A 72,089-nucleotide genomic window follows, 5' to 3' on the forward strand; every position below is an offset into this window, starting at 1 on the left:
AACAAAGCAAAATGTTGGTAGGCTGAAGGAGCTATTACACTACCGCAAACAAACAAACAAACTCGCACTTTTTCGTGTTTGACAGTTTGCCAATCTTGTTTGCGGCAAGCTAGCAAACAAGGCAAAATGTATGCAGACTGACGTTTGTACAAACAAACAAAGCTGGCAAACTGTCAAAAAGTGCTAGTTCATTTGTTATTTGTTTGTTTACCATAATCTTATATCTTCTTTAGCATAAAAAAACAAAAAAAAACAATCACGATTATCATTAATTAAAATTTTATTTCTTTTCAAAAAGATCAAATGTACAATAATATCCATTATCTTCTGCTACAATGTTTTCATACATCTTTTTCCGGTTTTCTTCTTTCACTACTTGTAGAGTTTGTCGCTATATCAATATATAAATATTGGTTTTTAAAAATCATGTTTAATGCTTTTCCTTTCATTGTTTTTGTGTTGTGTTTCCTTTTCCTCACCGGGTTTCTTGAAATCAATATTGTGGTTTTATTTTTGTTGTAAATAATTATTATTTGCACGCCACGCTTTCTCTTTTTTGTTCTATTCTCGTGTTAATGTTTGTGTGTTTTTCCATTAAGTGAGGGGGGTTGACTGACTAAATAACGAATTTATTTTTCAGTTTTTTTTATTTCAGTGCGGTACAAAAGTAGTTCGATCAGGTCTGCGCGTCAGTGCGAAATTAAAACCTTCCTTACAGATTAATACATCTTACCAGCTAGAGTAGTAGAAAAAAAACTATGCTCAATTTTCGTTAAACTGATGTTTTTTCTCCTTGTTAATTTTACCATTGCCTAAATTGTACGTCCAACTGTTGCCTGTACACGCCACTTTCGACAGCATTTAGTTTTACCTTACTCTTCATGTATAATAGGGTCATATTTATATATGTTTGCAGTAATTATAATGTACTGGGATCTCTCGTTCTACTAACAATCACAATCAATCAAAATATGCGCGCTCAGCTTTAAATGTGGGCTGTGAGTGAGTGAATGATGTGCGAAATAATCCTAGCGCTCAAAGTTGCTTGTATGTGCACACAATTTCTATTGTTTTTTTTTTCGAACTTTTCTACATTGCTACTGCTATAGAATATACGCGACGACGACGACGACGACGACGACGACATCTAAGTTGTGTGTTTAGCTTAACTACGACTTCTTATACCATCATGTGTGTGTGTTTCTATTCATTTTTTTTACTTCGCAATCTCCTCTTAATTCGCTACTATTTACAAAAAAGGGTGTGTTTATGTTATTTACAAACGAACAGCGTGATTGGGGGCCTTTTTCCTCGTGGCTTCATTTGTGGAAGCACCACGCCAACTTTTTTCACACATTTTCGTTCATAAAACTATTCAACGCTTAAACGCACGCTTAGAAATAATTAAACGTTCCATTTGCTCTCTTTTTCTTTCATGATTTTAAACTATAAGAAGTAAAGTCTGATAACACTGAAACGAAAATAACAAATCAATAGAGATATAGAAATATATATATATTTATATTTTATGCTGCGTTTGTTTTTGTTTTGTATATAGACTTGCGTTATTATTATTAAATCATATTAATAATAGCATTCGGTTATATTATCTGTCGTTTTTAAAAAACTTAACAATTTGCCACCAGAATTCCTGTGTAAAATTTTCACCTTTCCTTAAACGAGTATGTAAACTTACGCGCTAGAGCAAGAGGCAATGCACTCTTTTTCTTCTCCTCGAAAGAAAATAATATTTTTTAAATGAAAAAAAACCTACCAGCGAAAAACTTAGAGCAATAATAGTAGTAGGAGGACACACGCTATTTTCGTAAACCATTTTCAGAGAAAAAGAGCAACCTAAACCAAGTGTTTTTGTGTGTGTTGTGTGTGAGTGAAACTGCGCTCAAAACTTGTAACAAGAGTGTCGCAAACGCCCCAAGACCAGTATTTGTTCAGTAAACTCACTCTACTTAATTTCACCGCAAAAAGAAAAGATCCACGATCCCATTTTGAATAAATAACCCTTCCGCACTTGCATCTCTTCAAAAACTTCAAGTTTTTGCTGTATGGCTGTTCGTAATGGTGTGTGTAAACTGGTGTGACAATTGTCTAGCTTAATCCTAACCTCAAAAAAAAAAACATCCCCACCCACCCCGCTTAAGACGCCATTTTCGTCTTACCTTTCACCAACCCCGCTGCCCCACTACTACTCCCGGAAGATCCCCCCTTGACGTCCGCCTCCTCCGTCGTGATGTGGCCCTCGGCGAGCGCCTCCTCGTACGACATGGTCCGCGTGTGCTTGTTCCCCTCCGAGTCGATCTCCACCATCTCGAAGGTGATGTTTCGCGTTCCGTTTGCACCGGAAGTCGATTCCCCTGCGGCGCCGCCGTTGGCATCCACCACCAGCTCGCCGACGCCGACGTCCGCCTCCTCGATGTACTGCACAAAGTTCATGCTCGACGGGTTGATCGTGCCGCCGCCATTGCGATCGTCTTCTTCGACGATCATGGCGGTGGCGGCTGTGGGAGTTCCACCGGAGGTGTCCTCCAGGTCGGCGATCAGCGCGCGGGATGTGTCTGGAAATGGGGGGGAAGAGAGGTGGACCATTGAGATGGAGTCCTTTGACTGGTATAAATGTATCAAACACTACACAACTAGATGAGGCTGTTATTCCTGAAAGCAACCAGACAGGATGGGTTGCGTCTGTTTGAACGACGTTGTTGACACTCCTATTCATAATTTGTTCTGAGCTGCACGTACTCCACCGCAGATCGTTCATAGCACCTGCGTCTATGTCTCGTGGAGTCTCAGTCCAAGATTTATGCTAGTGTCTTCAATCTGGCGAATAACTTTTTTACAGTCTCCAAATCTCCAATTCCAATCCAATTCTGTCAGAGTCGTCGGCATCAGCAAGTAGTCGATCTGACTTGCTGCAAATCGTGCCTCTCGTACTGATGTCCGCACTTCGTACAACTCCATCAAGGCCAACGATGAACAGTGCATTTGAAAAGTATAATCCTTGGCGTAACTCTCGAGCTTCGTTCATCCTCTGATATTGGCATATGACAGTTTACACAATCCAAGGAAGCCTTGATCAGCCGAGTTAGTTTGTCCGGAAATCCATTCTCATGCTTAATTTGTCATTGCTATTCGAGGTCGACGAACACGACTTTTCTCGAGACCCTTAATCCACCTTTTACCACGAAGTTATCCGGATGATTTTAATCTTGCCAGGCCATAGAAATCACCAACTGCTTTCCTCCAACCAACGTCTCAAGATCGGTGCCATTTTAATGCGCTATATCACAGCCATTGAGGTGTTCTTTAAATAACTGCTGCTACTCTCCAACTTTCCAGGTTACAGATCTTCCAGATATCAACAATCACTCGATATCCCCACTGTTCGCGCGGTTTTTCTTCTCTTCTGCCTTTTCCACCAGCTCAACAATTGAAAAAGCAGTCAGACAGGCTGGCTCTCGTTCATTCGGGTGGCATGGTCGGCCCACCTGAGCCTCTCGATCTTCACCAGAGTGAAACGCGTGCAGTTCATGGTTCATGCGTCTTCGCCACACTCCGCCAGACGTCTGTACTCCACTTCGATGACTTCAAGGGCACGTTCGTCCTCTTGCCACATCGTCCTGGCCATAGAGGAGTACCGGTCTAATCAGTGTTCTGTACATCGTCAGCTCCGTGCGGCGTTGCACTCGATCCGAAAAGTGAGGGTCTTTCGTAATCCGAAGTAAGCACGATTTCCAGCAAAAATACGAATCCGGAGCTCTTTGCTGGTGTTAATTTAGAAATCAAGATTTTTTTTTGAACCAACGCTAAACGTCAAAGCATCAAGACTTTTGTGGAGTTGAAAAAATCAAGGTTTGTTTCAACGCACTTTTTTGTATTCAACAAAAAAAATGCGTTGAAACAAACCTTGATTTTTTCAATTCCACAAAAGTATTTTGTTGTTTTGAAAAAGCTGCTTTGACGTTTAGCGTTGATTCATCAAAAATCTTGATTTTCAAATCAACAAAACGTTTGGTTGATCCAAATATGCCTTATTTTTCTGCGTGTAGCTAGAAGGGTGAGACTTGGGGGCCGACATCCTTCGAGCCGCTTCCTTTCATGTAGTTTGTCTTCGTCGCCCAGTCCTACACGTCTTGCTTGTAACTTCAGTCGGGTGTAGACATTTTTCGCCGCCTCCAATTTTCTTGTCACTAGGTCGATGTCATCGACGAATAATGCCCTCACGGACGATGTTAAAAAGCTCACGTGATCAGCTGAATCAGTTTATCCAGGAACCCGTTCTCGTGCATAATCTACCATAGTTGCTCGCTCTCGACTGTATCATAGGCCGCCTTGAAATCGATAAAGCTGTAATGTTTTACTGACGAAATTTCTCGAGGATTTGTCGGAGTCAAAATATTTAGTTCGTCGTAGCGCGCGCCAGTGAAGCCCACTTGGTAGGGCCCCACGAACCTCCTTGCATAGGGTGACAGCTGACGGCAGAGGATCTGGTAAAGGATTTTGTAGGCCACGTTGATAAGCGTGATGCCGCGGCTTATCGCCATTTTTGTAGACGGAACACACGACACCATCCATCCATTCCTCCGGTAGCTTCTCCTCCTCCCAGATCTTGGATATCACACAGTGAAGCGCCCTCGCCAGTTTCTCTCCTCCATATTTGAAGAGCTCACCGGGTAACCGATCCTTGCCGACAGCCCTGTTGTTCTTCAGTTTCCTGATCTACCTCTTCGTCGTCTCCAGATCAGCCGTTTATCAGCTGCTGGCGCTCCAAGGCTGACTCCTAAGCCGTCTCAGTCCGCTTCTTCGCCTTTGAGGTGCTCGTTGAAGTACTGCTTCCACCTTTCCAACACCTCGCTCTTGTTCACGATCAGGTTTCCCTTGTTGTCCCTGCACAAGTTGGCTCACAGTACGAAGCCTTTGCGGGACCGGTTCATCTTCTCGTAAAATTTCCGCTTTTCTTTAGCTCGGAATAGCTGCTCCATTTCCGCGCAATCTCGGTCTTCTTGCTGGCACTTCTTAAGCTTGAAGACCGTGACCTGCCGTTTCCGAGCCTGCCGGTACCGTTCCACGTTTCCTTCTTCTCGGCGGTAATCCGTTGGCACTCGTTGGCAATCGTTTCGACTGACTCGGGCCGCACTACCCAGTATGGATTCCGCTGCACTGCCGATAGCTGAGCAAATACGGCTCTAACCATCCTCGAGCGAGGATGCTCCAAGCTCCTCCTCACCTGGCAGATTCGCTTCCAGCTGCTGCGTGTAACTTTGGGCCACATCTCCGTTCTGCAGACACGCGGTGTTGAACGGAGGGGCTCTTCGGCAACGGCGTTGGTTGAACACTGCCAACAGCTTTGAACGCATGTCAACTCCAACTAGGTAGTGGTCCGAGTCAATATTCACACCGCGAAAGATGCGCACGTTTGAGACGTCCGAGAAGAATCGGCCGTCGATCTGGACGTAGTCGAATTGCGTTTTCGTCCGTTGGTTAGGTGATGTCCTGGTGGCTTTGGGGATATCCTTGCGAGGAAAATAGGTGCTCCTGACCTCCATTCCACGGGAGGCTGTAAAATCGATGCAGAGTTCGCCGTTGACATTCGTGGCAAAGTGCAGACTTTCCGGGCCTTCTTTATCATCATCGTTTTTTTTCTTCGTGGGGCCATTGCACGTTGTTAATGCTGTAGTTGAAGAAACGCCATCTTATCCTCAATTTGCATATCCGCTCGCTGATCGCTATTGCTATTGCTACAACATCGAAAAAGCGGGGTTTCAGCTTCGTTCAACAGAGCGTACTCGTACACAACAAAACGTAGTGATCTGCAGTTCCATGTTCCGAGTTTCCAAGCGGAGTCCTTTTCGTGCCTAGGTCTAAGCCGTTTGTTCAGGACCTTGATTGTTCGTAATACTTTTGTTTTCGGTATGCTGTCGGATTGGAGACCCATCTCCGCGAGCCTCATCTATAATGACAAAAAAAAACGTTGAAATCAAAGTCAAATCTCACCGTATCCAACGTTGACAATCTCAACCCGCTCGCCGTGGATGTCCTCGGCATCTTCCGGGTCCGGATCCTCCTCGATGACCGCGTTAAAGTGCTGCAAAGAAAGAATCCATTACAATCCATGGCAAAACAACCTTTCTCCCTCTCTCAAACACCCACCTCGTAATCATCGTCCGACTCGCTGGTGGCCTCCCGGAACGCCGGGTACTCCGGGTCGGGATCTTCCTCGGCGTTGGCGGAATCGGTCGCCGACGTGTCGTCGCTGCTGCGCTCGTTCGGTGGACTACTCGTCGTCGTCGTGGTGAGCGCCGCCGGCAGTACGATCTTCTGGGCGACGGGCGTGACCGGTGGCGGCGGTGGTGCCGTGACCCTGGGCTGCTGGACTGCGGCTGCTATCCGCTGGACGTCCTGCTGCTCGACGACCACTGGGGACGACGCGTTCGACGAGGTTGAACTGATCGAGCTTGATGAGAGCGGTTGGGCGGCCTTTTTGGATGTTGCGCCGGTTGAGGGTGTTGCGGTGGTGGATTTTGGGATTGGGGGGTTGGTTACTGGCAGGGAGGGGATTGTGGATCTTGAGCTGGATTTCTGGGTGGCTTTTGGGGGTGGGTTGGGTTGGGTTGGGTGCTTGGTGTTGGTGGCTTGGTTCGCTTGGTCGAGTTCGAGTTCCCAGTCGGTGGAACTGCTCATGGCGGGGTTACGGGCGGTGGTGGGGTCACTTCCGGCGGTGGTTGTCGAACTGGCGGCGGCCGTGGTTGCTTTCGTCTTCTTGCTTAGGGCGGCTACGCTTGTCGATCCCCGGGGTTGATGGTTTGCTTTTGTCTTTTTCGGAATTGGGACGGCGGAAGGACCTGGTGCTGTGCTGTCGGCTTCGAATTTGGTCGCTTTCGAGGCGCTGCTGTTGGGCTGCTGGGGTTTGACCATCTTCTCCGTGAGGGGTGATGCCGTCGTGCTCGTTCCGGAAGACGATGCTGGCGAGAGGAAGCCCTTGAGTTCCTGAAGTTTGACCGCTCCGGTTACGACGTCGAGCGGGGTCGAGACAATGTCCACCGGAGTGTCCTCCGTGATGACGGACTTGGGTTGGGTGGTTGTTTTGAGCTTGTTCTGTTCCGAGGCCAGATCCAGCAGTACGATGTTGTTCAAATCGGGTTGCTGCTGGACGATCACCTTCGGTGGACTGATGATCGTGGCAGGGTCGACCACGCTCGTGACACTACTTCGCGGGATGGTGATCTTCTGGCCCGGGTTCAGCGTGCCTCCCTTGGCCGGCAGGACGATGACGTTGTTCTTGTTTCCACCCGGTTGACCTCCGATCGGCATCAGCTGGAGCTTGTGCACGGACAGTTTGCTGCCGCTTTTTACGGGGGTGAATCCGGCCAGATTGGGCCCCTTTATCGTGACCAGTTTGTTTGCGGGGATCGTGCCAATGGGCGGCGTGATCATCTTGCCACCCGTTGCCAACGGGGACGTTCCGGGCGATGATGGCACTGCTGCGGGAGTTATGTGGGTGACCGGACCGATGGTTTGCGACGGTGTGATGGTAAGACCGGTGCCAACGGAAGTTGACGGTACGATCGTGTGCGGTGGATGCAGCGTAATCTGGTCCAGTATCGTGATCTGGCTGCCGGAGGATTTCGGCGCGATCGCTTGCGGTTCCTGGTGATGACTCGTCGAGAAGATGATCTTAGGGTTGGGAATGTCCGCCGGGTTGACGGACGGGTCCGGCTCGCGGAACTTCGGGACATCCTTCCGGGGTTGAATGTTCTTGGGGATGCCGAAACTGGCCAGAGCCGCGGCCGCCGACGAGGTCGGAATCAGCACATTCTTCGAGGGAGATTTCTTCTGATAGTTGAACAGCGGATGACCCTTGCCCTGCATGAGCGACGACGACGACGATCCGCCGGACTGCTTCAGCGGGATGTTGACGTTGTTCTTGGAGCTGTTGGTCGGGTTCAGCTTGGTGAGATTATACTGGATGTCCTTCTTGGACGAGGGCAGAATCTGGTGCTGCTGTCCGTAGACCGGATTCGGGGCCGGCATGCTGGCCATCGGTTGCTGGTACGGTCCCGTGTACGGCGCCGACTTGATCGGGGTCATTCCGTACTGCTGATTCGGCTGGTAGACGGCGTTCGAGGTCAGATGCTTCTGCAGCTGCAGCGGTTCGTGGGGAACTTCGGCGGTAGCGCCCACGAGTTGGGGCTGGTGCTGTTGCGGGATTTCGTACGGAATCAGTGGACTCGCGTACGAGTGGATCAGATGGGGACTGTTGGCACTGTTGTTGTTGTTGCCCTTCTGGCTCTTTCCCGGGGCCACGATCGGTCCTCCCGGCATCATCTGCTGCTGCTGCATTTGTGCTTGTGCTATCGAATTCTTGTTCGCCTTTCCGCCGGCCTGTTTGTTGGTTTGATATGGTGTCTTCGTTTTGTTCTGGTTCTTTTTCGAAACGGAAGACTTCCGGGGTCGTTCCGTATTTTTATTGCTGTTTCTGCCCTGCGCCGGTTTCGGATTGTTGAAGTTGTTGTTACTCATGTTCTGAGGCATCGGCACCATCGGAGCCATTCCAAAGTTGTTGGGCGACGTGAGGTTCTTGTGGGGTGACATTGGACCTGCTACAGCTGCTACTGCTGGGATCTGCTGCTGCTGCTGCTGCTGCGTTAGGAACTGCTGATGGAAGGTCACAATCGGTGACTGCGGCGGCATCAGCGGTTCCTGCTTTTGCAGCTCCTGGTACAGCTGTGGCTTCTTCCTAAGCGGCGAATCGTCGTCGATCGGAACCGGCGAGCTGAGCGCTGGCAATGGATCGATCGGGTACGATCGCTTCAGATCATTGTTGATGTAACTCTTGTTGGCGGCCTCGACAAACTGAAATCAAATCACAATCACCATAAAGAACCCACTCGAAATCACAAATAGCTTACCGGATCAGCCGTTACGACCGGGGGGTGCACCACATTCGGAGCAGGTTCCGCAACCGGCGCTGCAGCTGGTAATGCCGCGACCATCGGTTCGTCCGCCTCCTCCTTAATTTCAATCGGAACCGCAGCTTGGGCCAGCTTTGCCTGTTCCAGCAGCAGCTTTTGCTTGCGTTCCTCTTCCTGTTGTTGCTCCTTCTGGAGACGGTTCTGTGAGGTCTCGAACGGGTGCGGAAGTTTGCTGTTTTCGCGCGTTATCTGCTCGCAGACCGTGTTGGCGATGTAGGACAGGGCTGTGTACGGGGCCGTCCGCGGGAGGATGGGGAACGTGCGGCGACCTTCGCGGCTCCAATCTTGGGTGCTGTTTGGGCCGGAAATGCTGGGAAAGAAAATAAACAGTTTAGGACAGTGCATCCTCACGAAGAATTGACACTTCGTCGTGGTCGTGCTATCTTGTCGCCCGTCGATTTTGGGCCAAATTTAGTTAAAAGGACGCCTTTTGTGTACCTTTCAAAAAGCAATTCTTTACGAAATCGGTCTTTTTTAGAATTTTAATTTTTGTATTTTTTAAATCCGACTGAAACTTTTTTGGTGCCTACGGTATGCCCAAAGAAGCCATTTTGCATGATTAGTTTGTCCATATAATTTTCCATACAAATTTGGCAGCTGTCCATACAAAAATGATGTATGAAAATTCAAAAATCTGTATCTTTTGAAGGAATTTTTTATCGATTTGATGTTTTCGTCAAAGTTGTAGGTAACCCAAAAACCCAAAAAATCCATCATTTTCTTAGGAGTTGGCAGCCCTGCCATCGAGAGCAGAGGCTGGCGGTGTGCGGTCCGCGGAATTTGAATTGTTTAGTCGGTAGTTTTTATAGTAAATCGTGTGAAAAGTAGTGAAAAGACTATACAATGTGTAGATTTCATGTGGACAGTGAAGATTTCCTGCAATTTTTGGAATTTGGACAGTTTTTTGCGATTTTTGTTTTCTTCGCCGCTTGGTCAAGTGTTTGACAGTTCATCGCGGCGGCTTCGCTCTTGCAGTAGTATTAGTGTGATGTGGGCTAGCTCGTTCTAAGGGTGGTATTCAACTCGTTAAAAAAAATCAAATAGTGCGAAAGAAATAAAAGCAGTTTGCCAAGGAATATTTTTGGAAGTGTCATCAAGCAGCGCTCAAGCCATTTCAACTGATACTGGAAAAGGTGATGCAGATCGAGAAAAAGTACTTGGAAGATCAGCAAAGCTTGGTGGGCGGTCTGCGATCGGTTGAGGTTGAGGACTACCAGAAACCAGAAACTTGGTGAGATCTGTCCAAACTGAAATTTTCACATTTTGCCTACTCTTCAACAATTATTAAAAACGCGCTGATCCCTGTTTTGCCTGATGGGATTGGAAGTTTAAAGATAGTTCGAGGACTCGTCTGGTTCTTGTTCTATGTTTAGGCGGGGCCAGACAATGCCCAATGACCTCGGAATTGGGCCGCTAGGATCTCTGCCATTCTGAAATGGGTCATTGGAAGCAGCGCAAGGGCTGTCACCACCTAATACCCGGGACTGAGATATGTTGTATCAGCATAAACCAAGTCTGATACAAACTATTCTTTCCCATAATTTCGCTGCCGGCCAGCGGGTATTGGATTGGACCACACACACACACACACACACACACACACACACACACACACACACACACACACACACACACACACACACACACAAATCCATCATTTTCTAATGTCGATATCTCAGCAACTAATGGTCCGATTTTCAAAGTTATAACATGAAATATTTGTGAAATTTTCCGATCTTTTCGAAAACAATATTTTAAAAACTGAGATATCGACATTAAAAAATGGTGGCTTGTTTGTGTGAGACTTAGAAAACATCAATTTCCCTGTTTTTAAACCTGCATAACAATATCTTAGCAACTAAGGGTCGTATCAACAAAGTTCAAAAAAGCAAAATATAGAGAATTTTCTCAGCTTTTCAAAAATATTTTTTTCAAAAGTGGGCAAAAATGTGCATTAATTTAAAAAAAATGATTAACTGCGACTATTTTCAAAAAAGTCACTCAAATATGGATTTAACTTGAAAACGATGCACTTTATCAAAATTTCAATAAAGTACTTTTTGATTGCAATTTTTTTTTGTTTTATTATAGAGACTTTACACCATTGTGCATTCGTCTCTTCAAGGTGGATAGTGAAAGAGGAAAGATTACAGAGTTTAAAATCACTTGTCTGGCTATATTTCAATAATTGTTGCCATGCCTTTTTCTAACGATTTCTGTCTATGTTTCAAATATTTAGCGGAATATTTAGAGAGTGAATTATCAAGTTCTTCAAGTATATCTTCGTCCTCTTCTTCCAGGGATTTAGAAGTTATCTCACAACATTTTTTCTTATAATATTTTGCTTTAATGACATCTTCATCTTCTTCATCTGTTTCATCTGCAGCCATCTCTCTTCGTTTTGTTGTTAATTCGTCATCCGCGTCCAAATATGCCTGTAAGTGCTTCCGGGTTTTGCGAGTGTGCTTAGAAAGCACGGTCTCGAATCCATCGTTGTCTTCTTCGTCAATTTCACTTGTTTGCATTGCATATAGGTCAGGATCACTGTTTTTGCCTTTACTGCTGCTGCTGCTACTTGGCTCAAGTTCAATCGGTGGTGTACTGCTTTTTTGGTTCACCTTTTTACTCGAATCCGCACATTTTTTGTTCTTTGCTTTGAGTTTGCAAAGCGATTATTTGCCTATAATCGTCACTGTTGCAGCAGCATTGTTTACAGTGATTGATTTCGGCGTTGGCTGTTTCAGCAAGATCCGCAGGGTCCGAACTCCATTTGGGATTCCTGGGAAGAAGTTAATCCAGCGGTCGTTGGTGATGGTCAAAATTTCGCCGTATTTACTCGTCACTTTGACTACGTCATCATTGCTTATGTCTAGAGGTAGGTCAAGCACACGAACTTCCGTAGCGTTGTTGTCCAGGTACCTAGATCGGGATTTTGCAACCCTGATATACCAGAGGTTTGTCGATGATGGACGAGGCCACTGCTGAGTCGGCGAACTGCAACACGGCTATTCTTCTTCTATTGCATAATTGCAATGCTCGCAAGTTTTCTTGGTTTACTTGAAGGTCTGCGAGAACTTTTTTTACAAGTTTTGGGCTTGGTTGGTTTTGGAGTTGACAAAAATCCAGAACCACACTGTTTTTGTCTACGGTGCACATTTTTTAAAAAAGCGGCGACGCGCACACAAACTGCGGACTGGCGTTGAAAATGCGACTTGTAAGGTCGGCGGTTACTTTGCAACTGGATTGCAAATTTGATTTTACTTTTTCTCTGTGGAGACGTCGTTTGTACTGCAGTTATTGTTTACTCGCGACTTTCAACTCGTTTTATTTTGGTGTTATACTTACTGTTCCGTATCAATTCTGGTGTCAACAGTTTCCTGGGACAACTCCTCTACCGTGTGCTGTGTTGGCGGTTGAAAATATTGCGAAAAAGCCGATAATTAGAGCAGTGTTTTTCGTGTCTGCGGCAAAATTGTTTACCTTTCTGCGATCACTTAGCCGAACCCTCGCAGTGAGACCAACTCATCCTCGCTCCCATATCACTGCTCACCGTTGCGCACTGCCATCTATACGACGCTAGCGGAAGCCCCGCGTCAGTAAGAGCATCGTTACCGGGAGGAGCAAAATGTCGATGTGCAAAAAGTGCCAGAAGAATGTGGCAGATTCTGACAGGATTTTCTGCCGTGGTTTTTGTGGTGCAGTGTTCCACATGATCTGTGCGAAGGTGGACTACCCACTGCTCGACCAATTGGCTTTGTACGAGGGAAACATGTTTTGGATGTGTGACACCTGCGCGGCAAACTTTGCGAATCGCACTTTCCTGCGGATACTTTTCGCCCGGCTCCGGCCACTAGCGGTGCACCGGACGCACTGAGCTCGCTTCAAGCGGATGTTTCGGAGCTGAAAACAGCGATCCTATCCCTTACGGCCAAGATCGACAAACAACCGACCCAGCGGCCGACCACTCCGTTAAAACCGCGCGGTTTTAAAAATGGCTCCGTAGCATCGCAGTTCTCGAGGACCCCAAAACATCGCAGAAATGGAACCGCTGTGGGCGGGAACCAAAAACGCTCAACGTCACGATGCAAACGGTGGATATTTCTGACGAGGGAGACGATGAGCTGGTTCACCTGTACCTATCGGCTTTTGCACCAACCACCTCCGAAGACGATGTCGCCCAGCTGGTCCGTGAGTTTTTGGACATGGAAGATTTGCCGAAGGTCCAGAAGCTGGTCCCGAAGGGGAAAGATCTGTCCACGCTTTCCTTCGTATCCTTCAAAGTCAGCGTCAGACCGGAATTCAAGCAAGTTGCCTTTGAGCACGGTACGTGGCCGGAAAACCTCACAGTCCGTGAATTCGAGGGCAGGACAAAAAACGTGGTCATGCTGACGGGGAAATCGGCAGTGCTAAAGCCGCTGGTGGTAGCGGGCAACCCGATAGCACCACAGGGGGAGCGCGGAACGGAGGACATGGACACGTCTACAACTCCCAGAGGACCTCCAGTCGCAGCGAACTCGACGTCGGGCTAAGACCGGGATATACGAAGCAAGGCAACATGGCGACTCCTACTCCATCCGTCACAGTTGCACCCCCGTTTGCCGCTGCCGACACAACCTGTCCCGGTCCTGTGGACGGAGTGCGAGATAGGAGTCGCCAACCTTGCCTCACAGGCAAGTACCCGTATATTAGCAACGCTTCCGCACCCAAACGCTTTCCAACTTTCAGCACCACTTCCTATCCTGAATCAACGCAACGTCTGTCGCCGTCGTCGGCGGAAACTGCCACGGTTTCGCATCAGACGGATACCTCATCTACGGACCATGCCTATGCTGCGCTGCCAACACCGGGACGCCTGTCAGAAAGCACCATGGAAGCCCCCAATCGCTCCGGCGCAGTCGCGCTACCAGCCAGCGGCCAGCCAAGTCGTCCCGGCCCTGCGCTCGGAAGTCGTGAGGGTCTTCCAACAATCAACTCCAGGCGAGTATTCCGAATCCACAGTTTTTATCGTCCTGACAATTTTCCGGCTTGCAGCCCGCCACACCACCTGACCATCTACTACCAGAACATCCGAGGCATGCGGACTAAAACGGATAAACTGCGGCTTGCCCTATTGTCCAGCGACTACGACGTAGTAGTCCTCACCGAAACCTGGCTGCACGGCAAAATTTTGGACTCAGAATTTTCCGCGAACTACAAGATCTTCCGACTCGACAGAAATGCCGCAACGTCCAGCGCAGCCCGTGGAGGAGGTACACTTGTTGCTGTCAAAAGCGGCCTTGGAGCTAGAGAGGTTGAACTGTCAAACTGCGAACAGTTGGAGCAGTCTACAGTTCGTATCAACTTCCACTCCTACGCGCTATACGTTTGCGGAATTTACATCCGGCCACGCTCTACCACCGACGTGTACACCATTCACGCTGAATCCGTTCAACGAATACTCGAGCAAGCAACAGATCGAGACGTGGTGGCTGTTCTCGGGGACTACAACTTGCCAGATCTCGTCTGGGTTTTGATGAAGATGTCGGCGGCTTTCTTCCCGCAAACGCGTCGTCGGATTCAGAGGTGGCTCTCACCGAAACCCTACTGTCCAACGGTCTGGTGCAAATGAACTTCCTGCTAAACAACGCCGATCGTATATTAGATCTCGCTTTTGTTAATGATGCGGCAGCTTTTGAGCTTTTACAGCCCCCAAATTCGCTCCTGCCGGTAGACGCTCCACATCCCCCATTCGTTCTGAAACTGGAGACCAGCACTCGCCCGTCCGGTTCCGAACCGATCGATCAGGATATTCAAGAGTTTGACTTCAATCGTTGTGACTTCGAAACATTGAATTCAAGGTTGGAAGCTGCTGATTGGAGTACGATGGATACAGCGAGCTCAATCGATGGCGCCGTCGCGGAGTTCTATGACAAGCTGCTCAACGTTCTACGCGACACAGTACCAGTTCGGGCCAGGCGATTCCACTGTCCTTCCAGAACGCCACCTTGGTGGAATGCGCACCTTCGAAACTTACGCAACCAATTGCGGAAGGCACGTAAACGGTTCCTGCTTCGAAGTTCGTGGGGGAACAAGGTCACACTTTCCTACCTCGAAACCGAATTTGCGGAGCAACAGGATACTAGCTACCGGAACTACATCGCGGGAGTCCAGGACAGTCTCCAGTCCAATCCAAAGAACTTCTGGTCGTATGTCAAGGAGAGGAAGCAGATGGGTGAAATACCAACAGAGATGTCGTATCGCGAGGAAAAGTCAACTTCTCCGGAGGCAGCCGCCAACCTTTTGCACGGTTTTCGAATCCGTTCACAGCCCGACTGAACCCACGGTCACCGCAGAGCAGCTTAACGAACATGTGACATTCAACATCAACCTCCCGTTGCTAACTGTTTCGGTCGCGGAAGTCAAGACAGCTTTAAGCTCTGTGGATGCAGCAAAAGGCCCGGGACCCGACCGGATCCCACCATCCGTCGTCAAGAACTGTTGCAACTCGCTTGCCCGTCCCGTCACAAGCATTTTTAACCGCTCGCTTTCCGAAGGTGTCTTCCCGTCGGAGTGGAAGGTCGCCTCAATAACCCCGATTCACAAATCGGGTAGTCGAAGCAAAATTGAGAATTACCGGTCGATCTCAATACTGAACTGTTTGGCTAAGGTCCTGGAAAAGTTGCTTGTTGACCACATTTACCCGTCCGTGAAAAACATCGTCTCGGAATTCCAGCACGGCTTCATGAAGCAGCGATCTACCACGTCAATCTGATGGCTTATACAAACTGGATAATCCGGAGGATGGAGAAACGACAACAAGTTGATGCGATCTACGTCGACTTCGCCAAGGCCTTCGATCGAGTCCCGCACAAGCTTACGATCGCCAAACTGACGGCGCTCGGCCTACCTGACTGGGTCACACGTTGGCTAAACTCGTACCTGTCCAACCGCTCCGCTTACGTAAAGGTTGCCGGTTCCCTCTCGTCCGGTTACGATATCCACTCTGGTGTTCCCCAAGGAAGTCATCTCGGGCCGCTGATCTTCGTGCTGTTCATCAACGATTTGTGCTCCCGTCTTCAGTCGAGTAAGCTACTCTACGCCGACGACCTCAAAATCTTCCGACAAATTAGCGATGACGGTGACGTTCGTGCGCTTCAGAACGACATCAACACGCTGCTTCGATGGTGCGCTCAAAATGGAATGGAAGTAAACGAGAAAAAGTGCAAACTGATCTCGTTCTACAGGATCCGGAGGCCAATCCTAGCTGAGTACAACATGGATCAATCAGCACTTGAACGAGTTCAATCCATCGTGGACTTAGGCGTCACGATTGACTGCAAGATGGAATTCAACAAGCACGTCTCCATCTCCGTGGCCAAATCCTACGCTATGCTTGGTTTTCTCCGACGAAATGCAGCTGGCTTCACTGACCTTAGAGTCTTGAAAACCCTGTACCTTTCGCTGGTCCGCAGTGTATTGGAGTACGCCGTACCGGTGTGGGCACCGTATTACGCCGTCCACCAGCAGAAGATCGAGAGCATCCAGCGTCGGTTCGTGAGATTTGCTGCTCGAGTGTTGCCCTGGAACGACCCTGGCACTTTGGCACCCTACTCGGATCTGTGCGCGCTGGCCGGCTTGCCAACACTTCAACACAGGAGGAATCTACTTCAACGACTGTTTGTATTTGACGTTTTGCGGAACAATATCGACTGTAGTGAGCTGCTGGAAGAGGTACACATCCGGGTGCCGTCGAGAGAGCTTCGTAACTACCAGCTACTTTCTATACCGAGACACACGACCAACTATGGACATCACAACCCTCTTGACGCCTGTTGTAGGAAGTTTAATCATCCGAGTATTTTAGAACATTTTGACTTTAATTTGTGCAGTAAGTCTGTGTTTAGAAGTAAAATATTGTTACTTAGTTAGTAAGATAAAATCAAGTCTGAAAAGACGGCAAATAAACAAAAAAAAGTGAAGTTGAAATTTTTTTGCGACTAATATTTAAATTTTCTGAAAAAAAAACAGTATTGATTAAAAAATTCATAACTCGCTCAAAAAGTTGGCATTTTATGTCCTCTAAAACATATCAAAAAATAAAAAAATTAAAAATAGTGTTTTTTGCAAATCAAGTTATAGTGATAAAAAGTTAAATAAAAAGTCACCAAAATTTTTTTTACCGTGTATCATTTTTTTCTAGTGTAGTCCGTATCTATACCTACAACTTTGCCGAAAACATCAAATCGATAAAAAAAATCCTTCAAAAGATACAGATTTTTGAATTTTCATACATCATTTTTAATGATGCAAAATGGCTTCTTTGGGCATACCGAAGGCACCAAAAAAGTTTCAGTCGAATTAAAAAATACAAAAAAAATTGAATGACTGAAATCTGAGAGAACTGCTCAATAGTAATATTTGTGTTAATTCTTTAATCATTCCATAAATTGAGTAAGGGCTCGAACCTAGGGACCTACATAGGGAAATGAAATGTTCTGGGATAAATTTCAAACACCCAAAGTCATTAAAATGTAAGGTTGAAAAACTTGTAGTTTTTCTTTGGTGCTGGCACTTTTCTTGTACCAAACAAGCAAAAACGTAACAAAAACTATCAGATTATTATCCACGACAGTTTTACATTACTTGTGATTGATATAAGTCTCGTTTTTTTGCCAAAATTATTTTAAATTGATTCCAACCCTGTTCTTGCATGATCTTGTTGCTCGATTGGAACCCCGATTTGACAGTTCGATTGGAACCCTGAGAGTGACATTTCGCCTCTCCATATAGGCTCTCTATCGAACCGCACTTGCTTAAGGGGTTACATACATGTAGAAAATCACAAAATTTCATTTTACAGAAAATTCACTAAATTTACTAAAAAGATGATTTTCAATAACTCCTGAAAGTTTCACGAAGATATTTTATGACTGGACTGAGTAAGAGACGATTCAAGTTCACAATTTCGCCATGCGCAAAGCGAACTGTCAAACTTTTTGAACGTTTTTCTCTAAACAAGGAGTTGATTTACGGGTGCCACGATATCTCAAGATGGGATGGACCAAATTGGCTGAAATTTTAAGTGAAGACTCCCAAGACATATTCCGTGTGCATGACGAAGTCCGATTTTTAAATTTTTCTTTTTTAAAAAATACAAAAATCAAAAACTGACGTTTTTTGATATGAAAAAAATAAAAATTATTTTATCTTTTATTAAAATTAAGATTTTGAAAATCGGCCTTCATCATGCACACGGGACCAGTTTAACGAGTTTTCACCAAAAATTTGAGCTGATTTGGTCAAAGCAGTGTTGAGATATCGTGGCACCCGTTTTTTGAAAATGCTAACTTAAAATAGCTATATCTCGGCAATGGTACATTCAAATGTCTTCATATTTATTTTGATAATATATGAAAATGTACATTTAAATGCCCTGCAGACAGATTATAAAAAAAAATAAAATGTGTGCCCACACCAACCTCGGACATTTTTGACGATTTACATGTATGTAACCCCTTAAGTAAAAGGTGAAGTTTCAAAACAATGGAAGTGAAGGAAATATAGAATAGAAGGAAATAGATTTTTTCAGCACAAGTCGTACATTTCTGGAGTTTTTTTTGAAAAGGTCCAATAAACCAAATTTCCAGTTTTTGCTTTTTGAGTGTTTTTGAAACCGCCTTGAGTCAGGGGAATCAAAAAACACCCAAAAAGCAAAAACTGAAAATTTGTTTTATTGGACCTTTTCAAAAAAAAAACTCCAGATTTATTCATTGAGGTTTACCGAGTTAGATAAATATGATGAGAGCTGAAAAATTTTTTGCTTATAACATTTTTTGCAGTTCCGAAAAACGCTTTTTGAATGGAATTTTATGCCCAACATCCATGTGTTAGGTCAATTCACCGTTCAAAACAAAAAAAAAAATGAAAAATGTTACTTTTCGATACAGGTGTTGAAAAGTTAAACTTTTCAGCACTCATTTTAGTCTACTTTTCAGCACTGGTATTGAAAGGTATTTTTTTTCGTAAAGGTTCCTACTAATATTTGGGTAATTCTCCGCCATTTTCGTAAAATCGCGATAACTCGTGATGTTTATAAGCAAACCCCTTATGTCTATATATCAAAATATTTGTAATTGTCTGCTCTACAACTTTGTAGAACATTGTTACACTCTAAAAAATAACCCTGCAAAGTTAGAAAAAACACGAAATTTTAAAATGAAAATATTTGTTCTAAATGAAAAAATGACCCTTCTGGGTCAATGTAGATTCGAAAAGTACATTAAATTTCCCATAAAATAACATGTTCCAAAATTTTTTACAGTCGAGTAACGGAAAATGGGAGAATTTTTAAAACTTTTTTAGTGTTTTTTTCAATGAAAAATACGTTTTTTCGGAATTCTGAGTACGCCATCAAACCGGGCGTCTAATTTTACATAAAAGTCCCTTTGACACCAAATTTCTATCTCATCACCGTTTCAGGCTGCAAATTATTGAAAAACACCTCTTTTATCGCATGTTCAAAAATGGAAGGGGTCGTACCGCCCCTCCGTCACGAGATATCAAAAAACGGATCTCGGATTCGTGATCAGGGACAAAAGTTACCCCTTAGGACAAAGTTTCACGCAAATCGAAGAGGGGTCGGGGCAACTTTTCCCGATTTCGAGTGAGTTGGTAGAGAATTACCGTAAACCGGGGTGACTTTGATAGGATTTCAATTTATTTTTGGAATATTTTCCAACTGGTAAGGCTTGTCTTGAGATTATTATTTTTAAAACATGTACTGGGGTAGCCCACATATGGTCCATATACCATTTTTTTAAAAAAAGTTTTTTCAATATTGTTTTTAAAAATAGTTACGCTAAAAAATTTTATTTTGAATTCCGGGGTGACTTTGATAGTCTTAGTTTTTCTTGTTAAAATCAGATTTAAGGTGTTCAAACTTTATTTTTACGTCATATGTAACATTACTAAGGTTGCTTATTTAGTTTTCTAGGAAAAAGAGTTCTGGTAAGAATTTGAAACATGCTAGTCGTGAAGAAAGCTGAGCAACATGCAGCATCGCCAAGCCTTTCATTGTGGTCGTAGTAGTTGTGACGTAGTGTAAGTGAGCTGCAGCAGGGCAGAGCGGCTTAGACGTCGCTGCCAGAGAAGAGCCACAACATAAATGAGCGTGAGAGAATTCACGTGCACGTGCTTGCTTCGATATCCTCGCCTCGCTAAGTGTGGAAGTTGACGAGCGGCGTAATAGTATTCGTGTGCGAATACTGACAGCTGCTTTCGCGGAGCTCACCAGCTTGACTTTGACAGCAAGGCTGTAGGTAGAAAGCCATGCTTTGACAGTCGATCTTTGAAATGAACCTTGCAAGATGCAGAGAGGGTCAAAGGGCATCACACTTGAGGTAAGCTCTTTCTGTTTTCAGGTAAGTGTGAGCGCACACTCAACTGTAAATATTAAAAGGTATGTTGGCATTGTATTTATTTATTTTATTTTTTTAATCTGATTTGATCTGATTCTAAGCATTACTTTCTCGCTCTCTACTGTCTTAGAAATTTTCCTAGAATGTTTAATTGTATTTATAATTTATACTCATCTATGTTTACCTACCCACAGTGAGCGAGTTGTGGCGCTATAACCACGGCAAAAAGGGCCAGGGCATCTGTGGAAATACAGTGTCCCATCCTCGAGGGTCCCGGGGCACCAGAACTTCTTAGCGTGGTGCTCCCAACGATTCATTGCTTTAATAACCAGGAACGTGAGCGGGGGATCCCCACGTTTCTTCCTCCCCTGTAGATTCATTAAATGTTTTGTTGTTTGAACATTCGTGCTCAAACGCAATACATTTTAACGAATCATCTTTGCGGTTAACTTTACGCAGTTGGCCTGGCCGCTTCGACGTTTGTGATGTTTCAATGCATTCTAATGCAATGGCGCACTGCAAATGTTGATAATGACAAGAAGATGCTAGGCGTCAATCAACCTAAGGCATTCTCCAGGATGCCCTCGAAAGACTGGCTGCGATAGGGTTAGATTAGATTAGATTAGATTAGATTATTTAGTTTTCTAGGAAAAAATCAATGTTTATATTTAGTTAACTGAGTTTATAAGCTTTTTAACAAAATACATATAAATTTCAGGTAAAATTGTTCAAAAGTCAGAATTTTGCCTGAAATTTGTTAAAACTTGATATGTCTATAAAATTATCGATTAATATTGCATTTAAAACTGAATTAGAAGCAAAAGTTTTCACATTTTATATGAAATTTGTTCAACTGAAAATGCCTATTAAAAAAAAGATTGTTATTTATTTATGTTTCAAAAACACATAACATTTATTATTTAGAAACTTATTCAACTTTCTCCTAGTGGAAAATTGTCCAAAAAATCCGAAAATGCATTTCGTTTTCCGATTCAAAATTATGTTCGTTGAGAAAAACATGACACTTTGAGAAGATTTAAATAATGTTTTTCATCAACATTTTCTTAATTATAGTTAACTAACTTTTTAAACTTTTCAAAATTTTATGAAAAGTTTTTCTTAAGGTACTTTGAACACTTCTCTACCACGGTCAGTATGATTCAATACCATTCCGTACGTATTTGAGTTGTACTTTTCATTTTTCGGAAAAATCTCAAACCTATCAAAGTCACCCCGGCTATCAAAGACACCCCGTTTTACGGTACCCATTTAATATGATGTGGTAATGAAAAAAGGAAAAACACTGCTCAAATGATTTGTAAATTGTTGCAAGTGTAGAAAACAAATTATGCAAGTCGAAATTGGAGCCTACCATTTCAAAAGGGCACATAACTTTTGTAAACAATAGTGTATCCCTTTCACTCAAATGACAGTTTACATAAGGTATGAAAGGGACACACTCTTGTTTATAAAGGTTATGTGCACTAATGAAATGGCAAGCACGAATTATGCATTATTACCAATTAGTAGCGCTAGTGATTTTTCACGGCAAAAAAATAATCGAAATTACGCGTGATGTTAGTTTTTGAAACCACGGATTTCACGACACTCTAAAATCTGCTCAAAATAAACATAAAAATACTTATTTTAAGCATATTTATGTACAGCTAAGTGTCTAAAAAAGTAAGCAGTAGTTCAAGATACAAATAAAACCACCTCACACATATTATTCGATTTCCAAAAAAAAATATTGGTTAAATTTTTTTAAATTATGCAGTACAGTAGTTGTTCGGTAACTGGGCTGAGAACGTAGCCCAGTCACCGAATGTTGCTCGTTAACTGGGCTGAACAAAAAATAACGAGGGGACCACCGATGCATAATATTTTCCAGATGAAATATAAAAATAAGAGTTACTCAAATTTATTTGCAATGCTTACATTACATATTTCTTAAATTGTAACTTGAAATTAAACAAAAGTTTGAAAAAAGATTATTTATTTATTGAATATTATTTTTGCATCCATTAACCCCTCGGTCATTTTGGTTTGTTTTGGTTTTTTGACGTTTGTCTGCTTTTTAACTGGGCTACGGCCCAGTTATCGAGCGCCCAGTTAAAAAGCAGCCCAGTTAAACAACGCCCAGTTACCGAACAACTACTGTATTTGCTTCAGCTAAATTATGATTTAGCTATTTTAATCTTAATGAGAAGTTCGAAATTGATTTTGCTAAAACATTTCTAAATCGAAGCAAAACCTAAAAGTAGAATCAGCAGAATAAATGTAAAATAAATAAATAAAGATATTTTTTGCAATCAAACAAAGATCAGGCAAATTTCATTTGAAGCATTTATTTATATTTATTTGTATGTTATCATACAAAATTCAAAGTAAACTTTTTTTCAACCTGTGTTGTATTTTAAATCAATTGAATAAAAAAACTTCATTTATAACCAAATATTAAAATTCTCTTCTCTTCAAAATATAAAATAGCTATTTTCTTTACTTCTTCTTTTACTGTAGTTTTCAATAACGTTATTTTACATTTTTGCGAAGTCAAGAAATTTTGTTAGAAATTTTCAATTAATTCTCTGTACATCGAAAAATATTGCAATGAACGATATTAAAAAAAAATCTAAATTTGGGAACTTGTAAAGCTTACAAATAAAAAAAAATCAATGCTTTATTGCTCTGAAAAGCATTTTTCTTAGAACTATTTCAAATTTCGCGGCATTTCACGGTATTTACTAAATTTCACGGATTACGCGGCTTCCGCGAAATCGCGAAAAATCACTAGCCTTACCAATTAGTTAACAAAGGGGGAAAAGGGGTGTTTGGGGATGGCGAATTTTAAATTGATTTTGTCAAACCAACGGAATACAAACTCAAGGGTGTCAAACTATCGGATTTTAAGTGCAGCTTTAAAATGAAGTCCGAATAGTTTCCAATATGTAGCGGTTTACAGTTTTGGATTTGTCATCATACTGCATTTTGATAACTTTTTAATTTTTATTATTGCAGGTAGAGCAAAAATAAGAGTCACACTGAGAATAGATTTCTGATTTTGAACAGCGATTTTAAACTGCAATCAAGTAACAAATAATTTGGTGGGAATTTGAAAACCGGCAATCTGCATGCAATCAGCACACAAATCTTAACGGGATTACGAATACGGTACGAGAATTTCCTCTCATTAAAGCGAACATTTTCCACTACTTACCTTTGATGTTGTGTAAAATTGCTCCAGTTATTGAATTATACTGATTGTGTTATGGTTTTCACCTTTTAACACAGTAAAACCTCATCTGGGGTGAATAGGGACAGCAAATTTCAGCTAATTAATGCTCAACGATTAACATTACTGTGTTGAACTCGACTAAAAATCAGCAAATTTCTTCTTCGCGAATGTCCCTATTCACCCCAGATTCTGTTACGCAGAATAAAACACTTAAAATTACGCTTATGTTTAAAGAAAGGCCTCGTCCACTCCCCCTTCGTACTCACATTTCGGCCACCGTCGTGAGCCGCTCGTCGTTGGCCACCCGCCGCGCTTCGGCCTTGTGGCGGTCCTGCGAAATGTGCAGCAGCTTCCGCAGTTCCTCGAGGATGCGTGCCTTCTCCTTGCAGAGCGCGCCCTGCGCCCGGAACGTACTCATCACGCTGGAGTACGTGTCCAGTTCTGTTGCGGCCACCATCGGGACGGGCCATCCCCGAGAAGCACCGAGTTCCAATCGAATCCAACACAGGGTGCAGGCGAAGATGAAAGAGCAGAAAATATTGTTAGGCAAAGGCAAGCGCTCCCAAGCAGGGAAGGCGAAAATGGCAAAAATTGCGCGGCCACAAAACTTACCCAACCGACGCAACATCCCGCGGCTCTCGTCCCGGGTCATGTCCAGCTTGAGCGGCCACATCCTGCCCAACTCCGCGCTCTCACACACTCTAGGGGTCACAAAAATTGTCCTTCTGTTGGCGTTTTTTTCAGTTTTGCCTCGCAAACGCCACTTTCGTTTCGTTTCGTTCGGGCACCACTTTTTGGCGTGTGTGCGCGGCGCGATTTTCCTAGGGGGCTTGTTCCGCGGGGGCACCCTGGGACAAATGGCACTGCTGCTCACACCACACGGTTCAAAATGTCTTTACATAGCTGACCCGCGGTCGGGTCCACGGCACGGGAAAACACTTCTCCTGGGCGACGATTCCAAAACAAGCGAAGAAATCCGTCGTACAAAAATTCAACACTCGCATAATATGCCCTCCTCTTCCATTTCTGTTTATGAAACGTCAAAACTCATCGCTGGCAACACCAACTTTTTTCCTCATGATGCGTGCGGCAGCACTGACAAAAGTTGCGGCGCCGCTTCAAAACAAACGCCAAACGAGGGGCGTTTGTTTGGGTGGGGAAAAAAAACGAACCCCAGAAACAAAGATACACGCAAAATCCACAAAACACAGATCCGTGTAAAAATGTTACACAGATCCACATGCAGGCTGACGTTTGTATACAAACAAATTCAGTCATTAAAAGGCAATTCATTTTTTTTAAATTATTGTATCGTTTGTAATTTGCAGTCGCATTCAAATAAGCAAATCCAAGTTATTTAATTTTGCATTTTGCAAACAAGCACCGCTCGAAGAAACGTCACTTTCCGTTTCTGTTTCTTTTCAGCTGCGTAGGCTGCGTACCGCTGCGGTGTATCGAGAAATTAAAAGTGAGAGTGTGTGCAACATGGAGTTAAACTTTCTGTGAAGTTGCTGTGAAGGTTACCATGGCACTTTGAAAAGTTTAACTCCATGTTGCACGCACACACTCTCACTTTTAATTTCTCGATAGAGCATTCTACGTGCGTATGTATTGCGTTTACGTACACGAAAATAAAGTGAGGTTAAATTTTGTCAGCCAGCAAAACCAAATGGTGCGCTAGTGTTGATAGTAATTAACAATTCTGGGGTTAAATATATGAGACGAGCACATGGAGTCCCTTAGGGGGATTGCTCCATAGGGCGGCACACGTATCTACCCGGAGATTTCTCACACAAAGACAAACATTTCATACTCACGTGAACCACACTAATTTTCAACCAAAGACTAATATTTAGGATTTTAAATAAATAGGACAAACACAGCTTGATTGAGACCACATTTTAACTTTTTATTTAGATTTTAAGACTTTCAATAATTTTAAGAACTTTTAGGGGTAATAAATTAAGGGAAAGACGGGGGAATCCAATTTTAACGTGTATTTGTGTACGGTACTTGCATGCATGCGTTTTATCGTTGGGATCCTGATGCTCGGTGGCCGGCTTGTTGCGTCGCTGTCATGGCTGCTGCTGCTGGTCGGGTTCCGGAACAGGAGGGAACGAACGGCGGGTCCAGTTGGACCGCCGAGCGGGCGTCTTCTTCTTGGCTTCGCCCCAGAGGGCCACAGATTGGTGTCGGCGCGGTCTCAGAAGGAGACCGCCAAAACACGTGATCGCGGACCCTATTTGTAGCGGAGGGTCGAGTTCGCGGGTCCGGAGGGTGGTGCACGCGCGAAAGGGGGGGAAGTGGTCGATCCGAGCGAGGTACCACTGGGGAGTCTTTGACTCGGGGCTGGCCAACAGGTTTGACGGTGTGCCACTTGGCACTCAGCACCGCGGTGCTTCGTGCGGCCAGTCCCGACCACTTCACTACACTTCACTGCAGGTTCTTGTTCTTGCACCACGCTCGCTCGGATCCGTACGATGGTGACCGGAGGGACCTAACTCGGTTAGGAATTTTTAACGTGTTGTGGTGTACGTCTAACCGTCCGTGGTGCTGTCTCACTCCGATCCGTACTCTTTAGGCTTATTGGTTTTAATTTGTTTGTGGCACTTCACTGTTTCGTAACTAATGTTTTTCGTGTAATTTTAATTAGGATTTTTAAATTACACTCGCGAACTTTCTTCCCGTGTCGTGTGGTGACGGACGATCAAGCGGGGCGATCACTGGTCTTCACCACTCCGGACCAAAATGCAAAAGAGGCCGACACCATCGTCTGCGCCCGTATTTATGCGCCGCCTAGCTGTTCCCTCCAGAACTGTTTCCTGTTTTGCCACAGGGATCGGTGACAGCTCGATGACACTGACGTACGGTGATGATGATGGTGTTTGCAGGGGTGGGGTGAACAATATTCATATGGGTGTCTCAGATACAAAAGGCCTTTTTCCCTAATTTTAATTGCATGCTAATTTTGAATAATAAATAAGTAATAAATAACAAATAACAAATAGATAAATAAATAATTTAATAAATAACAAAACTCCTAAATCTGACAGACACCAACCTGGACGCTCGATAAACATGAAATATCATATGTTCAAAGTGTAAACACAGAACAACAAATACTGCACATTTAAACATTTACTGACAATATATTACAATCTTCCTTTAATCAAGCTGGTTTGGTGTGGTTCGAGTATGTATATTGAAACCGATTTTCAAAAGGTTACAATCTTCCCGGAGTCGGGGTAAAAAAAATGACAAAGTTATTTTTTTTGTTATCCTAGGCACATACACATCTAGACAGACACATCTAGAGTAAAGTAAAGTCAGGGGCAATATTTTTATGATTTGATTTTTTTTTTTTAATTTGTTATTCTATGTTTTCCAGGTGATTTATGCTGCGCACCTGGGCAGAAAGCTGCGACTGATGATTTGCTGGGCCATGCTGAATCGGGCGGTGTGCGGATTGGCGAAATCGTTCAACGAGGAGTCGCCGAAGCGGACTTCTACTCGTGGCCACCTTTTTGGACGATGACGAGTTGGAAATAAAATGATTTTTCCGATGATTGCGTGTTTTTGCTGTTTGCTGGTGACGACCTGATGGAGGGAACTAGTGAAACAGTGCCGTTTATCCTGGTTTCAGGTGTGCGGCTGGCCAAATCCCAAGATTCTTTCCGTTGAAGTCTTCTAGCTCGTATGACGAAGAACCGTGTTTGGCCTTTATTCGGCAGGGAAGGAACTGGGGGCCGTACTTCGCGTTGTACCTTTCCGCGGCATTTGACTGTTTCATGTTTCGACGGTAAACAAGCTGGCCGTCAACAAACGATTTTGCGAACTGACGGTGGCGAAGATTGTACGTGTTGCGGGATGTTTCGTGTGCTTTTTCGAGGTTCTTCACGACGATCCGGTAGATCTCCTGAAACCTTTCCTTCCTACGTTCCTCCAGCTGCTCGGCAGTGAGATTTTCGCCGTGTCGTGACAACTTATGGTCGGTTCCGACTTCAGACATCTCGTGCCCGCGCGTTATGAAAAACGGGGTGAATCCGGTCGATCCGTGGACGCTAGTGTTGAGAATCATCTCGATTTCAACCGCGCGAGTGTCCCACATTCGCTGGTCATCCTTGCAGTAGGTTCTGATGGCGGCGTTGACCGTGCGGTTTACCCTCTCGACAGGATTAGCCTGTGAGTGGTAACGCGAGTTGAGCCAGTGCGTAACTTTGAAGTGGTCGATGAAATCCTTGAACTCCTTGGACAAGAAGCAAGACGCGTTGTCCGTGATCACGATCTCGGGCACAGAGTTCCGGAAGAACCACTGCTCCTTGAGGATCGAGACGAGGGACGAACTGCTGATGCTTCGCACGGGTTGGATCATGACCCACTTCGAGAAGTAGTCAGACACGACCAGCATGTGCTGGTTTCCGCGGCGACTGCGGGGGAGGGGCCCGACGTAGTCGATCGATACGATCTGCCAGGGTCTTGTGGCTACCCTCATTTTGCCCATTTCTGGTGCCACCGGAACTGATGCTGCTTTTACTTCCTTGCAGGTACCGCACTGCTGCACGTAATGACGGATTTCGACGGTCATCTTCGGCCAGTAGTACCGCTGCCGGATGCGCGCCAGCGTCTTGTCGTAACCTGGATGGAAACAAGAGTCGTGACACTGCTGTAGAATCGCTGGGATCTCGGACTGTCGAGGAATAACCTTCCACTCGAACTGGGAATCGTACGGGCCGTCCTGCACAGTGACGAATTTCAACAGCTGATCGTTCTCGACGCGGAAATCAACGTAGTCGTCGGGGTTGGCCAACACCTTAGCCTTCATGGTCGCGTACCAGGACGAGGCTGGCTCATCCACCTGCGCAACGGCTCGAGACAAGGCGTCCGGGACAACATTCTCCTTACCCTTCCGGTGAAGAATGGTCATGTGGTAGCCCTGGAGGTCCAACGCCCATCGACTACACCGAGAACCAACCTTCCACTTCGTCGTCATGATGTGGGTGAGCGCCGAGGAGTCGGTGATCAACGTGAAATGGTAACCTTCAACGTAGCCGCGGAAGGCCTCGATCGCCAGGAGAGCTGCAAGCGCTTCCTTTTCGGCAGCATGGTAGTTCCGTTCGGCCGTGGTCAGCTTGTAAGAGAAGTACGAGATGACTCGCTCGCCTTCGTCGTGTTGCTGAGTAAGAACTCCGGCAACGGCCACGTCGCTAGCGTCGGTTTGGATCACGAACTCCTTGGTGAAGTCGGGACTTCCAAGGATCGGCGACGAGATCAGCAGCTCCTTGATGTGGCAGAAGGCTTCCTCGGCGGCTTCGTTCCATTGGATTGTTTTCGACTTCGTCTGCAGCAGGTCTGTCAGGGCAGCCGTCACTCCGCTGAAGTCTGAGATGAACCTTCTGTAGTAGTTGGCCATCCCAAGGAACCGGCGCAGCTTTGTGATAGTCGTAGGTCTCTCGTACTCGACAATCGGACGTGTCTTTTCCGGGTTGGCCCTGAGACCGGACGTGCTCAGCAGATATCCTAGGAACGGAATCTCCGCTACGCCGAATTTGGACTTCGCCAGGTTGATGCTGAGGTTGGCTGCTGTCAGACGCCGCGCGATTTCTTCTAGAAGCTGCACGTGATGTTCGAAGGTTTCTGTGACGACGACAATGTCGTCCAGGTAAACAAAAACATTGGGTTCCAGCTCACCGTGGCCAAGAACGTTGTCCATCAATCTGGCGAGACTTGCCGGACTGTTGACAAGCCCGAACGGCATACGACGGTACTGGAACAGCCCTTTTCCTTGAACGCTGAACGCGGTGTACTTCCGGGATTCTTCTGCGAGAGGAACCTGCAGGAAGGCTTCGGACAGATCGATTGTGGACAAGTAGTTGGCCTTGGGAAGCTGGCCCAGGATGCGACCAGGGTGCGGCAACGGGTACACATCACGCACAGTTCTCTCATTGATCTTGCGAGCGTCCAAACAGAGCCGAACCTTGTTGGGTTTGATAACCGGAACGCAGTTCAGGGACCAATCCGAGTTGCTTCTCTCCAAGATGCCGGTGTCCAGCAGCCGCTGTAACTCGATTGCAACCAGCTCTTGCGTCTTCGGGGACATGGTGTAGGGGAATTGCCGGACAGGTGGTTTGTTTTTCCACTCATCGGCCAACACGATTCGGTGTTCGGCGAGCGGCGTAATCGTCAGCTGGCCTTCGCACGCGGGAATGAACTTCTTCTTGATGTTTTCGATCACCTGCTCCTCCTCCTCCGTCAGAATTGAACCCGTGGGTGGGGGTTCGATCGTCGTGACCATCTGGGGATCGTTCTCAAAGTTGGTCTCGTTCACCGTAGGGTGGATCCGGTATTTACGCCAGAAATCCATACCGCAGATGCAATCAACTGAGAGGTTGGCCACAACCAGCGTGGTCACGACTTTCGTGGACCCGCGGAAGTCGAACGGAATTGGAATTTGACCTAGAACCTCGAGCTCATCGCCGCTGGCAGAACGAAGCGTGATAGGTTTCGACAATTTTTGAAGTTTGTTATTTTTGAATAATTTGAAAAGTTTTTCGCTAATAAGGGTGTGATTACTGCCACTGTCCAAAAGGGCGTGAATTTGAATTTCATATAATTTAATATTTACATAAGGACGATTATCGTTACGAAAAGGATAGGTGATTTGACAAATTTCAGCAGAGGATTCGTAATCTTGCTGGTTCGCGGGCTCCCAGAATTCTGGAGGGTCACGCAAAAACGGTTCTACGAACGGCGGTTTTGGTTCGCAGCGTTCGCGTTTTTTAAACAATATGGGCAATGTTCCGCCGGAAATCCGCGCAGGCCACAGTTGCCACAGAAAAGTGCACGTTGCTGGCGACACATGACAAAGTGATGACCAGCTCGACCACAATTAAAACAGGAATTTTCAGGAGGAGGAGCGTGAGCATTCACCAAGTCGTCCAGGGTCATCGTCGGTCTGGGCGGTTGGCCGGATTGACCATTATGGTTTCCCTGGGGTCTCTGGGTGTTACTTCCGGATGGACCAGCTTGTTGTTGTTGTTGTTGTTGTTGTGGAGTAGATGTAGAAGGGCGCTGCTGGTTCCTGTTGTTCTGGTTCTGAGGTGGACGTGCAGGTTGACCTACGGCATTGACGGTTTCCCAGCTGATTCCTTCTGCTTCTTCTTGTTGGACTGGTTCGGGGTGCTTACAGCGTGCATTTCGCTCCAAACCAAACACCTTGTTGTAGGCTGGGAAGCTGTGTGCGTCCAGCATGCGTGCGGCGTTCACCAGTATGCTCAGGGTTTGTTTGCGGACAAAGGTAAGCTGCTTCTTGTAGTCGGTTCGCATGTTCTGCTTCAGAATTTGAACCTTTTCGAACTCCGGGAGTTGGTATTGCATCGAACGGAACATGCTCTCGACTTCGTTGTGGTAGTCGTGGAAGGACTCGTTCTTTTGTTGTTTGCGCCCGTAGATCTTAATCCGCATCAGGGCGTCCAAGTCAGGGTGCATGTACGTTCTACGCAGCTCAAAGACAAGATGATCCCAGTTCATGAGACGACCAAACGAGCATTCGGTCATGTACCATTTCAGGGCTGATCCGGTGAACAAGTGAATGGCCGAATCGAACAGCTCCTGGCTCGACACATGTTCAGCTCGAGCATGACCATAAACGGTTTCTAAAAACTCGTTCAACCTCAAACCTTGGTCATCTCCACTGTACTTGGGGATGTCCCATCTTGAGACCGGTAGAGAACGACGATTGTTGTATTGATTGGGATATTCGGGAAGTGGATTACGTTGTTGTGGATTTCGTGGGGGTGGGTTGTTATGTTGGTTGTTATGCTGGTTGTTATGCTGGTTGTTATGCTGGTTGGGATAATTGTTGTTGTTTGGCTGTGGATTTCTTGAATTGATAATTCCAGTGTGGCCATTATTATTGTTGTTATTGAAGGGGTATTGTGGGGGTGGAGGATATTGTTGGTTTTGTGGGGGGTAACCAAAAGGGTAATTACTGGGGTTATTGTTGTTTCCGTAAGGGATGTTGTTTTGAAAACTCGAAAAGGAGTTGTTGAAATCAAAATGAGAATGCTCACTAGGAGGTGGAATAGGATCGGGATTGGGATTAGGATTAGGATTAGGATTGGGATTGACATCTTCGTTTTGACGATCACGATTTGAGGAAAACGTCACTTTTGGAGTTTGTGTTCCCATCTCGCGCACTGGTATTTGAAACGCCAACTGCCCTTCCAAATCCGCTATTCTCGCTTGAAGATCGTGCATGTAATCCAGGCAAGAATCCAGGTCATCTTGTGTAAACAATGATCCCACCTCTTTCAATGGGATCGGTACAGGAGGATTTGGTACGGCTGGGGGCTCTGGTTCTTGCGGTGGCTCTTCGTAGAACGCGTACAGCAGAGAAGTCAACTCCACCACCATGTTCTGCAGCGAGCCATGAAGATTTGGCGACCCTCGCGACACACGTAAGACTGCAACCAAACGTATCCCGAGGTGAATAAGTCGGTCTTGAACTATGCTTCGCCGTTCCTCGTCTACATCAGGTGTCATCAATGTCTTCAGCAGCTCGTATCTGTCCGTACACGTGGCGATTTCGTCCTCTGGAGGTCCTATCACGTAACGAAGTCCTATCTCCGCCTCGCCAGACTGCTCCTGTGCCAACCTGTTCTTCAGCATCTCACGTCGTTGATCATTTGTGAGATGTTGGTTCAAAATGACTTTTCTAGCTTTCAGTTCATTCAAAACTTCATCGTCGGCTAAGTTTTCCACTCTCATGCGATGATACCACCTACCCAAAAGCGTACAGGCTTCATCAAAAGTGAATGAATTAGCCATGATTTCAATGAATGAATGACAAATTTAAATTTTTGTTTCACGATGTTACAAATGTGAAAATAATTCGTGTAGGCATGCACAATTATTAATAAATGCTACCTAAATAAATATTGGTGTGAATAAATAAATAAATAACATTGAAGAATAAATAAGCGACAAATGAATCGATCATGCAAATAAATTAACAACAAAATTGAACAAATAATTCAAGATCAATACAAAAGAACTAAATTTGACTTGAAAAATCACCAAATTGAACTATTTTCAGTACGGTCGAAAAACTAATTCTTACGGACTGTTACTGATTCATGTTCACACTTCACGATTGAAACAGAATGCATAATTTGAGGTTTTTATCATCATGTACGACAGAGTTTGCTTGGGAGTTCATGTTGTTGACTTTCTGTCTCGTAGGTTTCATCTGCTGACCTTGATTTTATTGAAATAAATTACATTTATTGAAATTCTCCGGGAGACCGTTAAAAGGAATTTTCTTCTGGTCTATGGAAGAAAATTACTTTTTGAAAAATTTTGCGTTGGGCGCCAATTGATAGTCATTAACTATTCTGGGGTTAAATATATGAGACGAGCACATGGAGTCCCTTAGGGGGATTGCTCCATAGGGCGGCACACGTATCTACCCGGAGATTTCTCACACAAAGACAAACATTTCATACTCACGTGAACCACACTAATTTTCAACCAAAGACTAATATTTAGGATTTTAAATAAATAGGACAAACACAGCTTGATTGAGACCACATTTTAACTTTTTATTTAGATTTTAAGACTTTCAATAATTTTAAGAACTTTTAGGGGTAATAAATTAAGGGAAAGACGGGGGAATCCAATTTTAACGTGTATTTGTGTACGGTACTTGCATGCATGCGTTTTATCGTTGGGATCCTGATGCTCGGTGGCCGGCTTGTTGCGTCGCTGTCATGGCTGCTGCTGCTGGTCGGGTTCCGGAACAGGAGGAACGAACGGCGGGTCCAGTTGGACCGCCGAGCGGGCGTCTTCTTCTTGGCTTCGCCCCAGAGGGCCACAGATTGGTGTCGGCGCGGTCTCAGAAGGAGACCGCCAAAACACGTGATCGCGGACCCTATTTGTAGCGGAGGGTCGAGTTCGCGGGTCCGGAGGGTGGTGCACGCGCGAAAGGGGGGGAAGTGGTCGATCCGAGCGAGGTACCACTGGGGAGTCTTTGACTCGGGGCTGGCCAACAGGTTTGACGGTGTGCCACTTGGCACTCAGCACCGCGGTGCTTCGTGCGGCCAGTCCCGACAACTTCACTACACTTCACTGCAGGTTCTTGTTCTTGCACCACGCTCGCTCGGATCCGTACGATGGTGACCGGAGGGACCTAACTCGGTTAGGAATTTTTAACGTGTTGTGGTGTACGTCTAACCGTCCGTGGTGCTGTCTCACTCCGATCCGTACTCTTTAGGCTTATTGGTTTTAATTTGTTTGTGGCACTTCACTGTTTCGTAACCAATGTTTTTCGTGTAATTTTAATTAGGATTTTTAAATTACACTCGCGAACTTTCTTCCCGTGTCGTGTGGTGACGGACGATCAAGCGGGGCGATCACTGGTCTTCACCACTCCGGACCAAAATGCAAAAGAGGCCGACACCATCGTCTGCGCCCGTATTTATGCGCCGCCTAGCTGTTCCCTCCAGAACTGTTTCCTGTTTTGCCACAGGGATCGGTGACAGCTCGATGACACTGACGTACGGTGATGATGATGGTGTTTGCAGGGGTGGGGTGAACAATATTCATATGGGTTGGTGTCTCAGATACAAAAGGCCTTTTTCCCTAATTTTAATTGCATGCTAATTTTGAATAATAAATAAGTAATAAATAACAAATAACAAATAGATAAATAAATAATTTAATAAATAACAAAACTCCTAAATCTGACAGACACCAACCTGGACGCTCGATAAACATGAAATATCATATGTTCAAAGTGTAAACACAGAACAACAAATACTGCACATTTAAACATTTACTGACAATATATTACAATCTTCCTTTAATCAAGCTGGTTTGGTGTGGTTCGAGTATGTATATTGAAACCGATTTTCAAAAGGTTACAGTGTGCGTACGCGAAGCGTCATAGAGCTCTATGCACCTCGGAAGGAACCGGTCAAGAAAAATTTCAAATGGGCAGCAGCGGCAGCGAAAGCAAGCCAGATAGGGTGAAGGAAAGCCTCAAGAAAACGCTCCCTCTCCTTTGTTCTGCTGTTCGCAAAGCTGTTTCTTGACCCCTTTCCATCCGATCTGCATAAAAGCCTTAAAAAGAAGTCGACGCCAACATTTCAAAAAGCATCATGTACAAACCGTGCATTTTGAGAAAAACGCATTTGAATGTTGAGCACTAAGGGCAGATCCTAGGTTTGTCTAATATCTATCTATCTACAGTGTTACATCTCGTGGTGGGTAATAAAGTATTGGTTCAATAGTCAACGTTTGCTTCTATTGTTCGTGTCCGAACATTTCACTTTCTTTTTTATCATTCATATATATTATATTTGCTGAGTATGCCATGAATTGCTAAAATTTGGGTATAAAAGGCGGCTGTCGGCGATTAATAAATCATTCTAGTTTGGACCACCAACCTGAACAGTTGTATTATTCCAAACCTAACAATTGGCGACGAAGAAAATACAAGCCTACGCAAGAAGATGTCTCCGGAGTTTGAAGCGAACCTTTTGAAAATTTTGGAGAACCAGTCAAAGCTTCTTCAAAAACTTGCGGCTGCTCGAATTACGGAAGCTCAACCGGCGGACAACGGCGGTGGGGACGGTAGTTTGCCAGCAAACCAGCAGAGACCGGTCCATCCTACCCGTCCGAACCAGACCGAGTTCGTAATCGAGTCCCTGTCAAGCGGGATCCGGGAATTTTGCTACGACCCGGAAGCAGGAGTCACGTTTGAAGCCTGGTTCGCCAAATACGAAGATCTTTTCGCGGAGGACGCTCAAAATCTGGACGACCCGGCAAAAGTCAGACTCTTGCTACGCAACCTCAACACCGTGGCTCACAAGAAGTATCTGAGCTACATTTTACCAAACAAACCGAAAGATGTCGATTTCAAAGAAACCGTCAAGACCCTGAAGTCCATCTTCGGTCGTCACACGTCGCTCTTCAATTCACGGTACCAGTGCCTGCAGCTACAGAAGAATCCGTCCGACGATTACTTCACGTACGCTGGCATCGTGAACGAGAAGTGCGAGGAGTTCCAGCTGGACAAGATCGACGCGGACCAGTTCAAGTGCCTGTTGTTCGTGTGCGGCCTGAGTTCATCAAGAGATGCGGACGTTCGTACGTCACTGCTGTCCAAGATCGAGAGTGCCAATCCTGCTGCGCCGATGACCCTGCGTTCGTTGGCCGAGGAATGTCAGCGACTCTTAAATCTGAAGCGGGACACCGCCATGCTCGAGAGGACCAAGCCCACCGTATCAGCTGTCAAACAGCCACCTAGGACCAAGAACGGCCATAAAGTGCGCACCGTCTTCGACCTGATGACGAAACCAACACCTGACATGCCGCTCATCAACCAACGCCAGAACGAACAGTTCAATCGCAAACATGGAGCCAAGAAACGCACGTTTGCGGCAGGTGAGGAAGTTTACGCTGAAATCCACATCCGCAACGAAAAGTATTGGGCCAAAGGTGTGGTGATCGAGCGCAAAGGACAGGTGGTGTACAACGTGCTACTGGACGATCCACGACGTCGAGGATTGATTCGGTCGCATGCAAACCAACTGCGATCGCGAGCAGCAGCTGACGAACCAGTAGTTCAAGCCGAGACCGACCTACCACTAAACGTGCTGTTGGAAGAGTTTGGCGTGAACCGGACTGGAGTTGAAACACATGCTGATCCTGTTGGAGGGGAGCTTGAAGAGATGCCGCTCGAGCAGACAACAGTCGCTGAGGATCTACTTTCGGTTCCTGAGGAGGTGATGGCCGTTCCAGGACCGTCACGTCCACCAAACCCGGTACCTGTGGAAGCGAAAGCTGTTGCAGGGCCATCCAGACCGCGATACGTTTGCGTTCCAAGACCAAACGTAGACGTGCCTGCTCCAAGGCCGATCGTGCGGAAGAGAGGAATTGAACCTGTAAGCCCAGGACGAGGACCATCCGGCAGAAAACGACGCCTTCCATCGCACTTCCATCACTACGAACTCTTCTAGGGGGGAGATGCTGAGTATGCCATGAATTGCTAAAATTTGGGTATAAAAGGCGGCTGTCGGCGATTAATAAATCATTCTAGTTTGGACCACCAACCTGAACAGTTGTATTATTCCAAACCTAACAATATTCAATATTATTGTCAAAATATCAAGTTCCTTAAATATGACTAGGCCAAACCAACGGGGTACAAACTTCATAATTGTCCGGGTACTTAGCCGAATGGTTAAGTGATCTGCCTTTCAAGCAGACGATCAGGGATCGAATCCCGCCAGGTCACCTCGCCACCGATTTTTCGGTGGCAACTTGAACTCCCTGCTCCCTCTGGGAGCAACAGATACACACACGGTAATTAATTACCACACACACACATGCCACTCCCCCCACTACAACAACTAGCGGTGGGTGAGTGGGGAATGGACGGGAAGATGACCAACCAACCACACTGCAACGCGTGAAGGAAGGAAGACTCTTCCAACAAGACCCCCAGGAGATCATCAACATCCATCAAGACGAAGAACAATAGATCTCGGATCTATAAATAGACGCACGGCTCCGTGATGGCAAGGTCGAATGAGCCAGTTAGGGTATAGGTTAAGATAGAGGACAAAGATTAAAAAAAAAAACTTAATCATTCTTAACCACAAGTAAGCGAGTAGACAAGATTCCATTTATTGTAAAATCAGGTAATATAAAAAAACTCATTTTTCCAGGAAATGTCCATTCCAGGAAACGTCCATTCCGGGAAATTTCATTCCGAATAACATCCATTCCGGATAATGTCCATTCTGGATAACGTCCATTCCGGAAAACGTCCATTCCGGAAAATGTCCATTCTGGGAAATGGAATTCCGGAAATTGTCATAGAATCAGAAAAGACGGGTGAGCTGTCACGACTGCAGCGCCATCAGCGCCGGGTGAGTGGATGCCGAAACAAAATTGCATTTGAAATAACCGTTTTTGGAGGACAATGGATCGGTGTCCCGTCTGTGTGTCTGTGACTGTAGTATTAAATGTTGTTTATTCTTGCTATAAAAGGTTTATTTTCAAATTAAAAGTAAAAAACTTTTACCAATACAACGATTTTGTTCCATAAATGCATGGTAGTATCAAAAACGTTCCAACTTTTAAATTGAAAAGTTTGAACTTTCTACGAATATTCACCAACGCGAACTTTCAATCCAACAAACTACTGAAGATCGAAGCAATCTGCGACCACTAATCAGTTTTTATGTTCATTAGCAATTAAACCTTTTCCCCACGAAGACGTGTTTTCACTGAGCATAACCACTCCCATTAGGTTATGGGCCCAGAAGTGGGAAGAAAAGTTTAGAAGTTTCTGGAAGCGAAAATTGAAGAAGTTCTGCAAGCAGTTTTCTGAAGTTCCGTACCGTCAAGATGGCGCAAGCTACAGGACCATGCTCGGTGGCCGAGAGGCTAATTGGCCGGGAGAATTGGTGCACCTGGAAGTTTGGAATGCAGTCCTATCTGGAGGCGGAGGAGCTGTGGGTTGCCGTGGAGCCGAACAAGAAGGCCGACGGTTCGTACGAAGCTGTTGATGCGGCAAAGAACCGGAAAGCTCGCGGCAGGATTATTTCTGGCCTCGACCCTTCGATCTACGTACATGTGCAGGGGACAAAAACGGCCAAGGAAGCGTGGGACAAGCTGGAGAAGACCTACGAGGACCGCGGATTGATGCGGCGCTGGGGCTTACTCCACAAGCTGATGACCACGAACCTAGCCAACTCCGTATCCATGGAAGCGTACGTGACGAGGATGGTTGCTACCGCAAATCAACTAGCTGGTGTTGGTTTCCCGATCGGCGAGGAGTGGCTCGGAATGCTGTTGCTAGCAGGCCTGCCTGAGTCCTACAAACCGATGGTTATGGCTCTGCAAAACTCCGGAGAGGCAATTACGGGTGATTTGATCAAGACCAAGTTGCTCCAGGAGGAACATGAGCCAGCGGAAAACGCCAGTGACCCAGCATTTGCTATCAGTTGGCCAGGTAACAAACAAGATCACCATGGAAACCGGGCAAAGGGTCCGAAGTGTCACGCTTGCCAGAAGTATGGACACATCGCGCGGAACTGCCCCGAGAAAACGTCGTCTACGATGTCACCGGATAAGGAGAGAAGCAAGCCGGGACGTGCCTTCGGTGCTGTACTGACGACGGGGAACGAGAGCAAACCTGAAGATTGGTTTTTCGATTCCGGAGCCAGTCGTCATTTGACCAGAACGAAATCGTTGCTGCACGACGTTCAGCGGGCAAACGGTAAGATGGTCGCTGCCAACAAGGAAGGAATGCAGGTCGTCGCGAAGGGCACTGCTGTGATCAACACGACCTGTGGAGAAGAAATCAACGTTACCGATGTGCAGCTGATACCAGGACTGGCAGCCAACCTACTGTCCGTGAGTAAGATCGTCGATAAAGGATACACTGTAGTTTTCCGACGCAACGGTTGCGAGGTGCTAGACGAGGAAGGCATTTGTGTCGCGACCGGAAGTCGGTCGGATGGGCTGTTCAAGCTGGAGCAGGAAAAGCTCAGGGTGCTCACGTGTCGCAGCAGACAACGGAGGCGCAGAAGAGCGCGTAACGGGTCACCATGTACAGTCGTGAAGTTGGACTATGAAGATGGAACAAAGGAGGTCGACGAGGTATCCGTTGTAAGTTCGAACGAGGATGCTGAAGACTCCGTGACACTTCCTGCGCTCCCGCCGCGAACCCCTTTTAACCCACCCGTGTCACCGGCGTGGTTGCGCAGCGGTAGGGAGCGCGTATCTTCAGGCAAGTACAATGAATTCGCTAACATGTGCAGTGGTCAGCGTTCCCCACGTGTTTCAGGAGGCCAGAAGTCGGACGGACCGTCCACTCCAGTTGTTCTGCGTGTGACGTCGTCGAGTCGAAGACCGGTGGATGGTAGTTTCCAGTACCCGACACACGACGACCCGAACGTGCACAAGGCCACACTGACTCAGGACATCTCCAACGGCTGGAGACGTGCCATGCAGGAGGAGTACAACGCTCACAGGACCTGGGAGATGACCAACCTGCAAGGCGGAGTCTATGGCCCTGTCCTTGGCTGCGGTAGCCCTGGCGTGTATCGACATCCAACCTCGTTTTATGAGGGGCACGTTGGAATGTGTCGATGTCGATGTGATCTACATCAAGGCTAAGTTGCAGATAGCTGATGGATTGGTCGAGCCGTTGAAGAAACAGGAGGTCGATCTACATCATGCTGTCTTAGATTTAAGTGATCGCTGTTTGAGGAGGAGTACTGAAGATCGAAGCAATCTGCGACCACTAATCAGTTTTTATGTTCATTAGCAATTAAACCTTTTCCCCACGAAGACGTGTTTTCACTGAGCATAACCACTCCCATTACAAACGATCTTTTTAAATTTAGAGTATTTTTTCTTTGTGTGTACATAATCTCGTAACTTCCATCCGGTTGCTCTTCTGATTCACAAAATTCCCCCACTCAGAAGTGGGAATCAAAAAAGGACTCTTTTGGCCGCCCATCGTTTAGTATACGAACAAAAAAAGCACGAAGAACTTATTTTTTCAGCGAAAACTTTAATATCATCAGATCCAAAATGTTTCAAAACGAGTCACTTCCGAGGTCACTTCAGCAGCAAAAAATAGGGTACGTTATCCATTAGTGGACCCCTTTCCTATAGTGGACCCTCTGAAGGGTTTTTGATGAAAAATTCAATAAAATCACAATTTCAAGCGTGTTGTTGTCTACAAATCTTTTATTTGGCATGTTCAGCATCATTAAAAACAATGTTGACTGACATTGAATTGTCCTTTTCACAAAAATAATTGTTTTGAGTTCGATATCTGAAATCAGCCATGGCCACTAGCATTTTCACAACAAAACTGCATTTATATTTTTTGATTGAATTAACTATCCAATCATTTTTTGACTGATTATTTAACTTCAGCAAGTCGAAATAATGTAAGTTTAAGGATCTTTACTAAAATTAAGCGAAGACCTGTCATTTTCGAGCAAAAATTAGGGGGGTCCAATATAGGACAACGAAATCCAAACTTTTCCAAAAATGGACCCCTGTTAATTTAACCTTCAAAAATGAAGAAAACTGTGTATTCAAGCAAAAGTTTCTCTAAAACATACAATAAATGCTTGTTGTTATCAACCTAAACGCATATTTTTTCAATAATGAGTATAAATATAGCTGTTTTCATGTTAAAAGTACCAAAAATGCTGAAGCCGTAAGAATTTATAATTAATCAAAACTATAGTTAATTGTACTTAACTGAAACATAATAATTGCAGTTTGAAATGATATTTTATGATAATAAATCAATAACAAAACATTTAAATAAACATAGGTGGTTTTAAAGGCAACTGTAAACAAATCTATTATTTAGTTTCGGTCAACCATTTATGTAATTAATATGGAAAAAAATCATAAATTCAAAAATTCAAAAATTACTTATTTTTTTTAAATTATTTTTACGTTTTCTCTGATCTTTTTCGGAAATAAATGTGTTTAAATGTCTGTTAGGTTTTTTGTTGTTTAAAACCAAATTTATTAACAAAACATATTTGTTTATGATAAAAAGTGAGTAGAATCCATCTTTTATTCATTATATCTATCATTAGACCTACACCATGCATCAAAACATCAAATATTGGTTAAATTTGGTATAAAAATAACAGTTTGCCTATAGTGGACCCGGGTCCACAATCGGATTATGGACCCGGGTCCACTATAGGAAAAGGGGGTCCATAACAACACGCAGAAAAATCTTTTGTAGAATCAGCCTGTACGAGGTTTGAATCAACAAATTTTTTGTTGAATATAGGGGAAATTCTCGTATGTTTGGCAGGTCAAGCACTCGCTCCTAATTCCATCCAATTTGCTGATTTACACTATTTTAACAACTAATTTTGCAAAACTTTTGATAAAAACTTGCTTGCTCACTTCTTATTGAGCTATTTACCACTCGATTTCAGTTGAAAACGCTTTTAATTAGCTTTATTTGAATGTCAAAGTTCTGATCTGCCAACATTAGAGGCACGCTGGAATTAGATGCTGTTCCCCTAATCAACGCCGATTTTGCGTTGCAACAAACCTTGATTTTCTCAATTCCACAAAAGTCTTTTGTTGTTTTGAAAAAGCTGCTTTGACGTTTAGCGTTGATTCAACAAAAATCATGATTTTCAAATCAACAAAATGTTTTGTTGATTCAAATATGCCTTATTTTTCTGCGTGAAGGCAAAAAAAACTTTTTTTCAAATGGCTAATTTTCTGCTCAAAAACAAATAACTGATGAAACAAATAGTCAAAATTGTTCAAAAGATTGTGGTTTGGTTGAGCGTTTTAGCAGAATGCATTACTGTTCAAAAGACTTCAGATTTCATTGTTTTGTACAAAGGGTTAAAATAATAAAAAAATGTGAAAAATGTGTTTCGGCTCTACTAGGGGGTCCACTAATGGTTAAAATACCCTATGGGGTCGTGCATAAACCACGTGGCCTTTTTTTGGAGAAATTTTGACCCCCCCCCCTCCCCCCTCATGGTTTTCGTGGTTTCACGCCAACCCCCCCCCCCTATATGGCCACGTGGTTTTTTCCTCCCAGGTGAAAAATCTTAAAAAAAAACAAAATAAGTATAGATTTCAAAAATGTTTATCCACAAATGAAGTACCGTCAGAGGTGGTGACTTTTGGTCAAAAAACGATATTACTGTTGTTATTTTAATACAATAAAATCATTTCAAATTATATCGAAATAAATTTTGTTGGGGAATGCTCCTGAATTTACCAACATTTTCCCAGAATATGGCTAGTAGTCCAATCGTTTTAAAATTAACTCAAACTCACCCTTTAGAGAGGGTGACATTGAGTCAAACAGAAAACAACACCATTAAAACCAATTTAATATTATATAAAAAAAAAACTGAAATTCACTTAAAAGTGTGAAAAAAGTATGATATCACAAAGTTTAAGGTAAATAATAACAGTATAACAATTTATTGAAATGGTACAGAAAGTAAAAAATACTCTCAACAAAACAAGCAACTTAGTAAAACATATGTATTCAAAATTATGGAATTGTAGTGCAATTAATTGCATCCAGAATAAATGTGCTTTAAGAATTAAAGCTATTTTGATATATAAACAGCATTCATGATTTAATTTAAATGCGCTTTAAAATATTTTCTAAAAATCGAAATTAATTAAATAGAAAAGTTTTGTTTCAGGAAAAAAATAATTTCATTTTATTTTAAGGAAAATATCTAGTTATGAAAGCTTAAATATCTAGTTAATAACTGCAACTAATTTAAAAAAAAGTTACCTAAAAGTAGCTATAACTTGAAAACGGTGCACTTTATGAAAATTTCACTAATGTACTTTTAGATTGCAAATTCGATTTTACATCGAAAAATAAAATTGAAATTAAGTTGCGGTCAATACTTCGATTTTTTTTAATCAGTATTGATTCAAAAATTCATAACTCGAACAACGATTTTTTGCCCGTTCTGAAAATTTCTGAAATGTTGGCAAAATTAAAAAAAAAAATAAAAATAGTGTTTTTTTGCAAATCATGTTTTAGTGAAAAAAAGTGAAATTAAAAATCAGCAAAGTAAATTACCATTTACCATTTTTTTCAGTGTAGTCCTTATCCATACCTACAACTTTGCTGAAGACACCAAATCGATCAAAAATTTCTTTAAAAGATACAGATTTTTAATTTTCATTGCTGCCAAATTTGTATGGAAAACTATATGGACAAACTAATGATGCAAAATGGCTTGGGCACCAAAAAAAGGTTTCAGACGGATTAAAAAAATCAAAAAATTAAAATTTAAGAATAAAGACCGATTTTGTATAGAATTGCTCGAAAATCGATTTCGTGTCTTTGGAAAATTTGTAGACAACGCGCTAAAAATCATTCTTTTAGTCATGGACATCCAAATTGTTTAAGTCTTACTCTTACTTTAAATTGATTTTGCTATCGACTAAGTGTTTTGATAAATTTAAAAAAGATTAAGCTAAAATTTATTTATTATTTTACATTTTTTTCAGTTGTTTAAATAGGCAATTATCTGCGATTTAAGATTTTTGATCCAACTTTTGGTTGGAGATATTACCTCAAAATAAATACAAAAAAAAAAATAAATAAGTTAATTTTTCAATCTTTTCAATATCTTTGAAACTATTAACACTGGGACGCCCAACGCATGTCCCACGGATGCCAAAGCCTCCCTAAAACGTTGGAACGGTAACTTCAACTCACAGGTTTTCGGGCTTGTCTCCGCGGATTTTCGGGCGATTTTTTTTATCAGAGCAAACAAAAGTTGGAACAACGTTTTTGATCGCATAAATTACAGATTTGATCATATCGAGTTCTGCAAAGTTTAAGGATCATCTAGACATCCTTATAATTCACTCAAAAAAATGGCCCGAGAACCAGCGAGTTGAAAGTACCGTTCCATCTTTTTTAATGAATTTTATTTATGTTGATCTTGACGGCATTGTATTGAAATTTATTTCACAAATTGATATTGGCATTTGAAAATTAAGTGACTCTTTAAAACTTAAATTATTTTAATGTGTCTATATATTTGAGTGGTTTTATCTCAAATATGAAGTTGAGGGCAGGGCTGTGGAGTCGGAGTCGGAGTCGGAGCCGGAGTCGGTGGAGTCGGGTCTTTTTGGGGACCTGGAGTCGGAGTCGGAGTCGGAGTCGTCAAAACTCGAACAGCTGGAGTCGGAGTCGGAGCCGGAGTCGGCTAAATTTTAAAAGCTGGAGTCGGAGTCGGAGTCGGAGCCGAAGAATTCTGATAACCCGGAGTCGGAGTCGGAGCCGGAGTTGTCTTAAATTTAACAAAAAATATGTTTTTTCTAATGTTCAGTATTACCTATAGAACAGCTTAATTTACAAAACATCTTATATTTTTAATTGATTTTTCAGATCAGTTTATGAAACTTTTTATTGAGATTGAAAAGCTCTAATTGTGTTATTACACTATAATCACTAAATGATAACCTCTTACCCAAGTATGTAGTATCATAATTTAAAAAATAATAAAAAAATATTGGTTATGTAGTCAGACATATCTAATTGATTCATGAATGCTTCCTTTTGCCTATATTTATGTGCATTTTCAATTCAAATTTGACCAAATTTCATCCAGTTATTTCTGAAAAAAGTACACAAACAGTCATCTTTTACCCCGATAGCATATGTCTTGAAAGTTTTAAGTTAAATCATTTTTTAGGAAAAAATTACGAGGTACATAAAAAGATTATAAATAGTAATCACTGTTTTTGCAAATCGAAAAAAGTCACAGACAGTTTAACTTTTGTAACAAATAATCAACGAAAATAACAATCTCTTACATGGAACTCAACATGCGCATTTTGTTTAATAATAATAATAATAATAATAATCTTTATTTCATTTCAATTCATAATGCATTCCATAATTCCCCTAGTGAACATTAGTTCTTTTAAAGGGTTTTTATGTTATGTTAAGGGTGTTGTGTTTTCTTGTGTCGTGTTGTGTTGTGTGTTGTGGTGTGTAGCTGGTAACACTTTATTATTTTAATTCAATTCATCGCTTAGATCTAACGTACAATAAAGTTGTTTAAATTTTCACGTGTATAAATTGTTAATTTTCTTTTGAATTCATTGACTGTGAGTGCTTCTTTCATGTTTTCCGGGAGTTCGTTGTATAGGGTTGGTCCTCGGATTTTGAATCTTCTTCTTCCTAGTTCAGTACGAAATCCTGTCCTCCTTAAATCAGTTGATCCTCGGGTGTAGTGGTCGTGGATAGCAGCTTCAAACTCCCAATTGTGATGAATGTTGACGTTGTTTAAGATCCGGTACATAATTACTGCGACTGACTGTGTGTAGAGGCCAAACATTGGCAGGATTTTGTGCTGTGGCATTGAATAGAGTTCACGTGTTGGATGTAGAAAGGGTAGCTTGTAGACAGCCTTAATACAGCGGTTTTGTTGCACTTGAAGTTCTTTTAAGTAGACTTTGGGACACGAGCCCCAAACTGCAATGGCGTATCGGTAACGGCTGTGAATGTATGCTAAGTAGATTTTCAGGAGCACATGGTGTGGGACGCTTCTAGACAGTCTCCTGAGGATTCCGCACAGTGATGAGCACTTTGCAATAACTTGCCGCACATGATTGTCCCAGTTGAATCGGTTGTCGAGGTAGACGCCCAAGTACTTAAAACATGCTACTTCTTCGATGACTGTGTTGCGTACACTAAGTGAGGATATTCTGGCAATTGTGAATGCAGAAATCTAAAAATCATCATTTTAGTTTTGCTGAGGTTCAAAGCCAGAAGATTGTTTTCCAGGTAGTTGAACACTAACTCCATGTCTTCCTTCATTTGTTGTACTACTACAACCGGTGATGGGCATGCGTACGAAATGGCGGTGTCGTCGGCAAAGAGTCGGGTCTTACCGTGGAGCTGCAGTTTAGACATATCGTTGACGTAGATCAGAAACAGTAGCGGTCCGAGAACGCTTCCTTGGGAACTCCACAACGAACAAACTGGATCTCACTGCGGATTCCAGACACGACGACTTGCTGTATGCGGTCGGACAGGTAGCTTTGTAGAAGGGCGTTCGGTAATCCGCGTAATCCACACGACTCTAACTTTTTCAGCAACATTTGGTGGTTTATCGTGTCGAATGCTTTGGAGAGGTCCAAGAAGATCGAGCCAGCAGACAGTTTATCATCGAGTGTTTTGGAAACTTCGTCAACAAGCTCAAGTATGGCTACTTCTGTCGATGAACCCTTACGGAAGCCAAATTGATGGCGATATAGCTGTTCAGTGGCGATTAGGAAGTTGTAGATTCTGGCAAAAAGCAGCTTCTCGAAGACCTTGTTCAAGACAGGAAGCACTGAGATAGGCCTGTAGTTTGACGGGTTAGTAACTGAGTACAAGAAAATCAAAGTGTTGCATTTGAAATAATTGAAACTAACAAAAAATATCAAAACAAGTTGCAACAAATTTTTAAATAATCATTGATTGTTGATGTTGATGTTGATTTTAGGTAAACTATTTTGATATCGTTGCAAATTATCGTTGAACAAATCTCAAGAATTCAGTACAAAAATGAACTAATAAAAAAAATGTGTAGAACAAAATATAGGATTTTAATTTTTTCAAATATTATTAAAAAAAACAAAATCAAAATATTATCAACTGGTACGAATTTTCTCATAGTGTTTGTCTTACGCCAATATGACGGAAGGTGATAATCATTGCATATCAATGGTACATTGAAAAAGAAATATTTGTGACCTAGAAAATATTTTACTTGTGGATATTTGTTTTTATTATATTTTAAGTTTTTTCATATATTTTGATGGAGGCGCAAGATCATTCGTAAAGCTTCGTTTTAGGTGAAGATTTACGAAGTATCGTGCGCCTCCTTTTTAAGGAATATAAAATTTTAAAATTAAAATAAATTAAAAATTTCCAGAGTTAAATATTTTCCATGTCACAGATATTTGAAAATGGCATCTTAAGCGTCCTTTCCACGAAGAAATTGTTTAGATACATTGATTTGCAATAATAATCTCCTTCAGCCATGGCGTGATGTCCATGTACGTCTTAAAAAAAAAAACAAAAAAAAAATTTCGTTTAAAATTGTCATTTAAAAGCAAGGTGCCTGTCACTGTACTTCTTACAAATGTCAGCCTGAATGTGAGCAAATTGAATTTTAATGTTCAATAGATCATTAAGGCCAGGTTTCTTTTAGTAATTCATTCAAAAACAACATTTAATATTTAAATTTATTAGCTTTGAAAAAAATATTTTCAAATTTGAGGTTAAGCAAATAAATCCAAATTTACTTACAAAACTTCTTCTCAAAATGATATTTTTTTGATTTCTGTTTCCATAACGTATAAAACTTGTATTCTAGAAACTTTTTTTCCGTTTATTTTCTTTACTTTAATTTTACTTAACTTATTTTTCTTGAGAAAAACATGACGCTTAGAGAGTATTTAAATAATCCTTTGATCAATGTTTTAAAAAATAATTAACTAATAATAGTTAACTAACTTTTGAAACTTTTCAAAATATGTGGAGTCGGAGTCGGAGTCGGAGCCAACCATTTGTTGAAAGCTGGCGTCGGAGTCGGAGTCGGAGTCGGCTAGAGTTGGTAGGCCGGAGTCGGAGTCGGAGTCGGAGCCAACCATTTGTTGAAAGCTGGAGCCGGAGTCGGAGTCGGAGTCGGCTAATCTGAGAAAGCCGGAGTCGGAGTCAGAGTCGGAGTCGTTTGAAATATGACCCGACTCCGCAGCCCTGGTTGAGGGTATACAGTCATCCCACATATTCGGAACACCCACAAATTCGGAACACTTTTATGATAATTTGTCAATAGCATACCAAAAGTAGCTTTTCTGTCGACCTTACTATTTTTAGAACCTTCATTTGGGTATTATCTTGCTATTTCACTAGTAAAAGTAGTGCTTTTTGAACAAAAAACTTCATTCCAAGACTATTTTGTCCAGAGCAGCAAAACACTGCCTTCTAATGGCCTGTTTCATAATTGTGGGATGTTATTGTGCCTCCCACAATTGTGAAACACCTGAATTTAACTGATATTTTCATAAAAAAGTTATCAAACCAACTAAGCTTGAGTCTTATTGGTTTTAGTGTGTGAAGTCATTATTTGGTAATAAATATGTACTCCTGGAGAGAAAAAAAAGTTTGTTTACATTCGTAAGAAAAAAGTGTTCCGAATTTGTGGATTTCAAGGGTCAAAGTAATTCTTCAAAAACTTCATATAAAAGTTAAAATTTGCAGATGGTCGAAACAGCATTCGAAATATCGCAAGAAAAGCTTTCAAATGAAGGTAAAAGCGAATCATTAAGTTTAATTATCGATTTGCTATGATTTTTTGAACATTGGCCGTTCTGGAAACCGTGCCGAATATGTGGGATGACTGTAGTATATTTTCTCAGCTTAAAGAAAAACTAATATTTTAGGAAAGGGCACCTTTGGCCCCTATTTTTTTATCTTCAAATTAATTGAGAAACAAAAACAATGTTTGCTTGAAGCTCGTTTTTTTTTCTCTAAAAATCTAAAATGTTTGCCCATGTTTCTCTTTGGCTCAATAGATGGTCCCTATTAACATAAAAAAATACCTACAACTTTGACAATGGATAGTAAACGTGTATTTTATGAAATGTTATGTAATATAACAATCCAAATTGTGTAACCCATGAAAAAAGGAATATATTTTATATCAAAATATTCATCAAATTTTTTGGTGAATCTTAAAGTATGTATCGTTCGTTTTTTCGTTACTGGTTGTTTTTAATGTTAGACGTTTCACTTGCAAATGAGGTAGTGAAACTGAAATTTTCGCGATAATCCTGAAATTGGGGTTTTAGTTTCTTTGAACTTAAAAAAATATTGCATGAGAGAGGAGATATAAGATATCTTGAGTTTGTTTTAAGTTTCAAAAGGAAATCTTTCGATTAAGATTCTTCGATCACTTATAGGACCAGCTACGGTAATTAGCTAAGATCTGAGATTTTGATTTTTTTTTTCGCAGAGAATCATTTTTAGACACTTCATTTAAAATACATATTTAGTTTTTTGCCTTGTTACGAAAATCTTATAAAATTGTCAGTTATTTTTTTAAGTTGTTCCAAAATAGAACTATCGAAGACTACATCTACTTTCAATGCAAATTTGCAAGCACATTTTAGCTACTTGATACCATCAACAAAAAAAATGAAATTGTGTTTGCATTTTGGTACGCATTTTTTAGGGTATATTAACTTTGGATACTGTCTCTTTATTTTTTAACAGCTTTTAAACTTTTGCAAAACGTAGTTACATGAGTATTAAAAAGTGTACATTCAATTACAGGCTCAAAGTATTGATATATATATATAATTCAATATTGAATTGGAAAATATTATGACATTGAAATATAAGTAATAATTTTAAACACAATAATTGTATGGTTTTGAAGTGTAACAAAAATGTATGCATATAAGTAAATTCAAAGCGCGTATTTTTTTGTTTTTTTTTAAGAAAAGATTTTTTTATAAAGGCCCCGTGGTCAGCCGTCGACCTCCCCCATGGCTTTTCATGGTTTTTTCGGTCGGATTTGGACCCCTCCCCCTAAGGAGACCACGTGGTTTATGCACGACCCCTATCTCACGATTGAGCTTGAACAAAGCCTTCTACTTTGTTTATGTTTACATCTGTAGTGCAGTTGATAATCACGTTACGCATTCTGTCTTTTCAGCACCCAGGGCGGCATTAAAGGTCTTCTTCTAACCTAACCTTGATTTTCCATTGTTAGTTCCCGGAATATTCTTGTAGGTAAAAGAAAAAGTGGCCACAGGTTCCGGAAGCCAGCTTGGGTGGCACTTTACGACGTCATCCTCGTCGTCATTGTTATGTTGTTTTTGTCGCTTTCGGGAGAAGCCAACTCTAGCCCAAAAATTACGATAGTCGACAGTCACAAAACACGCAAAAGTGCATCAAATGTGGCCAAAAATATTTTGTTAGCTTATTTATTAGATCAATAAACGAGAATAAATGATGTTTTATGTTTTAAATCAATCGAAAATCGTCTTTTAATTATAAAAACGGCAAAAAACCAGGTGCGATAAAAATTACCCAGATCTGTGTAAAATTTTACACAGATTCATGGTTGAAATATTACACAGATTGGACAGACAACGGCTGAACACAGATCGGTGTACAAGGCGTTTACACAGATTCTGTGTATTCCTGGTTTTGGGCAATCTGTGTTAAATTTTACACGGATCTGTGTTGTCTGGATTTTGCCTGAGGTTAAGTTCCGAGCTTTTCTCCTTTATTGAAGTGTAATCCCACGTCAAAAACAAACATGCTAGTACCACCGACTAGTACTTCACTTTACAATAATAAAGTTCTAGTACCTCCATAAAATTTGAAGCTGAAAAAAATCAGTCACACACGCAAAGCCGACATTAGTCTTTTAAGACTTAAAATTAGGCTTTATCGAACCTAACCGTGTTAAGTCTTTTTAAGCCTAATGATGGGTTAGTCTTAAAAAGACTAGTTTCGTTTTAGTACGAAAAAGGCTAAATTTTAGGCTTATTGTTATCGTCAAAAAGCCTAAATTTTAGTCTTTTTCGAGAATGCGAGGGGATCAGAGCGGACATAATTCAAGATGGCGGAACTTGATTAAGACTTATTTTTAGGCCTAAAAAGACTTATTTATAGGTTCAAAAGACTAATTTTTAGGCTTTTGCAGGAAATGGGAGGGGATCAAAGCGGACATAATCCAAGATGGCGGAACTTGATTAAGATTTATTTTTAGGCCTAAAAAGACTTATTTAAAGGTTTAAAAGACTAATTTTTAGGCTTTGGCAGGGAATGGGAGGGGTCAAAGCGGACACAATCTAAGATGGCGGAACTTGATTAAGACTTATTTTTAGGCCTAAAAAGACTTATTTAAAGGTTTAAAAGACTAATTTTTAGGCTTTTGCAGGAAATGGGAGGGGTCAAAGCGGACATAATCCAAGATGGCGGAACTTGATTAAGACTTATTTTTAGGCCTAAAAAGACTTATTTATAGGTATAAAAGACTAATTTTTAGGCTTTTGCAGGAAATGGGAGGGGATCAAAGCGGACATAATCCAAGATGGCGGAACTTGATTAAGACTTATTTTTAGGCCTAAAAAGACTTATTTAAAGGTTTAAAAGACTAATTTTTAGGCTTTTGCAGGAAATGGGAGGGGATCAAAGCGGACATAATCCAAGATGGCGGAACTTGATTAAGACTTATTTTTAGGCCTAAAAAGACTTATTTAAAGGTTTAAAAGACTAATTTTTAGGCTTTTGCAGGGAATGCGAGGGGTCAAAGCGGACACAATCCAAGATGGCGGAACTTGCTTAAGACTTATTTTTAGGCCTAAAAAGACTTATTTAAAGGTATTGTGGTGCTCTAATCAACACTCTCCACGCTACTCCAGATCAGACTGACTCTGTTGATGTTTTCTTCCCTAATCCCTGTCCTCAACCTCACATGACAGCTTACCGCTCTTCGCTCAGGGCTGTACTCAATCACTCCCACTGACATTGGTGTCAGGGCCGTACTCAGATACCACATCTCTCCCTTTTTATGATAGATTAGATTTACAGCTTTATCCTATTATTTCTGGATCACAGTTTACAGACTAGTAATAATAGATAATTTTTAAGATAATTTGCAGTTGAGTCAAGAGCCTTTAAGTAAGAACTTTCAGGTATACCTGGTTTACATTGTCACTAATTTCCTCCTCATACCAAACGCTAAGTCGACCCTTACCCTTACTTGGCCCTTACTCCTTTTTTTAAAAATTTCGATTATTTTCTAAAGTCTCCTTTGAGACTGATTCTTTGTCTCCATTGAAACTCTTTTTTTTTAATCTTCTTTGAGACTGGTTCCTTCTCTTCCTTGAGACACTTTTTTAAAGTCTCCTTTGAGACTGATCCTTGTCTTCCTTGAGACACTTTTTTAAAGTCTCCTTTGAGACTGATCCTTGTCTTCCTTGAGACACTTTTTTAAAGTCTCCTTTGAGACTGATCCTTGTCTTCCTTGAGACACTTTTTTAAAGTCTCCTTTGAGACTGATCCTTGTCTTCCTTGAGACACTTTTTTAAAGTCTCCCTTGAGACTGATCCTTGTCTTCCTTGAGACACTTTTTTAAAGTCTCCTTTGAGACTGATCCTTGTCTTCTTTGAGACACTTTTTTTAAGTCTCCTTTGAGACTGATCCTTCAGTCCTTCTGTTGTTTTTGAATCTTTCGTGACCACCAAGTTTCAATCACCCTTGAGACTGATCACTGTTTACGGGACTCCGTTCAAACATTACGATTTTCGTATCATGCAAACGGAAAACTTTTTCTTTCCCTGTATTTGTTTACAAGAAGAGCAAACTCATTCCGTGTCATCTACGAATTCTCATCAAAAAGATCCCATAGATCTGCATTTTCCAGACGCTCTTTCCATTTGGAATAATTACGCAAACTACCCGTACCAAGGGCAACGAATTACCACTTACAACACTCACAACACTCCAAGGAATCGTCAAAAACCACTTAGAATGCAGCTGTATCTAGAGCTGTATCCATCTCGGGCTTCCCTTCACCCGTCATCGGCTTTTCTTCTGATTGGAACCGTTCTTTTATCACACTAAACTTTTCAATCCGGATTCCAAGCCTTGGCTATAGGCGGAGGACAACGGAGCCTTGCCCCTTCACCCAACGAAAAACCACAACCACATTTTTCTCTACTTTTTCCTGTAAACAAAAAAATCACAAATCACTCAGAATCAATTTTTCCTCGTCGCCATTGTGGTGCTCTAATCAACACTCTCCACGCTACTCCAGATCAGACTGACTCTGTTGATGTTTTCTTCCCTAATCCCTGTCCTCAACCTCACATGACAGCTTACCGCTCTTCGCTCAGGGCTGTACTCAATCACTCCCACTGACATTGGTGTCAGGGCCGTACTCAGATACCACAGGTATAAAAGACTAATTATTAGGCTTTTGCAGGAAATGGGAGGGGATCAAAGCGGACATAATCCAAGATGGTGGAACTTGATTAAGACTTATTTGTACCTGAAAAGCCTAAGGGATCAAAATGGCAGGAATAAACGGTAGAAAATAAAATATTGTTATATATTATCTAATTTTTTATAAAAATGTTTTTATTCGGTAATTCGGTAATTTCGGAATATGTACGACAGATTCACGGATGAGTACAGCTTAAACCTGAAAATAAAAAAAAATCAATATTTTGAAGAAGAGTTGTGAGAGTTTGATAGTTATTCAAAAATTGAATCATTGTTATCCGAGCATTCGTTGGTGAAGGTTGTCTGAATCAACATGACTCGTCGCGTCCCGGCGCAAAACGCCGGCAATATTGCCCTACCTGCGGCTCAAGCAGGCAAAAAAGTGGGAATTTCCAAAAGGAAGGTTGAGGCCTCAACTGATGGCCAAAAACCGGGATTTCCAAAAGGAAGGTGCTTTTGGAAGTGACATCGAACAGCAAAAAGACGAAAAAGAGCGACGGTACTGTACCGATGGATGAGGAGGAGGAGAACTCTTCATCGCACGAGGAGCAGCTTTTGAAGAACAACAAGTTTGCTGGACTGCCTGACGAGGACCAGGTAGCGGAAGCAAAGGAGAATGAAGTGAAACAGCGAAAGGAGAAACTGCCTCCTTTTTATGTGCGGCAATCAGCAGCAACGATCGACTTTCGAGCGGGGCTGGTTGAACTCATCAAGTCTGGGAAAGTCCAAGGCAACATTCGTCTGTGTCAGGACGGATTTAAGGTGCTGGTGCAATCCAGGCAGCACTATCAACTGGTCAAGGATTACTTGACCGAAAACGAGGCGGAGTACTTTACCCATGATGTCGTCATGGATAAGCCGTACAAAATCGTCGTCAGAGGTCTGTACGACATGCCAGTGGAGGAATTAGCTGCCGAGCTAAAAGTTTTGAAACTGGATGTGTTGGCCGTGCACAAAATGAGCCGACGCAACAAAGACATCAAGTACCGTGACCAGCTCTACCTGCTGCATTTGGCTAAGGGATCGACGACGCTTCCTGAGCTGAAGGCAATTCGAGCGGTTTTCAACATTATCGTGTCGTGGGAGCGATACCGACCAGTGCATCGTGACGTCACACAATGCTTCAACTGCCTGGGTTTCGGGCACGGAGGTAAGAACTGCCACCTGAAGCGTCGTTGCGCCAAATGTGGTACCGATGCGCACATCACATCCCAGTGCATCCAAGATTCGCTGGTGAAGTGCCTCAACTGCAACGGTGAGCACTCGTCAACCGACCGAAAGTGCCCCAAGAGAGCTGAGTTCGTGAAAATTCGGCAGCAAGCATCGACGAAGAATCAGCCTCAGCGTCGTAGAACTCCTCCAGCCCTGGTGGAGCAAAATTTTCCACCTCTTCAACCGCGACGCCAGGTCCCGAACTTGGCACCGTTGCCGTTGGATCCCAGGAAGAGAGCTGAGATGAATCATCCACGGCCGGGTTCCAGCCAGGAGCCGAGACCGCCACCACCGGGCTTCAGCCAGGAGCCAAGACCAACCCAAGAACCAGCAGTTGAGGAAAATGGTAATGATCTTTACACCTCAACCGAACTCCTCAATATTTTCAAACAGATGTCCGCTGCACTGCGTGGATGCAAAACCAAGACCCAGCAGATTGAAGTGCTGACCTCGTTCGTCATCCAGTATGGATCGTAGGTCCCTCAAGCTGCTGAATTGGAACGCTTGCTCCATTAGGAGGAAGAATTTAGAGCTGGTGGATTTTCTTCGCGAGAAGGAGATCGACGTAGCTGCCATCACGGAAACTCATCTGAAGCCCGGTGAAAAAGTTTATCTGCAAAACTACAAGATCGCGACGCAGCTCGATAGGACCACCTCTGGAGGAGGAGGTGTGCTTGTCGCTGTTCATCGTGATCTCAAGCCACGCCGGCTGCCACACTTTAAGCTGGACATCATCGAGGCCGTTGGAGTGGAAATTCCCACTTCGGTTGGCCCAGTACTCTTCATTGCTGCATACTGCCCACGTCAGGTGAATTCCAGAGATGGTTCAGCAGCAAAACTGAAGAGCGATATCCAGAAGCTGACACGGCGGAGCGCAAAGTACATCATCGCTGGTGACCTCAACGCGAAGCATGAAGTTTGGGGCAACAGCAGGAGGAATCGGAACGGAGTGATTCTGCACAACGATCTGCAAAACGGATACTACAACGTTGTGAGTCCGGATCGTCCAACGAGGGTGGCTCGGTCTGGGAATCACTCAATCATCGACTTCTTCATTACCAATATGGCTGAGAACGTGGCTCATCCTGAGGTGTTTGAAGAGTTGAGTTCTGATCACTATCCGGTGGTTGTGGAGGTTGGAGCTTCCGTTACTCCGCAGCGGCAACCAACCCGGAAAGATTACCACAACGTTGACTGGCAGCAGTTTCAGCAAGTGGTCGACAGCAACATCGACTATGATCAACACCCGGAAACTTCTGCTGATATTGATCGTTCGCTGGAGGTGATCCAGCAGGCTATCAACCAAGCAGAGGCTGCCAACGTTCGGGAGGTTCCTGTTAATTTTAAGGTAACTGATATTGACGTAGATACTAAACACTTGATTAGACTTAGGAATGTTTATAGGAGACAATATCAACGGACTGGGGACTATGACAAAAGATTTCAGTGAACAATTTGAACAAAATCATACAAGACCGACTTGACAATATCAGAAATCAAGAATTTTCAAAACATGTAAGCCAGCTTGGGAATTATTCAAAACCATTTTGGAAACTTTCAAAAGTTCTTAAAAACAAACCAAAGCCTATTCCTCCTCTTATTGTTGAGGATTCTCCTTTGATTACATCCGAGGAAAAGGCAAATGCACTTGGGCTTCATTTTGTTAGTTCACATAATCTTGGCGCTTCCATGACCAGCCGTAAAGAAACATCAGTTGCCAATAGTATTTCAACAATCAATGACTCTACCTTTGAATTTCCTGCAGATTCCCATGTTTCTGGTGAGGAAGTCAAAGTTGCAGTTAAACAAATGAAAAATATGAAAGCTCCAGGCTTTGATAACATTTTAATCTAGTGTTGAAAAAACAGAGTGATCAGTTCTTTCAACATCTAGCCAATATTTTCAATAAATGTTTGCAACTTGGTTACTTCCCCACCAATTGGAAACTGGGCAAAGTCATACCAATTTTGAAGCCTCAAAAGATCCAACATCGCCAACAAGTTATCGTCCCATTAGTCTTTTGAGTAGTCTGTCCAAACTCTTTGAGAAGGTCATCTATTCAAGGCTTTTGGATTTTACCAACGATAATAATATAATTTTGAATGAGCAGTTTGGCTTCCGAAAGGGACATAATACTGCTCATCAGCTTACGAGTAACTAAAATCATCAAGCAGAACAAGCTTGAGTCTAAATCAACTGCTATGGCTTTGTTGGATGTTGAGAAGGCTTTTGACAATGTTTGGCATGATGGTTTGATACATAAACTGTATTTATACGGTTTTCCAATGTATCTTATCAAAATTATCCAGCACTATCTTTCGGAGAGATCGTTCAAGGTTTTTCTGAATGGGATTGCTTCTGGATTATTCAACATTGATGCTGGGGTTCCCCAAAGTATTCTTGGCCCACTTCTGTACAATATTTTTACATCTGATTTGCCTACTCTTCCTGGTAATGGTGTGTTGTCACTTTTTGCTGATGACACTGCCGTTATTTATAAGGGTAAAATAACCAGATATTTAGTTGGCCGTCTTCAGAAGGGTCTTGACGTTCTTTCCGAATACTTTGGCGACTGGAAAATTCGCATAAATGCAGCCAAAACTCAAACCATCATTTTTCCACTTTCCAAATCGGCCAGATTTGTCCCAAAGGATGATGTTTTGATTAAAATGAATGATGTTTCGATACCCTGGTCAAAGGAAGTTGTCTATTTAGGTCTCATACTTGACTCGAAACTTTTGTTTCGGCAGCATGTAGATAAAATATTGAACAAGTGCAGCATTCTCATCAGGTGTTTGTATCCTTTAATTAACAGAAAATCAAAGCTATCTTTGAAAAATAAGTTAGCAGTTTACAAACAAATAATTTACCCTGTTATTGAGTATGCAGTACCTGTTTGGGAGTGTTGCGCTAGAACTCATAAATTGAAGCTCCAGCGTGTCCAAAACAAGGTACTCAAAATGGTTTTGAATGTTCCTGGCTGGACAAGATCAAGTGAGGTTCATGAATTAGCAGAAGTTAAAATGTTGGATCAGAAGATTCAAGAAAAATGTTTGAAATTCAGGGAAAAATGTGCTATATCTGAATACCCCTTGATTCAAGGATTGGTTTAGTTTATGGTAAGATTAAGTTAGTTTTAGGTTAGGTTATGTTTTCTTAACATTTTTTTCCTCATTGTACCTAGTGTTACAAAAATGATAAATCATATACTTTTAAAGTTATAAAAATGAACAGTGTTTAAATCACGAAAAGCAAACTAAAGCTGAAGAGCCACAGCTGACCACTTATTATGTAAACCAAATGTAATTATTATAAGAAAGATTCAATAAAGTATATTTAATTCAAAAAAAAAAAAAATTCAAATTCAAAAATTGAATGATTTCATTTAAGAGTTTCGCTCAGAACTGGATTGGCGTAGTTTGACAAGTTCAATTTTTCGAAGATCTGACTTTAAGAATTTAAGAAATTAAGAAATTAAGAATTTAAGAATTTAAGAATTTAAGAATTTAAGAATTTAAGAATTTAAATTTAAGAATTTAAATTTAAGAATTTAAATTTAAGAATTTAAATTTAATTTAAATTTAAATTTAAATTTAAATTTAAGAATTTAAGAATTTAAAATTTAAAATTTAAAATTTAAGAATTTAAATTTAAATTTAAGAATTTAAGAATTTAAGAATTTAAATTTAAAATTTAAAATTTAAGAATTTAAGAATTTAAATTTAAGAATTTAAGAATTTAAATTTAAGAATTTAAGAATTTAAGAATTTAAATTTAAATTTAAGAATTTAAATTTAAGAATTTAAATTTAAGAATTTAAGAATTTAAGAATTTAAAATTTAAAATTTAAGAATTTAAGAATTTAAGAATTTAAATTTAAGAATTTAAATTTAAAATTTAAGAATTTAAGAATTTAAATTTAAGAATTTAAAATTTAAGAATTTAAGAATTTAAGAATTTAAGAATTTAAGAATTTAAATTTAAGAATTTAAGAATTTAAGAATTTAAGAATTTAAAATTTAAAATTTAAGAATTTAAATTTAAGAATTTAAGAATTTAAAATTTAAATTTTAAATTTAAATTTAAGAATTTAAGAATTTAAGAATTTAAATTTAAGAATTTAAGAATTTAAGAATTTAAATTTAAGAATTAAAATTTAAGAATTTAAGATTTAAAATTTAAATTTAAGAATTTAAGAATTTAAGAATTTAAGAATTTAAGAATTTAAATTTAAGAATTTAAGAATTTAAGAATTTAAGAATTTAAGAATTTAAGAATTTAAGAATTTAAGAATTTAAGAATTTAAGAATTTAAGAATTTAAGAATTTAAGAATTTAAGAATTTAAGAATTTAAAAATTTAAGAATTTTTGAATTTTTGAATTTTTGAATTTTTGAATTTTTGAATTTTTGAATTTTTGAATTTTTGATTTTTTGATTTTTTGAATTTTTGAATTTTTGAATTTTTGAATTTTTGAATTTTTGAATTTTTGAATTTTTGAATTTTTGAATTTTTGAATTTTTGAATTTTTGAATTTTTGAATTTTTGAATTTTTGAATTTTGAATTTTGAATTTTTGAATTTTTTGAATTTTGAATTTTGAATTTTGAATTTTAAATTTTGAATTTTGAATTTTTGAATTTTGAATTTTTGAATTTTGAATTTTGAATTTTGAATTTTGAATTTTGAATTTTGAATTTTTGAATTTTGAATTTTTGAATTTTGAATCCGAATTTTGAATTTTTGAATTTTTGAATTTTTGAATTTTTGAATTTTTGAATTTTTGAATTTTTGAATTTTTGAATTTTTGAATTTTTGAATTTTTGAATTTTCAAATTTTTGAATTTTTAATTTTTAGAATTTTTAAATTTTTGTATTTTTGAATTTTTGATTTTTTGAATTTAAATTTGATGTTTTGAATTTTTGAATTTAAGAATTTTGAATTTTTGATTGAATTTTTAAATTTTTTCAACACACACACATACACACACACACACACACACACACACACACACACACACACACACACACACATACACAAACACGCGCGCGCACGCAAGCACGCACCACACATTCACACACCACTACCTCCACCATCACCGTAACCACTTCTGACGCTTGTGCTCTCCCACTTTCCTTGTCCTTATGAACTACTACTTTGTTTTTTTTTTCAATCTCCGGCGGATTGATTCCGAAATGTTCCGCCGTCTCTTACCGCACTCAAAATTCACCTCCTCCAGCAGGCGACACCACGATGCGCCACTGCCGCCGGGAGTTGAATTCAACACCCGGCTTTTAATCCGCCTCCTCTCCCTCCTTTACTGGTGGACCGCTATCTACCGCGGAAACACTTATCCGCTAGCTCGTTCACTTTGACCGGTTCTTCCGGCAGATAAGGCACCACAACTTACCTTGCACCTGGCCAACCTGGTCGAATTCCTCCCGCACTCCAACAAGCACCAACAACAACCGACCTGGATCAAAAAAATTCTGATTTGACATGTCAAATCGTGAACCAAAGTTTAATAGTACAGAAAAGCCTTTATTTTAGTCTTTTTCTTAGTTCCCTACTTTGTTCTAAAAAAAGCCTAAAATTTAGGCCCAGAAAAAGACTAATTTTTAGGCCTTTTTCTGACAATACTGACCGAACTTCAAAAAAGACTAAAAATAAGTCTTTAAAGACTAATGCCGATTTTCCGTGCAGGGGTAAAGCTGTCAAACGGATCACAACAAAACAAAAAAAATATCGCAAGCTTAAAAAAAGTTGAGTTTTTTAGATTTTCGTGAAAATTTCACAAAAACTCACCCAAAATGGGTGGTGGCGACTTGGTAAGCTTATCAAAATGTTAACAAAATTTCCCGAATAACCAATTTCCTTGGCAGAACACGAAAAAATCATGGCACCCGAGCACGTTCAAGAACCAGGAGCGCGTCTGGAAGGCGGAACAGGCGGACGCCGCGGAAAAGCGCAAACTGGCCGAGCTGCAGCACGAAATCAACGAGGAGCGCAACCGGGAGGAGCTGAAGACGATCGCCAAAAAGTCGGGCCTGCTGCCGGACGATGGAAGCGGAGACCGCAAACTGGAGTGGATGTACAAGGGACCGGCCGTTAACCGGGAGGAGTATCTGCTGGGACGGACCGTGGACAAAACATTCGAGACGATGGACGCCCAGGAGAAGGCCTCGGCAGCGGTGTCCGGATCTGGGGTGGGAATTTCCCAACCGAAGAACCACGTCGAGCACGAGTGCATTCCGTTCTCGATCCGCCAGTACAAGGGGTTGGAGGGCACGGAACAAGTGGATATTGTTCGGAAGTTGATGGAGGACCCGCTGATGCAGATCAAGCAGAAGGAGGTCGAGAGCCGGCAGAAGATTCTGGAGAATCCGGTTAAGCTTAAGGAGCTGCACCGGCTGCTGAAAAGTGACCAGTCAATTCGGGGGAAGGACCGGGATCGGGACCGGAAGGGTGGCAAGAAGAAGGACAAGAAGGATAAGAAGAGTGAGTTGGTTGAGTTGCTTTTTAGGAATTGGTTATTAATTTGGATATTTTTTTTCAGAGAAATCGAAGAAAAAGCGAAAGGGATCTGAGTCTTCCGACGGTTCCGACGATTCTGGCGAAGGAGATTTGGATAAGATATTAGCGGAAAAGTACAAAAAGGTTCAAAACTCAATGGAAAAGCAGGAGGAGATCAGTCTGGACAAGCTGCTATCGATGAAGTACCAGAAACTGTCCAAAGAGTTGAACAAGATGGCCAAACCGAAAAAGTCCAAGAAGAAAAAGGACCGCCGTCGAAGTCGCTCTTCGGAAGACTCCGAATCGGACTCGGATTCCGACGGCAGAGAACCTGCCAAGCGGAGACGCGACTCTTCTCGGGATCGAAACCGCCCTGGGCCGTCGAGGGTGCGGGAACGATCGATAAGCCGGGATCGGTACCGTCGGAATCGCTCGAAAAGTCCCAGAAGAAGGGAAGAACGCAAGCGTTCTCGTAGCCCTGCAAAACCTTCCCGAGAACCTGCTCCCCGCGGTCGGCGAACTCCCGTTCCCAGCAGTTCATCCGAGTCGTCACCGGAACCGAATCACCGCAAAAGGAACGACTCCGACGACGAAGATGAACGTCGGCCAAAACCCAAAAACTTTGGCCTCGTGTCCGCTTCCGGCAAGAAACTCGAGCTGAACAAGCGGGACGAAGTGCGCCTCTACAAGCGGGAGGAAATAAAGGCGCACCAGTCGAGCCAGAAGCCAGCGTGGACGCGGCCGGAACGAAAGGCAGCGCCACTGACGGAGGAGGAAATGGAAGCGAAGCGGCGGGCCATGATGAGCAACGCCGAGTGGCGCGATCGCGAACGTCAGCAGAACGTAAAGCGGTACGACGACGAGGACCGGAAGCTGGAGGAACGCGACGGGCCGAAACGCTACGACAAGGACTTTGTCATGAAGCAGTTTAAGCATGCGGCCAACAACGAGACCGTTGAGAAGCGGATCAAGTCGAACCGGAATAATATTCAGCGCAGTGGCGGATCGATGAATGATAATTTTGCGAGGAGATAGAGGGGGAGAGGCGGGGGAATGTATTGGGACTCGAATGTTTCAAATAAACGTTTTAGAACATCTTAATCATATTTTGATTTCAAGCAACCAAAGTTAGGCGTCATCCATAAAGTATGTCACGCTCTAGGAGGGGAGGGGGCGTCTGAGCAAGTGTGACATTGCATGTTATAAGTATAGGGAAAGCGTGACAAAGGGGGGGAGGGGAGGGGTAAATTTTGGCTGATTTTATTGTGACGTACTTTATGGATGAAGCCTTATATTGATACTCAAGACGTCACGCGTAACTACTGTTAAATCTTGGGCAACTTACGTCATAGTTTGCGTATATTCATTATTCTACCAGAATGCCCTGAGTAATTTTCACTCAGATTTGGTCAAAACGAACCTTGAGGTTTGAAAGTTTTGTTTTGCACAACTTTCTGGGTCAATTTTATCCCTATTTGATTGACTTTTACTAGAACGCTGAGTAAAAATCCCCAAGAATCACCTAAATCTGAACAAATTTAACTAAAATACGAGACAAAATCATCCATTCAGAAAATTATTTGAAATGGGCATGCAGACCCGACAAAAAATCTAACGCTATCCTTTTGATTATCCTGAGCGATTTTCTTTTGCGTGATTCGCCTCTTCTCTTTTTCGCGGGTGAAGAAAGTTTGCAAGCGAAAATGATTTTTTTTTGCGATTATTCTATCCCTGCGAAGCTATAAGATATAAGATATAAGATTTTTTTTTTATTTTTTATTCATAGCTTATTTTTATTAGGTCCTTTTAAGTGCTACGACCAGGTTAGGACCGAGGATCAGTTTAAAATCTAATATATAATAATAATAATAATAATAAAAAACTCCTTACAATCCATACTTGGAGATCATGAAACTGACGAGGGTTACTTGGTCCAAGCGGGTCTTGCAGGTCTTGAACCTGCCGATGTATTCGGAGAAAATGCCCCACAGCTCAGCCGAACTGTAGAGCACCTCCCTGGCTTCCTCCTCCGTGGCTCCACCGTCTCGCAAGCCACCTTGGCTACTTCCTGCGGGTCGAGGGCGATCCTTCGATTTAAATATTTTCCATCCGGAACTGCGCCCGGCAGCGGAGGAAACTCCACCGGCGTGAACGCCGGATTTGCTGGACTCTGCTTCTCCGCCTTCCTTGCCGGCGGTTTCGGTTTCGACGCCTACTGGCGCCTCCGGATGAAGTCCGCACGCTTGGGGCAGCTGCGCTCCGTGGCTTCGTGGGCTCCAGAGCAGTTGGCACACCGCTTCGGCTCGGCTTCTTGAACTTTGCACTCGTCCGTCTTGTGTGGTCCCCCACAGTTGTTGCACCTCCCCTTGAGGTGGCAGTTCCTGGTCCCATGGCCCAGCTTTTTTTTTTTTTTAGTTTATATTTATTGAAATTTCTTTTCCATGTACATTCATTCAGTTAAAATATTATTGAGTGTCCAATCACAAACGATGACTTTTCACCTCAATTTTAAATACTAGCAACTTTCATTTATTCATGAAATATTGTAGCTTTCGCTATTCAGTGATTTCAAATGTAGGAGGTCCTACATGTACAAAGGAAAAGGGATACCTTAAAACTAATTTATAAACTATATAAAGAGCGGATCAATGCAGCTGAAGACTGCAATGATTTTTGTCGAAATGCATCAATTATCTTATTGGACATAACATCCAAAGTGTCAACTTCGGCTAATTGATGAAGTTCACTGGTGCTGAACCAGGGAGGAAGTTTCAGAATCATTTTCAGAATTTTGTTCTGAATCTTCTGAAGTTTTTTATTCCTGGTTAAGCAACAGCTTGTCCAGATCGGCACAGCATAAAGCATGGCAGGTCTGAAAATTTGTTTATAAATTAACAGTTTATTCTTGAGACAAAGTCTAGAATTCCTGTTTACAAACATTTAATATATTTGTTACATTTAACCTGGATACTTTCAATGTGATCCTTGTAAGTAAGGTTTTTGTCAAAACCAAGTCCAAGATATTTCACTTGATCCTCCCACTTTAAATTTACCTCATTCATCTTTATAATGTGATGACTTTTTGGTTTAAGAAAATCAGCCCTTGGTTTGTGAGGGAAAATAATAAGTTGAGTTTTTGCAGCATTTGGAGTAATTTTCCATTCTTTCAAATAAGAATTGAAAATATCCAAGCTTTTTTGTAATCTTCTTGTGATGACACGAAGGCTTCTTCCTTTGGCGGAGATGCTTGTGTCATCAGCAAAAAGTGATTTCTGACATCCTGGGGGCAAATCAGGCAAGTCAGAAGTAAAAATATTGTATAAAATTGGACCCAAAATGCTTCCTTGAGGGACGCCAGCACGTACAGGTAGTTGATCAGATTTGCTATTCTGATAACATACCTGCAGAGTACGATCCGTCAAATAATTTTGAATAATTTTCTCGATATAAATCGGAAAATTAAACCTTTTCAATTTCGCAATCAATCCTTTATGCCAAACACTGTCAAATGCTTTTTCTATGTCTAGAAGAGCAGCGCCAGTAGAATAGCCCTCAGATTTGTTGCTTCGAATTAAATTTGAAACTCTCAACAACTGATGAGTAGTTGAATGCCCAAGGCGAAATCCAAACTGCTCATCAGCGAAAATTGAATTTTCATTAATGTGCGTCATCATTCTATTAAGAATTATTCTTTCGAATAATTTACTAATAGATGAAAGCAAACTAATGGGCCGATAGCTTGAGGCTTCAGCAGGATTTTTATCCGGTTTCAAAATCGGAATTACTTTGGCATTTTTCCAACTACTGGGAAAATATGCCAAATCAAAACATTTGTTGAAAATTTTGACCAAGCAACTTAAAATTGCTTCTGGTAATTTTTTAATTAAAATGTAAAAAATGCCATCCTCACCAGGGGCTTTCATATTTTTAAATTTTTTGATAATAGATTTTATTTCATTCAGATCCGTATTAAAAACTTCATCTGATGAAAATTCTTGTTCAACAATATTCTGAAATTCTATTGAAATTTGATTTTCAATAGGACTCAAAACATTCAAGTTGAAATTATGAGCACTCTCAAACTGCTGAGCAAGTTTTGAGCTTTTTCCCCATTAGTTAATAGAATATTATCACCATCTTTTAAAGAAGGGATGGGTTTTGAGGTTTCTTAAGAACCTTTGAAAGTTTCAAAAAGGTTTGGAATAAGGTTTAATTTGTTCGACATCTCTTGCGAACTTTTCATTTCGCAGGAGAGTGAATCTGTGGTCAATAACCTTTTGCAAATCTTTTGAATTCGCTTCAGTGCAGGATCACGAGAACGTTGATACTGTCTTCGGCGAACATTTTCAGACGAATCAGAAGCTGAAGATCGTCATCAATAATGGGAGAATCAAATTTGACTTGGACTTTAGGAATAGCAATATTCCTAGCATCCAAAATTGCATTAGTTAAAGATTCCAAGGCTGAATCAATATCAGCTTTGGTTTCTAAAACAAAATCATGATTTAAATTATTCTCAATATGATGCTGATACCTGTCCCAATTAGCTTTGTGGTAATTAAACACAGAACTATTGGGTCTGGTAACTGCTTCATGAGAAAGTGAAAAAGTTACTGGAAGATGATCAGAATCAAAATCAGCATGAGTCACTAAAGAACCACAATACTGACTTTGATTTGTCAACACCAAATCAATTGTTGATGGATTTCTAACAGAAGAAAAGCAAGTTGGCCCATTCGGGTATAAAACCGAATAAAGACCAGAAGTGCAATCTCTGAACAGAATTTTATCATTGGAATTTACTTTTGAATTATTCCAAGATTGGTGTTTGGCATTAAAATCACCGATGATCAAAAATCGGGATCAATGCCGAGTAAGTTTATTCAAATCCCCTTTGAAATAATTTTTATTTTCCCCAGTACATTGGAAAGGCAAATATGCAGCTGCAATCATAATTTTCCCAAAAGAAGTTTCAAGTTCAATGCCCAAACTTTCAATAACTTTTAACTTAAAGTCACGTAACGTGCTATAAGTCATACTACGGTGGATAACTATTGCAACTCCATGGCCCAGCTGCAAGCAGTTCCTGCACTGGGTAACGTTCGGCCGCTTGTTCCGGTAGGCTTGCCACCGGATGATAGTGTTTGCCACAACCTTCATTGCAGAGAGCTTCTTCAGATTAGTGTATCCCTTGGGGAAGACAACAATATACGGAGTTTCGTTTACGGTGGACTTTTCTTTCCGCTTGATGACATGCACTATAATTAGGCTTAGTGATTTTTCACGCTCGAAAATTGCAAATTTCACGGGGACCTCAATTTCAAAACACCAAATTTCACGTAAATTTCGCGGAACGTAAAAAATGTTAAAATAACGCTGAAAATCCTATGTTAAAATCACAGAAATTACTTTTTATGCTAATATCTTCAACAAACTAAAAAAAAAACACTAAATTTGAGAAATCTCCTAATTTTCATAAAAGTTTCCACCGGATTTATAGATGGGCTCTATATATATTTTGAAGCAAAACGTAGGGCACGTGTATACTCATTTACTGAACTGCTTTTTAATATGCGAGTAATATAGCTAAAAAGTTTTCGCTTATTTATTTCTGTTATACATATCATTTTATATTTTATCAAAGCAAGATTTAACAATCTTTTCAAGCCAAATGAGTTAGAATAAATTGAATTTCCTGCGACATTTAGCCCATTAAACATATTTTTAAAGTTTTTAGCTCACTTTTCAAAAACTCAACTTGAAATCAATTTTCAAAAATGATTTATTTTTAAAAAAATCGAAATTTTTATTCTAAATGAGAAAAGAAAACAAAAAAAAGTATTTTTAACTTTCACGGGAATAATCCACCCACGTAATCAAATATCGTTAAACTTAAACAGGACTCAGAAAAAATCATGTGTTTCAATATGTGATCAAATGAAATTAAAATTAAATTAAATACTCTTCATTTTATTTTGAATAAAACAAATTTGATTCTTTTAAACTTTTTGAAATAATACCTTTCAAATAAAAAAGCAGTGAAATTTTCATCACAGCGAATGAAAATATAACTAAATTTAGTTAGTTTAAAAAAACTCAAATATCAGAACATTTTTTCAAATGGTTCATATCAACTTAACACACATGTATATTCAAGCTTTTTATCTGAAAACTAATAAAATTTAATTAAATAGTCTTTATGGATGAATTGTTTATTAAGTTGTTGCTTATAAAAAATATTTGAGAAAATTGATAAAAATTTGGAATTTCACGCCGTCCACGAAAATGTCAAAAATCACTTTTTCTATGTTAGTAATTAAACCAGGGTATTCACCTAGGTATTCACTCGCTTAATTCTACAGTATTTCATAAAATTATTTTTATTCCTTTTTGAGTTTGATGAATTATTTCGAGAAAAATCGTTACATTTTCACACAAACATAAAATTTCACGGGATTTCGCGGATAAATCCAAATTTCGCGGATTTCACGCTGTCCGCGAAATCGTGAAATTTCACTAACCCTAACTATAATGTATATCTATAGGGGGATGGCGTCGCTATTTTTAGACCACATTTTCCACTTTTTCTCATCGAAACCGACTACTTTATCGACTTCATTTTGTTGGGCGAGATAGGACGCCGTCTATTTTTAGACGATGACTCAGCACTTTTCCACTTTTGCACTTAGAAAAACCAGATGGCAGCACGATGTAACGCCATGTCCCTATTGACTCAGAATCGAAAACTGAACAAATCGACGACAATATTTCAAAAAGCATCATGTACAAACTATGCGTTTTGAGAAAAACGCATTTGAAAGTCTAGCATCATTTTTCAATTCCCATTTTAATATAAAAGCAAAAGCAGATGTTTTTTTTCTCATAAAAATTATTTTTATTAGATCCTTTTCGGTACTGGGACCTAAAAAAAAGCAGATGTTCTAATGATTACAAACGATGAAAATGTTGCTTTTATTGATACGTGGTCATTAGGGTGCCCGGAATATGGGACTTTTTTTAAAACCTCGCTCCACAAGCTGAATATTGTTCCTTGACCTATTTTAAGACTCTGGACCAAATATGAGCAAAATCGGTCATCATTTACCCATTGATACTCGGAGGTGAAGTTTGTATGGGAAAAATCGAAAAAATGTATGGAAAACCCAAGTTTCTTACGGTTTGGTCTGCATGGTTCGCTACTTCCATTCAAATATTCCCAAAAGTGATATTCTAATTGAAAATTTCATGCTCTACAACTTTGTAGAACATACCAAAACTGTTATTAGCGATTTTAAAAAGTCATTTTTGTATGAAAAACATTTTTTTCACCAACTTTAGGCTCGGGTATCAATGGGCTAATCTCATCCAATTTCGCTCAAAATTTACACAGTTGCTTAAAATAACCCAAAAAACCGTTTTCCGCTTGTGGAGCAGGAGGTCATTTCTTCTGGGCACCTTAGTGATCATCCATATTCAATAAAACATTATTTTTCTCATTATATTTAAGAAAAACAAACATAACTCCTTTTGAAATCTCCAACGTCTATATCACCCTTTGTTATGATTTGTTTTTCTTCGCCGAATGTACATGGCGCTTTTTGCAAGCGGAGGGGAAGTTTTGTTATGATTCGCTTTTCGTCGGCAAATGTACATGGCGTCTTTTTCATGATGCTTTTTTTTCGTCACGAGGTTCATGTAGTCTTTTATTAGACAGGTTGACAGGGCTATATAAACAGGCACTGCTGATGCCATAGATTTTGTTTATGTTACTTTATTTAAAATCATGAATAATATCATGTGAATACAAAGAGACGAGTTGTTCCTTTTAATTCCGCTACATATTTTTAAGGTGAAGCCGTTAATCATTTTCGAAGAAAATTGATCATCACTATAAAATATTCTGTATTAAATTCAATTCAACAAATTTCGCCACCAAAATGAATCAGCATGTGCCGGTTGTTGCCTTCTTTAAGCCACTGAAAGAATTTTTGATCTAAATCAAATGTGCTTAAAAATTTATATCATTTTGTGGCACAGTCATTAACGTCCTAGTTAGCAATCATTGATTAATGACGATTTCCATAACTTTACAAGGAATGGGATAATCGTTACCAAAAGGAATCAGCATGTGTAGGGCAGTATTCTATACAACTTGTTGAAGAAATTTTGTCAAAATATTGAAAGCGACGCAAAATTTATATCTGTGAACGAAAAATCATGTCAATGGTGGAAGTCTTCACGTTAATATCTTGACAGATACGTATTTCGTCTACTACTTGCAGACTTCATCAGTGTTCTGTTCTCGACTGAAGGTTCATCGCTGGTGTATCCGTATTTGTAGTTACTGTAGGTACTACCTCCTCGTTCTTCTTTTGTGCCTGTATAGGTAACAGCTTAAAAAGCCACGTTGAGCCGTTACCTGAATCCTTGTTGAGTTGCCTGCCTTGAAGATTTCCAAACTTTCGGCGACAGCCAGCTTCGGTGGGTTTGTGATGTGTCTTAAGATGACCGCGTCGCTAGTTGTGATGTTATGTTTTTCCTCGATGATGTGTTCGGTTACTGCTGACCTGAAATGGGGGACAAATCCTTTCCGTTTTTCCTCCTTGGCAATTCTGACATATGTGTATTATATTACATATTATATCTGTTTATAGTTCTCCGAGCTGGTGAGCAGCTCCAGCATGCCCGGGTCCGGTTGGGCTTGCGGTAACGGCTGCGGTCGGATTGTGATGGTGGTGGAAGTTCGGCCGGCAGGGACCGCTTCATCGACGGTCCTGCCGTCATCGTTTCTGGTCCCGCTGTCCCAATCTTCGTAGGGCACCGGAAATCCTGAAGGTGTCAAAATATACCTCAAGCTGGATTGGAGCGGTAACAGTTTGTAAATGAAGGAAACAAACAAGTGACAGTTCTGAACTGTCACTATCCACACTGAGCAAAATTCAATTCCGAATATCGTGCAGATAAATAATATTTACGCTTGTATTTACGATATTTACGAAATATTTACGGAAGTAAATCCAATGCGCTACGGATCAACCATGTGCCCAACCCCGTGGTTTATATGCTCATCCAACCTGGTTTGCAGCAATCTCTTAGTTTGTCCAATGTAGCTCATATCACAGTGGCCGCAGGATACCTCGTAGATGCCGGGTTTGCCTAAAGTCGTTATGGGGTCTTTCGTTGAACCTAAGATGGATTCCAGACTTTACTGAAGTAACTTTTACTCATTTTTGGTGGAGAGGTAGCTTATTAGGAGTACTTTCAGAATATGCAATAACCCAGAAAGTGTCAAAATGTACATGATGCCATGACAACAGTTGGTGTCAAACCAACGGGGTTTGAGTGTAATCGAAAAACCATCCCAACGAGTCTAAAACATCAAAGATCTGGCAACCCTGTCTCGAGTTATGACCACTTAAGTGATATCTGTGTACTTTTTTTTTCTTTTTTTTTAAGAAAAACTATATGAAATTTGTGTCCAAACCCGTCGAATCACCAATAGTTGGTAAAGAGTGAGGAAGGCACCAACCAGTTAAGTTGGCAAAGTTAGTTTTTTATTGTTTTTGGAATGCTTGCAAAACAGAAAATCATATTATCTTTGCCAAAAATCATCATAATTCATTTCTGCAAAATGTGGAGACAACGAAGAAAATCAAACTCATTTGTTTTCGATCTTTTCGATGCCCATTACAACTCCCGAAAGTATTTACTAGTTATGCCCGTAGTTCCGTCAACAAACCCACCGAAAAGAGCTTCAATCTCACTTTCGTTGGAGTTTCCCTGTTTATGCGCTCCGGAGGGAGAAATGGGGGATTCCGGTGTGGGGTGGTTTCGGTGGGTGGGAAGAATACACGACGAATTTATGCTGCTAGCGAAGACGACGACTGCGACGATTCGAGGGCTGGGTCGACTGTCGACGACACGTGCCGTCCGGTCATTGACTGATAAAAAGGATCGCGATGCTGGTTGAAATTTCGGTTATGTACAAAACTTTACCGAAAATGTGGGGCTGTGGGGAATCAGACCGGGGTTTCTGTTGGAAACATAAAAGAAGGACTGGGAGATGGGTGGTGGGTGGCAGTTTACGGTGAGATGCGAAATAATGTCCAAATCTGTTTTGGTATGGGGAGTTCAATCGCCACATAAGAGTCGAGAGCGCCTGTTGGCTAAGAGTTACTTGGTTACACCTACGAAACTGCCCCGAAAATGCGTGAGTCAAGCAGGAAAATATTGATTTTTTTTGTTGGTTGAGGATGGAAATTTTCACCCAGAACTGGACATCGGCATACGAGAGGATAATGAGCACGATTCGGTAGTAAAATGGTACTGTGTGCGGACTGAGAGGATAAATCCCGAAATTACCGAGAGTACTTTACTCATGGGTTCATCTTCAAAAAAAGTTCATCTATAAAAAAAAGAAGTACCGTTACCGAGACTCGAACCCAAGACCTTCGGCATATTGAACCGTGTCTTTGCCGTATGGGCCACCATGGTTCGGTGACTAAGTGGCGGTCGTTTGTCCATATAAGTCACTCATAGGATGAACTGTTCCAATGAACGAATGAACACGCGAGAGGACTATACTCTCGCAATATAGCACTTTCCTCACGTTTCTTTTCGTGAGGACTATCCCCTCGTTCTTTAACTTTGGGTGTTCCAATCTTCATTATTTTCTTTCCAAATTATTACGTTGTTTGGACGAGCTTAGATGAGTTTGTTTTATTTGTTTTAAACTTTATCTCCTACTAAAATGAAGTAATTAAACTCTATAAATTCGGACACAAAAAGAGGGACAAAGAAGGAATGTAAGATTAAGAAGTAAGGAAAAAAAATTTCTTCTTGAGCTGAGATCTAAAAAATTCTTAAAAAAAGCTTTTTTGTTTGAGCGGATTTATAACCCTACCTCAGAGAGGAAGGCAAAAATCAATCAAATTTGAACACCCAAAGTTAAAGAACGAGGGGATAGTCCTCAAGAAAAGAAACGTGAGTAAAGTGCTATTTTGCGAGAGTATAGTCCTCTCGCGTGTTCATTCGTTCATTGGAACAGTTCATCCTATTGAGTGGCTTATATGGACAAATGACCGCCACTTAGTCACCGAACCATGGTGGCCCATACGGAAATGGCACGGTTCAATATGCCGAAGTTCTTGG

At 41.7% G+C, this 72,089-nt stretch overlaps 3 protein-coding genes across 3 annotated transcripts; 2 read left to right on the forward strand and 1 right to left on the reverse strand.

The window, feature by feature from the left end:
• Positions 1 to 262: 262 nt before the first annotated feature.
• On the reverse strand, positions 263 to 24,667 carry LOC6038262 (BRCA2-interacting transcriptional repressor EMSY). Its single transcript, XM_038252356.1, has 7 exons — positions 24,231 to 24,667; positions 23,885 to 24,059; positions 8,925 to 9,297; positions 6,166 to 8,868; positions 6,010 to 6,100; positions 2,178 to 2,573; positions 263 to 1,471 (listed from the first exon to the last, which is right to left on the reverse strand). The coding sequence occupies exons 1-7, from the start codon at positions 24,289 to 24,291 to the stop codon at positions 1,434 to 1,436; spliced, it is 3,837 nt and encodes a 1,278-aa protein (XP_038108284.1). The 5' UTR covers positions 24,292 to 24,667; the 3' UTR covers positions 263 to 1,433.
• Positions 24,668 to 38,653: 13,986 nt separating this feature from the next.
• Positions 38,654 to 39,983, forward strand: LOC119767327. The gene is made up of 2 exons (XM_038255699.1): positions 38,654 to 39,299; positions 39,459 to 39,983. Exons 1-2 carry the CDS (start codon positions 38,748 to 38,750, stop codon positions 39,807 to 39,809), a joined length of 903 nt encoding a protein of 300 aa, XP_038111627.1. The 5' UTR covers positions 38,654 to 38,747; the 3' UTR covers positions 39,810 to 39,983.
• Positions 39,984 to 60,125: 20,142 nt separating this feature from the next.
• Positions 60,126 to 62,039, forward strand: LOC6038298 (pre-mRNA-splicing factor CWC25 homolog). Its single transcript, XM_001848033.2, has 3 exons — positions 60,126 to 60,253; positions 60,308 to 60,923; positions 60,982 to 62,039. Exons 1-3 carry the CDS (start codon positions 60,236 to 60,238, stop codon positions 61,971 to 61,973), a joined length of 1,626 nt encoding a protein of 541 aa, XP_001848085.2. The 5' UTR covers positions 60,126 to 60,235; the 3' UTR covers positions 61,974 to 62,039.
• Positions 62,040 to 72,089: the final 10,050 nt, after the last annotated feature.

This window comes from Culex quinquefasciatus, chromosome 2 (assembly GCF_015732765.1).
Source record: "Culex quinquefasciatus strain JHB chromosome 2, VPISU_Cqui_1.0_pri_paternal, whole genome shotgun sequence".
NCBI lineage: Eukaryota > Metazoa > Arthropoda > Insecta > Diptera > Culicidae > Culex > Culex quinquefasciatus.

What these genes read in the sequence shown, in the direction of transcription:
- LOC6038262 (XM_038252356.1), bottom strand. Translation starts at nt 24,291, where the DNA reads ATGTGGCCGCTCAAGCTGGACATGACCCGGGACGAGAGCCGCGGGATG. An exon ending in CGGTCGTAACGGCTGATCCG is followed by an intron (nt 8,869 to 8,924) that starts GTAAGCTATTTG and finishes ATTTGATTTCAG; the next exon opens with TTTGTCGAGGCCGCCAACAA. An exon ending in GGCAGCGGGGTTGGTGAAAG is followed by an intron (nt 1,472 to 2,177) that starts GTAAGACGAAAA and finishes TTTTCGTTTCAG; the next exon opens with TGTTATCAGACTTTACTTCT.
- LOC119767327 (XM_038255699.1), top strand. Translation starts at nt 38,748, where the DNA reads ATGTCACCGGATAAGGAGAGAAGCAAGCCGGGACGTGCCTTCGGTGCT. An exon ending in AGGTCGACGAGGTATCCGTT is followed by an intron (nt 39,300 to 39,458) that starts GTAAGTTCGAAC and finishes TGCAGTGGTCAG; the next exon opens with CGTTCCCCACGTGTTTCAGG.
- LOC6038298 (XM_001848033.2), top strand. An exon ending in GGACAAGAAGGATAAGAAGA is followed by an intron (nt 60,924 to 60,981) that starts GTGAGTTGGTTG and finishes ATTTTTTTTCAG; the next exon opens with AGAAATCGAAGAAAAAGCGA.